Source organism: Manacus vitellinus, unplaced genomic scaffold (genome assembly GCF_001715985.3).
Source record: "Manacus vitellinus isolate BGI_N305 unplaced genomic scaffold, ASM171598v3 scaffold_10_pilon, whole genome shotgun sequence".
Lineage (NCBI taxonomy): Eukaryota > Metazoa > Chordata > Aves > Passeriformes > Pipridae > Manacus > Manacus vitellinus.
In genome coordinates this window covers 4923917-4996005 of record NW_021938838.1, presented here as the reverse complement: position 1 = coordinate 4996005, position 72089 = coordinate 4923917, and the positions used below count along the sequence as shown (strand labels likewise).

The 72089-nt window shown below is 40.3% G+C and overlaps 2 protein-coding genes across 3 annotated transcripts; one reads left to right on the top strand and one right to left on the bottom strand.

Moving 5' to 3' along the window:
- Window positions 1-9348: 9348 nt before the first annotated feature.
- On the top strand, window positions 9349-12841 carry SDR42E1 (short chain dehydrogenase/reductase family 42E, member 1). The gene is made up of 3 exons (XM_018083804.2): window positions 9349-9379; window positions 9664-9765; window positions 11091-12841. The coding sequence occupies exons 2-3, from the start codon at window positions 9698-9700 to the stop codon at window positions 12196-12198; spliced, it is 1176 nt and encodes a 391-aa protein (XP_017939293.1). The 5' UTR covers window positions 9349-9379; window positions 9664-9697; the 3' UTR covers window positions 12199-12841.
- A 3828-nt stretch (window positions 12842-16669) lies between these two features.
- PLCG2 (phospholipase C gamma 2) lies at window positions 16670-69296 on the bottom strand. Of its 2 annotated transcripts, none has more exons than XM_018083787.2 (33): window positions 69254-69296; window positions 63798-64031; window positions 55898-56038; window positions 53716-53809; window positions 52398-52445; window positions 49635-49719; window positions 48773-48856; window positions 47478-47521; window positions 46236-46308; window positions 45119-45220; window positions 44842-44960; window positions 43861-43946; window positions 42806-42926; window positions 42302-42470; window positions 40936-41040; window positions 40639-40728; window positions 39868-40046; window positions 38857-39057; window positions 37482-37601; window positions 35969-36149; window positions 34958-35026; window positions 33617-33726; window positions 32721-32817; window positions 31728-31794; window positions 31304-31461; window positions 28572-28674; window positions 27622-27831; window positions 26874-27019; window positions 25758-25872; window positions 24345-24512; window positions 23920-24008; window positions 20353-20537; window positions 16670-19568 (listed from the first exon to the last, which is right to left on the bottom strand). In XM_018083787.2, the coding sequence occupies exons 2-33, from the start codon at window positions 63991-63993 to the stop codon at window positions 19526-19528; spliced, it is 3798 nt and encodes a 1265-aa protein (XP_017939276.1). In that variant the 5' UTR covers window positions 63994-64031; window positions 69254-69296; the 3' UTR covers window positions 16670-19525. The 2 variants fall into 2 exon arrangements, with proteins under 2 accessions (XP_017939276.1, XP_017939282.1); XM_018083793.2 differs by having other exon boundaries at window positions 63804-64031.
- Between the last annotated feature and the right edge of the window lie 2793 nt (window positions 69297-72089).

Genomic DNA, 72089 nt, shown 5'->3' with positions numbered 1-72089 from the left:
GACAGCTCCATCACCCAGAGACTTCAGCAAGTGCAGCTGAAATACAGCAGCCATAACTCAAAGGCTGCAAATGCAGCCACTGAATACATTTACCAGAGGGAAAAAAATTGCTCTGACAACCTTTCTTAGAGTGCTGTTGTGCAGCCTCCAGCGTGATGCACCAAACAAGATGTAGTCACTACACATGAAGTACACTCTGCAGTATTTACATACAGATGTTTAGTTTAGCCTGAATTTCCATACTAAATATTCCTCTATTTATTCCATAACAGAAGAAAGTAAATTAAAAGTTTGTAACCCACAGCACCTTCATCCCAAGATATCAGCCCGTGATAATTACTTCAGCTATTGTGGCCAGAAGCACCAAGAAGGCAACTTGTTAAAGAACTTCAGTAACCCAAATAATCTAATAATTTTAATTTGAAGAAGTCTAAATTATAGAACACATTAAGGATGTAACATTATACCAAGATTACCTATAAAAATCAGATTTAGTGGCAGCAGATGCTGAGATCTCTCTTTGAAGTATAATATACAGGAGATGGAGCCTTGCATCCTTGTTCAGCCCTGGTTGGACTCCTTCATTTCATACCAGAGATAATAAGGGGACTAGAATTCCAACCAAAATGGGAGGAATGATTGTAGTCTGTTCTCACAAGGGTCATTCCAGCTTTGAAATTCTCTTCAAGTTAATAAACAATAGGAAGTCCCTCACTGACAAAAATCCTACTGGAAAGGCAAAAGCAGCATGACCCATTTGCAAACAAGACACGGGGAGTTTGGCTGGATAATATATTCCTATTGACACTTACAAACCCTGAGTCATTTTGATTTCTCAATTACCATTATGGAAGGCGTTTTCTTCATAAACAGATAAAACACCATGGGAGGTGGGATGGTTCTGCCTGGTAAGCTGATAATGTGTGTGTTGTTAAAGTGTGATTAACTGCCTGCTTTAGCTGATGCCTGTTCCTAGGAGAGATTACCTTTATTTATGACAGTAGGGAAAGAAGCCAGGACCAAAAAAAGGAGCCAGGACGAAAAATGTTACCATTTGGTAAAATGGTAAAATCTGTTAATAGTAAAATTAACAATAAAATCATAAAATGGTAAAATCTGTTAATAGTAAAATTAACAATATGGTACTGAAGGGATTCTCCCTGGCCACTCAAACCACTTTCCCAGAGTAATTTTTAGAAGGGTAAAGGAGCTCAAGCAATGTCAGTGAGAGACTTGAGGAAAGAATCGTACTAAATAATGCTTTCTCTTGGAAAGTGTTAAAATGACAACTGCTAAAACAGGCCTTCTTGTGCTAATAATAATAATTATAAATTGATTAAGCACGCAATTTTCCTCTATATAATTCTATTCAGCTGGTGGATAAAGAAGTCTTTTGGTATATATTATTTTTTTTTTTATCTTGAAGATTACGTGTTAGACTTGAGAAGCCTTCATTATACAAGAAAGCCAGTTACTAGAACATGTAGTTCTTCTAAGTCATTCAGAAGAACATTTCAGTTTATACAATTTGTCAATAATGCATTTGATGTTTGATTCTTCCATGTTCCGAGGATGAATGAAGAATTAAGCTGCTGTATGACCTGGAATTAATCTAGTGTTTTCAACTGGCACAAATTCTGTTTCTATGGGCTAGATACTCTCCAAAAGATAGTGAAGCAGCACTTTAAATGCAAAGCTCATTCAGAATTCTTTCACTGCAAGAATCAAACAAAAAAAAATCAGATATTTCAATTCCCTGGTTAATCAGATCTTACTTCTGCCTCAAAAGTAGCAAAAAAAAGTTATAACCAGATGCTGTATCCACAACTTCTGCTTAGTGGAATGAAAATTAGGAGCAAGAACAACTTGCAGCAAATTACTTAAACTTACAGCACACTCACACTCCCTGTTGAATAGCTCCCACTTTGAACACCTTCTTTGCATTACCATTCCAGGATAAAACATGTCCAAATAAGGCTTTTGAACAGAAGATAAATGCATGTTATAATGATCTGATCTTCGTAACTTCAGTAATTTTGCCCCATTTTAGAGTTATTTGATTTTTTTTTTGACCTTCAAAATATTTGGTTCTGAACAAATCCCTTTCAAGGGAAAACTCAGGCTTCGTGATGCTTATGAACTCTGAGTTCTACAATCATTTGTTTGGTGGAACAGAATAAATCAGCATGACAGATACATAAGAATGTGGTGCTCTCGTAAATACAAAGATGCCATTAAGGAAGCCTCGGGGGGGTTATCTAATTTAAGCACAGCTGAAGCAAGAAAGTGATTTTGTATTTTTTGAGGTTGTTTTCCTCTACTTGGATGTTCAAACTCTTACCTAATCCTTCCTCTGCAAAATTATGTACTTTTTGCAATGTTGTCAAGGTAATTACAGAACTCAATGGTAGTAACACATTTTAAGCCAGTGTCTGTTCTGTTTTCTTGCAGTTCTAAGTGTCTGAAGATGGGAGAACACTGCCTAGACCTTGACCACAGAACCATGAAAATGAAAGCACCAGAAGTGCCAAGATGGGCAACGTTTCCTCAGCAATGCTCCTTTCCTTCCTTTCCCTCCCAACACAGTTTCCACTGAGAAATCCATAGAAATGCTACAACAACTTCAGGCTTTGGTGTTCTTGCTGACAAATCTCTTCTCATCCTCACCACCAGTATCTGCAGATTTCTTATTCACAGACAGAAAATTAGCACAGTACAAAATACAGATTAATGAACACATTCTGCCTTGAGTTTGTCTACATATGGGATATACTGCACATGATTAGCTGCCTGTGAAGCTGAAAGATCCCTTAGATCCTTCCAAGAGATCAAAGTAGTACATCTCCAACCATCACCTGAATGTTCAATTATTAGTGTCAACGATTCACAGAAGACAGACCTCATCTTGGCTTTGCTAGAGGGGAAGATTTCTGTAAACTATGGATAACTGAATTAAATTATAAATTACTACAACGGGGAAGCCATTCCTTGTTATCAGTGTGATAAATAAGGGCAGCTGGATGCACATCAATCACACCTGAAACCGAATCAGACAATTAATAAAGTGTAAGTATATTTCTGAAATAGCTACCTATTTAAATATAGAAGACTTGTTTTAAGGAACAGAATCAAAGATGTTCAGCACTGCATTCCAGCACCTGTCCTCCCCCGCTTGCAAAAACATCTGTGAAAGTATTTTCAATAATATTTTTCTATTTCTTAATGTACCAAATTTTAAAGCATATAATCCTTTCAGGATTACAAAGAGGCCCAGTCCTGGAGCCCTTGCAGTCCTGTGTGCCTTCTCTGCAGTATGGAAATTATGGAGGAAGTTACAGGACCGGGTTAAAATTTGGCTTTTACTTCCAAAGTGCTGCAATTTCATTGGATAGCATTGTTTTATACTGTTAAGTACTAATATCTATGCAACATACTTTGCAAACAGCTATCAGCACCTTGGAACATCAGGTAACACATCAGGTCAAATTACAAGTTAAAAAAACCACAAAAGGCTTAAGGGAGCTTAAGATCAATATCGCTGGAGCAACCACTTACTTCAGACACTTGGCTGAAATGCTTAGGAGTGGCTGAGCCCCTTGAGACTCTGTTTAGCTCCATGGAGGTCATGAAGATTAATATATACTTGTTCTGAAAACTGGGTTATTGAAGTGCTCTGCAGGGTACACGAAGAGACACACAGACCATAAACAGCAATTTGTTATCAAAGTAAAACGGGACAACACGGGTTATTCTCCGCCTGGTGCTCAACCATTCACTTATCCCAAAATACGTGACTTTCTTCCCTTCCCCTTAGGATAAAGTACTGTTACTTTTGAAAATATGATAATTTACATTTTTGAAGCATTACAGAAGTTGATTTCTGATGACTTCACAGAAGGCATGTTCAACTTCCTACTGCTGAATAGACAACTCAGAATCAAGCCTGTTCTTTAAGAATCTTTGCAAAAAGAGTTTCAAAGCCTTTTCAGTGTCTTTCATAGTAACAATTTTTCATAACTAACACACTAAAGATGTCCACAGTGCAACCCACCCATAAAATCCAAGTTAGCCAAGGCATGGCTACTGAGCCTAAATTGTTCTGATCTGTGAACAGCTATCTGCAATGAAAGCTGACCTGTGTAATCCTGTTGTTTACACGATACAATGCACGGATGTTGCATGAAATACCTCCTTGGTAACTAAGCCTTGACATCAAATACAACGCTGGTACCGCTGATGTCAGAGAGCTGTGGTCCCTCAGCACGACGGTACAACAGCACCCTCTCTCAGGGCACACAAGGAATACAGAACTGCAGAAGGAATCCTCCAGACACTTTAAGTAGCTGGTTTGACTGGCAACTGATATTTCCACCCAGCCTGTTTTTTGAGGGGTGAAAACAGCCAAAGTCTGAGCGGTTTGTACCTTCTGAAGAGTTGACTGTACCCTCCTACACCCACCAACCCAGGCCAGAGCTGCTCCACTGCCTGGGGAAGGGGATGAAAAGCTCCTGCCTGCACAGCTTTGGGCAGAGCTGCCTCCAGCAAACGGGGAGGGACAGAAACCTGTGAGCAGGGCCCTGCACTGCTGCTGACAACATCACACCCCGCTGCCTCTATGGGTTCTTCATTGGATCTTGCTTCTGGACATCTATGAAAAGGAACTTCCTAGCCCCAGGTTACCATTCACCCCAAAATCCACATCCGCATTCAAGATGATTCCAAAACTAAAATAGTAGAATAATTTTTTGACAGTATAGAAAGAATTAGATAACAAAGCCCACATATCTTCAGTGCAACATACACCAAACTTCTTCCTTCACTCAAGGGTCTCAAAATATACTGCAAACAGTCAGACCCTTTTCAAGAGCTCTGTTGAGTAGAGACTACCTTCCATTTTCTGAATTCCTACTTTGATAAGGAATTTGCTACTCCCTGCACCACCTCCGAGTCAGGACTGGAAATGTTTGTAAAGTCATATTTCCTGAGAGAACAAAGAATTAAATTAGGAAAATGATACAAAGCAACGGTTCAGATGAACAGTTTTAATCAGCCTTAGTGAACGGTGTTGACTAAGCAGTAAATATAATTAATGCTGAAATCCTTTTCCTTTCTCAATCTGGAAGAGATGGGCTAAGTTTTTCCACTACTGGAACTGACAGAAAAAAGCAACAAGAAGTGCTTTGGATTCTCATCTCCACATAACCAGATGTATGACACTTCCCACAAGCAATACTGCACAATCAACAGGTAGCCTAAGAAGAAGTCAGTGTTAACACTTTCAAAGGGTATAACTTGCATACTTCCCTAAACTCTTTAAGCCCCACACAATTTATTTCCTGCTTTATTAATATTTTTACAGCAGCTCCCATTCGAGCATCAGAAACACAAACGAAACCAGCACAACCACAACCTCAGGCAGTGAGGAAGTGCAACACCACCTTTGCCACAGAGCAGAAAACAATTTTCTTAAGGTCACTCAGGGAACCTCTGTCAGAGCCAAGACTAAGACTAGCATTTTTATCCATGAGCCTGTCTTCCTTGGAAAATATTCCATTCTAATCTAGACTGAATGTTTGATTTTTAATTTTGAACACTGTAATTCTAATTCCATTCTCAACATAGATTCAGTTTTCACCTCTTCAGTACTATTTTAACCAATTGGTTTTATATGTTTTAGTAAGACCATAAATGTGGTTGGTTCTGACCTAGTTTTAAATCTCGTTCTCTTCTCTTATCCCATTGCACAACGAAAAAAAAAAAGGCACAGTTAAGTAATACTAAAAAGAAATCAATCAAATAATACGAAAACAGTAACCTAAGGTTTATTTCCCCAGATGAAATATTGCCCTGCTTCCTGAAATAGTACTGTTGGCATGCTTTGTATTTTGATGACAAAAATAATTTTACTAGCTAAGTATTTTAAATTGCAAAGAGAACCAGATGACTAACATACTATGAAAGAATAATTAATGATTTCATTGTTTCTTTCTAACTTGCACTGTTCACAACAGCTGCTTATTTAGCTCCGTTTAGTTGCTGATTTAAGGACTTTTTTGCAGCCTATTTCATGTTGATTGCAATTCAGGTTGTGGTACTGAGATAACTCCCACTCCATCCTGCAAATGTTTCTTTCCTGACACATCCTGCCCTAACTTGCAATTCCAGGCATTAGTGTGGTCTCTTCAAGTGACTGCAACATGGTCTGATTCTCTGCATGCTGGGATATATGCAAGGCATTCTCCAAAATGCCTGGTTCTTTAAAGGGAAAATTAGGAAGACAATCTCAGGACAAACGTTCTTTTACACATAAAGTAAAACTGGAAGTCCATTTATTTGACAGCAAACCAGAATTTATGATACATTCAGGAAGTCCATAAAGTCTTAGGAAAAGTGGAGTCTCATAGGGAATGAAAGGGCATGAACAAGTGGGTTGTGGAGAACAGTGAGATCTGAGACTGTCAATCTTAACATCAAATCTGTAAATGTAAAACGAGGACAGTATTTACCCACAGCTTTCATGGATGTCACCTTTTTGAAGGAATGAGTGTTCCTTACTATTCTTTGAAGCCAAAAAGGACAGTTCACTATAATGAGAAATAAAACTGATAGTGGTTTAAGAGCAAAATCTTTACAGTATCTTAATACAGCTTTATTATATTAATAATACTCTAATTATGAGATAGTCTGACACAATTCACTCACTGTAGATGACATACCAGGCAGAGAGTTAGAAAAAGCAGAATGTACAGAGAGAGGTCTCAATCCTGCAAACTGTCCTGCATGGACACATCACAAAGTCCAGAGGACAAAACGTCATCCCGAGGTTAACAGCTGCCTGTTCAAACAGAAGGATTTACTCACACAACACAGAGTGCAAGGTCAGGGACACCATTCAGACAGCACAAAGCTCTGTGAGCTATGAGGAGAAAGCGGCTGAACATATGGATTTTCCATTCTTGGAGAAATTCCATACCAACAGGGACCTGTGTAAGCTCTCTGGGTGAACCTGTTTTGTGCAGGGGGTTCAATGGGCGACATCCTTCCAACCCCAACTATCCTGTGATTCTGAAATATTCCATTCGAACACAATCTGCTTGATCAGAAGACAGACAGCAGCTGTTATACTCTCAGGGAGACTCCTCAAAGACAAAACACGTTGTGTCCCATGATCTCAGGGAAAGTTCAGGACTTTTTGGTACTTTGCAGGTGATTACACACTTGGGAAAATATTCTCAAAATCATCATCAAGACTGTGCTTGTGAGCTAGAATTATCATACTTCTGTGAACATAACATTGATTATACATCTGGATGGCATTTTTCAGGGTTGTCTCAAACCCACTCTCCTACCATACAGGCAGTAGACAGGGAAATCAGCTATGACTGAAGGATGCCCTCCAAGCCAGACAGCTCTGCACAGTCAGGTACAGCACCAGCTCAGTCTTGAAATTGCTATTTAAGAATCCCAGAGATTAACCAGCAAGAAATTACAGCTAAAAAAATTAAGTTTTAATACTTACAGAATTCTTCTTGGAATCTATTCAGTTTTAATTCTTGCCAGCCATCAATCAAAATAACAACACAGCACACTATGTCTACTTACGTCAAGGTTTTGCAAAACAGAAACTTGCGTGTTTTTAAGTAGTTTTGACACTGTAACCAACTTTCTGACATTTCCCAAGTGACTCAGTTCTGCCAAAGAAAAATGGAATATACCCAAAACAAACTTTGATAGTGTAATTCTTAATTGTTTTCCTGTTATGGCTCTCTCTCACAGACAGCTTGCAGTGGATTGCTGGTGCTTAACTTGGGAGAAATTCTACTGCAGTCAGTCAGTGCTGTGAAGTGTTTTCCCACTGCCAAAAACAACTCATCCTCTGCAGGAGGCAGAGCAGAATTCTCTGAGTGTGTTACGTTACGTAGTTCAGGCTCGCAACAAATGCAGTAGCATGTGGGACAGCCACCTTTATCCACAGAGATGCTGTGAGGGCACAGCTCTCCCTGACATGGCAGGACAATCACAGAATCACAGAATTATTTAGGTTGAAATAAACCTCCAAGATCATTGAGTCCAACCTTTGACTGAACACCACTTTGTCAACTAAACTATAGCACTAAGTGCCATGTCCAGTTGTTTCTGGAACATTGTCAGTGATGGTGACTCCATAGGCAGCCTATTCCCATGCTTGACAACCATTTCCATGAAGAAATGTTCAGCAGTGAGGTCTGAAACTCCCCTGTCCACCCAAATTGCCCAGGGCTCAAGGGCTCCTCAGCCTCTCTTAGGTGCCCCAGACCTCTGCAGAATCTCACACCCCTGGGGCGACACTTGCAGGCACCTCCCAAGGGAATCGCAGAATGGTCTGTGCTGGAAGGGACCTTGAAGATCATCTCATTGCAACCCCCCTGCCACGGGCAGGGACACCTTCCACTAGACCAGGGGGCTCAGAGCCCCATCTGACCTGGCCTTGGACACTTCAGGGATGGGGCAGCCACAGCTTCCCTGGGAAACCTTGTCCAGTGCCTCACCACCTGAACAGAAAAGAATTTTTTCCTAATACATGATCTAAACCTACTGTCTTTCAGTTTGAAGCCATTCCCCTTTGTCCTGTCACTCCATGCCCTCGTAAATAGTCTTGTCCCATCTTTCCCGTAAGTTCCTCCTAGGTACTGGAAGGCCACAATTAGGTCACCCCTGAGTTTCTCTCTTCCAGGGTCAACAATCCCAATTCTCTCAGTCTTTCTTCACAGCAAAGCTGCTCCATCCCTTTGATCATCTCAGTGCCTCCTCTGGACTCGCTCCAGCAGCTCCATGTCCTTGCTGTCCTGGGGACTCCAGAGTTGCAGGGGGGGTCTCACCTGAGGGGGCAGAGGGGCAGAATCCCTCTCCCCTGCTGCCCACGCTGTGGGATCAGCCCAGGATTTGGGGTTTCTGGGCTAGGTCATGTCCAGCCTCTCACCCACCAGCACCCCCAGGTCGCTCTCCCCAGGGCTGCTCTCCATCTGTTCATCCCCAGCCTGGATTGATCCCGGGGATTGCCCTGACCCAGGGACAGCACCAGCACCCGGTTTTGGTACAAACATCCGGACGGGACACAGCTGGAAAAGGCTCCGGTTCCACAGACAACACGACAGCCCCCATTTCAAAGTGCCTCAGGCTGAGAGCCCCGCTGTGACCGAGCGTCCCCGGGCAGGAGAAGGGGACAAGCGGCGCCCTCCTGGCACACGAATTGACACCACGCCGCAAACCAAGGCCGGCAGGGCCCGCCCGCCCCGCCGCCATCTCGCGGCGCGGCCCCCGCCCCGCCCGCTCCATTTCCCGGGATCCCGGAGCCCGGCACCGCTCCGCAGGCACGGGAGGGACGGGACCGGCACAGCAGGTACGGGCTGGGACCCCCGCGGGACCCCCGCGCTGCCCGGGGAGGGGAGTTGGAGGCCGAACGAGCTCGTCAGGAGCGGCTCCAGACTCGCCTTGTCCCCTGCAGCCCTCTGTCCTCCGCGTAAAACCTCTGCTCTGAGGAATCCCGGGGCTGAGCGGCCTCCCCCGCCTCGGTGGGGAGATGAAAGGCTGCAATTAAAGCATGCAATAGACTGGTGAATAACCGAATGTGCGGTGATATTAAAACTCAGATTGGTTTTAATGTATTTGCAATGTGACTTGCAGGTCCGTTTCACCATATAGTGCCAAAGGAAAGAGGATGGAAGCAGGAAACGCTGCCAGGGAAAGAGTCCTCATTACTGGCGGAGGGGGTTATTTTGGCTTCCGGTTAGTGCATTAAATGGTTATTACATACAGGAATAAACGTAAGAGATTGCTGCTGGGGAGGCAACAAATTCCATCTGTAAAACGGAAAACTGTGTCCCTGAGATGCCTGATCCAGTTCAGTCCATCTTCTGGTTCATGTGGGCTCTCAGTTTTAAAGAAGCATGTTAGTCTGTCTCCAGATGTTGTAAGTAACTCTGTTATCCTGTTTCCAAATGTTTCCAAATCCTGTTTCCACCAGCTGCCTCGCCGACATTTACCTGTCTGAGCACCTCTGTAATGGGAGTCAGACCACCACCTCTCAGCCTGCTCCGAGGGACAAGCCTCCACTTGTACACACATCTTTCTTTTGACCTGCAAATAGTTACACACTGCTAGCTCTACAGATTAACTACTCCAGCTGCTCTCTCAAGAATATATTTATTTTCATGGGCAGTAATGTTTTAGGATTAGAGTTGTTAATAAGGTACATATTTCAGTGAAGTCCATTTACTGTAGCTGGCTCTGCAGGCCTTGTAACAAAAAAATCCTATTTTGAGCCCTAGACTTTCTTGAGTACCTGCACAGTTAGAACTGCTTACAGAGGGGAGAGAGACCACAGTCAGGACCAAAAAGTAAATGCCAAGTGGGAGGAGGGAAAAAAAAATCTCAGAAGAACCCTATCCACTTCTGCTTGGCTTTTTCTTCCACTATCTCCCACTTAAAACACTATAGACATAAAACAGCTGTAGGAAAGGGGGGGAGAAACACCAGAGTTATACTTTGTGTCAATACCTGTATTTATACCTGCAACTTGGAGTAAAATGTGGCATGTGGCAAGGTATTCATTCCAGCTGAGAAGCATCTCACTCCTCTTCTCCACAAATTTCAAACACAATGGCGAAGACCAACCTGTTGTTCTGCCAGAGCTGGGATGGCACAAAAGCATTAAGATAAAACCAATAAACTTTTTTTTTTAGTAGTTGGTTAGAGGTTTCCATCTGAGAGGTTTGCTGTTGCTGATATAAAGGGGATAGAAACATGGTTCTTCCAAAGCAGTGTTCTTCCAGAAGGCCACTGAAAGCACTTCAGTTGTTTCTATTCAGAATCTTTTACAGCAATTCTGCCTCTTTTTTTCTCCTAAGTACTGCTGGAGTGTGAGAAATTAGTTCAGTACCTCAAGTATCACAGCTGAATCTGCCCCATAGTAGATGGCTGAATATTTAAAAGGCTCTCATCAGAAAAATAATCACCACTGAAATAGTTAATAGTCCTCTCTTCCTCCAGGTGAAATGTTTCATGCACCGTTGTGCTACGAATCCTAACATATGGTTTCTCTCATGTTTCAGTTTAGGTTGTGCCATATATCAAAAGGGAGTTGATGTGATTCTCTTTGATGTCGTGAAACCACTTCAAGCCATGCCAGAGGGAATGAAGTTCATGCAGGGGGATATCTGTTGCCTGTCTGAAGTGGAAGATGCTCTCAGAGATGTAATCTGCGTATTCCATATCGCTTCCTATGGAATGTCTGGCAGGGAGCAGCTGAACCGAAAACTTATAGAAGATGTTAATGTGAAAGGAACAGAAAATGTCATCCAAGCCTGCAAGAGCACAGGAGTGTCGAGTCTGGTTTATACAAGCACATACAACGTGATATTTGGAGGGCAGATTATAGAAAATGGGGACGAATCTCTGCCTTACCTACCTCTTCACCTCCATCCCGATCACTACTCCCGAACCAAATCTTTAGCTGAAATGAAGGTGCTGGAGGCAAATGGTGCTGAGCTTGGAAATGGGAGAGGTGTATTAAGGACTTGTGCTCTGCGACCAGCAGGCATCTACGGGCCTGGAGAACAGAGACACCTTCCAAGAATAGTCAGTTATATTGAAAGGGGCCTGTTTAAATTTGTCTATGGAGATCCTCTTAGTTTGGTAGAATTTGTACATGTAGACAACCTGGTTCAGGCTCATATCCTTGCCTTTGAGGCCCTCAAAGCCAACAAGCAGCACATTGCTGCAGGCCAAGCTTATTTTATTTCAGATGGCAGGCCTGTAAATAACTTTGAATTTTTCCGACCCTTAGTGGAAGGTTTGGGTTACAAGTTCCCAACCTGTCGCCTCCCTCTCTCCCTTGTCTATTTTTTTGCATTCCTTACTGAAGTAGTTCATTTTCTTGTAGGACACATTTATAATTTTCAGCCCCTCCTGACTCGCACAGAGGTTTACAAAACTGGTGTCACTCATTATTTTAGTATGGAGAAGGCCAGGAAGGAGCTGGGGTATGAGCCTCAGCAGTACAGCCTGAATGAAGTGGTGGAATGGTTTAGATCCCAGGGATGTGGACGAAAGCCAAGAAATTATACCATTATGCAGCTTGTTAGGGATGGAGGACTGCTTTTCCTGCTGATTGCTGTGATGGTCTCGTGGTTTCCATCTGCAGTTACATTTTCACTCTAAAAGATGAAATGCTGAGGACAGAATTTAGTTACGTTCTCTGCATACTCTTGGTTTTGACAGACAGGTAATAAAGATTTTTTTTAAAAATACACATTTGCATGACTCAGGTAAATATCTTTAAACAGTTTTATCCCCAAGGAATGGAACCATTGAGTAAAGAGGTGTAATTTTTATATATAGTTTCTCTTCAAAGTAAAACTGATCAGATCACTAACAAGATGAAGCTCAGTATTACTGCAAACAGCATTTTACTCTCAGGTACAACAACACACTACAGTGAATGGAACAAATGTCCTTAGGCTGGCTCTTCTTCCTCCCTGATGGGGTTATACTCTTGATTCCTGCCCTTTATTCCTAAAGTGTTTGTGCTACATGATCCAGAGGAGAATAAACTTATTCTTTGATCACCTTCCAAAACCCAGTTCTGCTTTCCAGCTTGGCTGTATATATGCCTAACCAAGATTAACTGATAAACTGCTAGACAATAAACAAATGTGGTTTCTTTACATTCTGGTATGCTTTTCTGAGTTAACTCTCTGATATCTAATGACATTCCTGGAAAATGCACCATGGTTAATCTAAATTACAGCAAAGTGCTTGAAGCACCATAGATTGGTAGATTTTTCTAACAGTAAAATATGTCTGTTTAAAATGAATGAGCTACCTAAAGTGCATTCATAAATAAAACCTATGATTCTCCCCAGCATTACTGAATAGTTAAACAAAGACTCCATCAAAGACATTTGGTAAGTGATTACACTCATGTTCCACTGTTTATAAAGCGTTTTTAGCTTTAATAATATTTCTTTAACACCTGACACAATTTGAATAGAACTTTACCTTTGTAGTAGGAAGATAAACACTTGCTACAAGGAAACTCATAATTTTATGGAGTTTTAAGAATAGAAGATAAGACCTTGTTAAGTACAGGTCACTACTGTCCCAAGCAACTCCCTCTGTCAGTTTAATATAGGAAGAGAAACAGAAACCACCTCAAATATTAAAATACAGTTGTTTTCACTTAACCCATCAACATTACAGTTTCTGTACCCCTTGATAAAAGGGGAGTCCTTCAAGAATTTCACACTCCTCTTCAGACTTTAGTCTTTCCATTTTAATAGCTGAAACTACACTGCTCTTAAATTAACCATAACTTCCAGTTACTTCAGTTGTTACACTCTGCTGCAAATGAAATGGGGAAGTGAAGAGGAAGAGGCAGACAGTAGTTCTGCTGCACTGTTAAAGGATTCTCAGAAAACAAGAGTGCTTAAATAGAGGAACCAAACTAAAAAGTCCACTGCCACCCCTGCTTAGAAGATGGAGGGTTTTGTAGTTAATAATGACTGGAGACAGCATTATTTTTCTACTTTTGAGTTCCCTTCCAGAGAAATTTACCTTAAGAAGAAAATAAACCCATGGTATTGGTAACTTTTTTGTATTGTCTTGCCTGAAATCTAACTTTTCTCCTTCATTCCCCTACCAGTAAGTACACCATAAAAGAAGCTAAATTTAATACTTAGCTTGAGGGACAGTTCAAGAGAGAACTCACTTTTTTTTTTCTCTAATAGCAAATAAACTGTTTGTGTAGCAGGAGTGTTGCACTCTGTTATAAAGAGCTTATGTGCCTCCAACTGAGTGCTGATGGCAGAAGGGCCACGCTCCAGAAGTCATTAATATACACCATCAGCTGCAGAAAGAAGAAACCTTCTTTTTAATAAAACAGAAAGAAGACAGCCGTGACCTCATGAAAGCACTGGGCTGCTGTTCTCTTTCCAACAGTCTTTTTTTTCTTCCAAGTGGAAACCACTTTGTTTTCCCCTTTAAGTTCTCTGGGTTTGACACAATGTTATCAGAAATAGATTAAGAAATTTTGATGCCAGCAGAAGACAAAACCAAAATGTACAAGAAATTGCACAAGAAACAGTATTTCATGCTACATCTTGTAAAAAAAAAAATCTTTTTAAGATACGGAACCTAATCCCTGTGCCCCTGGGGAATTTCCTCTGCTGTTTGCAATCTTTTAGCAAAACTCAGCTACTGCTATTTATAATTATCTCAACGGTGGGGTTGGAAAAAAAAAAAATCTATGAAAGGTTCCTTAGGCCATGAATCCTAAATCCACGCTGTCAATACCAGCTGAGGCTCAAGCCCTGGGCAGCTTTTGAGGTACAACAGCAGCAGAAGGTCCTGAGCAGCCAAAAAAAAAGCCCAACAAAACCACAAATATCAGAAGTCCTGCAGCAGCTGAGCTCAATCCATGAACCTTTTCATCCATCTGGAGTCAAGGACAGAAGTCCTCACCACTAACAGAGCAGGGGGCACTTTTTTGTCCTAATGGCCCACGACTGTGCTGGAGCACATGGGAGTAAATCAGGTACTTGTGGGGAGACACTGGCAGTGCTTGGCAGGGGTGAGCAGAGCCATCAACAGTGCACTGGGAAATCCCTGTCAGTCACCTTCATCTAGTAAAAAAAACCACCATCCTGACTACAGAGGAAGTGAAGGACACTTCTCCTCTTTCCAAAAGGAAAACAGGCAATCTGCAGCTTAAGGAGAGACTCTAAAATTGCTTGGAAATTACATCCATGTAAAGCCAGTCACAGCTGCTCCATTCTAAGTATTTTACAATGAGAATTCTCTCTCCTTCTTCCAGGTTGTTTTTTTTTTTTTGTTATTACTCCTCTTGCATGAACAGCAGAGTAAATCAAGGTAATTAATTCAAGTGTCGTGTCTATTTTCAAATTTTAATTTTTCGCCTGTTTTCCTGAAACTGAATTACCAGAAACACATCTAAAAACTGAAAAAGCAGAATGAAATTATAGCACAGATTCATTTTTTCCTAGTCCTCAAAATTACTGAACAATTGATACGTGCCTCACTATAAAGAATGATGCTGCTGTTTCAAGTGAATAGAATCCTCAGTCAGCTGCTTAATGTCACAGACACAGCACATCAAGGTACAAATTTGCCATATACACATGAACAACTTATACTTCTAATGTGTATTTAAATATATTTATTTTGGATTTTTAATCAACTTTAAAGTAGATCAGATTTTATAGTGCCTTCTCCTAAGAAACCTAATGTTCCTTCATTTCTATTTATTACTTATTTCCATATACTTTCCAAAATATAGTGGCATATTTAATAATTCATGATGTGATCTTCAGAGAAAAGTGTCCTGAACACTGATAATTTATACATATTGTAAAAGATCTGGGGATAAACTGCAATTCAGGAGTATATAAGTGTTAAGGAAACTACTTCTGCTTTATTTTAGTCAAGCTCATGGTTCCCAGTTTTACTGGAGTAAAGCTAAAAATGTAGACTAGCAATTAATTAAACTGCTTTTATTTTAATTTAAATTCTTTTAAAACTAATAGCTGTGCATGTTTACAAATACTGTTATGGGTCAGAGGATAAATTTGTCTCTGAACTGATTCTGAAGGTTAATTTTCATTATCTGTAACTTCTATTTCTAATGATATAAATGGAATTTCAGTCTGGAACCAAGCCAACTAGTTGGACTGCACTTGGAAACACTGACACATGACTATAGCAGAATTCAAACACTGCACTTCAGCTTTCACTCCACATTCAGATTTCTACAACTGGTTTGAAGAATTCAAAGATAACACCTGGTACACAGCTCACACCATCTCACCATCGAGAGAACTGCAGAACTAACAAAGTGCTTTCAACAGAGAAACATAAAGATGCATTGGGGTGGGAAAAACATGAATACAGGCAACAAAACACCTAAATAAAGCAATATTTTGGACTGCAGAGCTCATGCATAGCAATACTCACAAATGGAAAGGTGACAAAGACTCTTTAGCCTATCTAATGACCTAGAAGAAGTAGGCTGCAGACATCTCATATTGACTCATGTTCAATAAGCATATAATTTTTATCAAAAGACCGAGAAAATTTTTTTCCCAAGACTCCCAACAATTATAAAAAATCACAACATAAGGAGAGTGTGCATTCCCCCAGCAGCACCTCTGCCCACGCAAACTAATGGGCAGAAAGAATAAACATCAAGATTTGGTAAACATCAAGATTACTGTTCTTCCAAATTACCAGCAACTCAATCTCTGCCTCTTTCAGAGTTTTTTGTTCAAGTTCATCCAAATCTGATTCTCACTGGGGCTGAAGTTTATATCTAGCTCTCACTGAAAAAGGTCGGGTAGGAGTCACAAGTTAAACATGATCCTTGACCTTTTCCTTCTGCCCTCTGTGTTTGCAGGCAGATGGAAGTGCAACAATAACCATGTCTACAGAAACAATCATTAAGTCAGTTCATCTTAAAAACACAGAACTGCCCTTCTTCCAACCTCCAGCAGAACATGCCATAACACACCAGCAGACCACATTTCAGTAAGAACTCACTCACTGTTTCAAATGATGGCAAATTCATGAAATTCAACGAGCAATACTTAAACAAAGCAGCATCTGGCATCATTCACATCACAGCTGAGATATCAAAAATTATTTATTTTAATAAGTTATTTCAGTGATTTAAAACAGTTCCGATAAGAATATAACAATTTAACAATTGTTAACTTCAAAAATTTATAAATGTTTTTCCTCCTGGATTAAAAAATTAGCACACACATTCAGACTTACTTTGGTATTCAAACAGTTGCAATTGTGAAAAAGTTGCTACAGAGTCTGCCCTGACAAAGAACTGAGAGGTGAGATCTTGGATTAAAACAGAATGCAAGAAACCAAGGAAGAGTTAGAATACAGCCTTGCCCATCATTAGCAAATCAACAAAACAGTCAAAACAGTATTTTCATTCTGCATACAGTGTAACATCATACTCTGGGGAAAAGTCTTACTGTAAAACAAAATGCATTTTCATAAATACTGAAGGAGTGCCTCATAACTTCTGACATCACATATGCATGGAGAATGTGCACAGGACTTTTTAAAGGACTACAAAATGTGCTAATTCTTAAATATTTGCACAACAACAGCACAAGGAACTCCTGTGTCTATCACACAATGGTTGTCCTGTGTCAGGAATACCAACGAAGGAAGCCAGGACGAAGGGACAGTTTGCTTGTGTCTGCTCTGGAATTGAGCTTTAGAAGAAGTGCCCACAAACAGAACAAAAACCTCACCACAGCAACAGCCTCCATCTCTAGGTCTGAGTTTCCTAAGCTCTGGCATCTTGTAGTCTAGTTTTTGTGATCAGTCCAAACCTTGCTGGTAGCCGGCTGCCCATGAATCTCATCCTACAGCAGCGACAACCTCAGGGCCTTCCAGACAAGGCTTTGGGCCACCTTGTCTGATCAACACTGACAACACAGAGTTCTCACAGGACTACATAGCAATCATAGAGGCTGTTGACTGAAATATATAGCACAGGAACTGATCATATGACAAACTAAGCACATCCTGGAACATGCTGCAGAATATGTGCACACCAAAGGTGACCCCCCACCTCGAGGGACAGCACTGGATCACCTCACTAGACCTGGATACTGCAGGTAAGACCAGCTTTATACAGCAGCCTAGGCTACAGCTCCACCTCCCAAATCTACTGTTGATGTGATTTTTTGCTTTGTCTGAGGGAGGTTTGCACCCATCTAGTCCTTGAACAGGTCAATCACAGGTGGGTACTGAAGAGATTTCAGGCAGGAGGATGAAAAGCAGAGAGTCGCCTTTAACTTTGCTCTGTTTTTCAGCTGAGTGATTAGTAATTAATTTCTTTATAATAAAAAATTTACAAAAGCCACCCCATTGTGGGATACACTATTATAATACTTTCAACTTTGAGACAAGACTGTCTTTACAGAACAGCTAAAACCTCAAGGGGGTTCCTCAAACCATCATCTGTGAATGCACAATGGCATCAATTAAGAGCCTCTTCAAACAACAGAAGTCACAGCGTGGGGAGCAAGAGAAACTGAAAATTGCTGAGGCAGCTGCATCAGGCCATGAATCCCAAATCCAAGCAAGTCCTCTGTGATCAGAAATACAGCACTATGTATGCAGCATCTGATGCCTCAGGCAGCCATTCAGGCTGACAACTAAACTCCTCTGCACACATTTGAAAGCTGAAGTCGGGAACATAGACAGCAAAACTCCACCCATGCAGAGATAAGGCAACTAGAAATTTGATAGCAGTAAAACAGTGCTAGCACAAAGGACCAACACATACACAAATTATGACAACTGCTGTTAAATATTCCATCAAAGGACTTTAGTTCTGCTCTGGCAGGAAAACGCACTTGCTAATCTAACAGGTTTTCTCATCTGTAGCTCCATGCTCTTGATTTGATTAAAGGCACAAGAATGATGTACCTCTACATTTGTGCACACTATCATTCTTGGATTAGTTACATTTTGGGAAAATGGTCTGCATTTACAGAACACTATCATTTGACTATCGTCTAAGTAGAATTGCAAGATTAAAAATTGACAGTTCATTTAAAAATTCATTTCTAAGCACATTAGCAGCTGAAAGGATCTGCAAAAATGATACTATACAAATTAAATGCTACTCAGAATTTCAAATACCTTCCCTTGCTGCAAACAAACAGATATCTCCTACTGCATATCTTAAAACTTTTCCTTCCAGTGCCTTGAGGCTGTGACATAAGTTCATAGGGGCTGTGAACAGAGGTTCACACATTGCTCCTTTCTTAAACCTTTACAGAGTTCAACAGGAAGAACACAACTACAGTGACAAAAGGCTATTTGCTTTCAACAAAATTAACATATTATCTTGTTCTCAAAAATGCAACAGAAAACTTTTAATAAGAGACAATAAGGTACAAGCTATCAGCTGCCCAAAATATTTTATACAGTATCAGAAGCACAATCCCCAGGGACTGTAACATACATGAGGTGACAATGCTGGTGTAGAAGTGCTTTTACAGCATTTAATAAATTAAAAACTCACTGCTAGTTAATCTTGAGGAGCCAGGTTGTTAAAGTGGTGTGATTCCATGCATGAAAGTGGTTGTGAATGTCTTATCTACAGCCTGCATACACAAATATAGGAGATGAGTTGTACTTCAGGTATTGATAATAAGAAGTGAGGTCTATCCAACTACATGTCCTCAAGTTTTAAAAATCTTGAATACACAGAAGCTCTGGCTTGCACAGAGGATATGCTTTGTACAGAATATAAATTATTAGGAATTAAACCAGTTTTTCTTATAATAAGAAATTCTCAAGGAAACCCATCGTTCCTCTTCCTCCTCTTCTTCCAGTCATTCCATCTGATGAGACCAGCATTGAGTAGGATGACCAGGACAAATTAATCTCTTCCTGAATCGCACCATAAAGCAGCCTTAAAGAATGATGGCCTTTAAGAGTAGAATTTGCTGTTACTGACTTTCTTCTCCTTTAATCTTAAGGGAAAAGAAAAGGAAAATGTTCAGTCTAGTAGGAATTTCTCAGAGGAAAACAGTCTACCAAATTCAATCTAGATACCAAAATGAGTGATGTATCAGCAAGAAGCATTGCAATTTTTTTCCTCAATAAATGGGAGTAAACCAGTGATTCATGCAGCTGTTCAGTACACATAAAAAAGGACAAGAATACTTCAAGTCATGAGATCTACTCAAGACTTTCTCCTGGTACATGAAGCCTCTTTCTGTCTCCTTCACACTCATCCCAAAGATGGCAGCAAAGGAGAAAGAACCCTCCACTAAGCTCTGGATAATGTACTGAACTGACAGTGCAATGCTGTTACAACTCAATACTGGTTTTATCTTTTGTGGTTTGTGTATCTGGAAGCATCCTCTGTTCCTACACATCTAATATGCTCAGGACATTTCCAGGGACATAATTTTGACAGTGTAGAAAGAGTGAAGGGGTAGGTTTATTTGTCTGTATATACTTCCAGACTTTCCTCCTGGAAAGCAGAAGAGAGGAATATAAAACCTCACAGGATTACACGTCTCGCTGTGATCACTGAAGCTGAGATGCCACTGAGCAGACATTGCACAGCTTCTGCTGGCCTCTAGTGGCTCCCAGCCCAGCCTGGCTTCTCTGCAGCCCTTCCTCGCTTCAGATGAGCTCATTCTGCCCTCACCACTCTTTAGATGCTCATTTTGATACATCTGAGGTTTCCTTACCACAGCTCATGTGTAGATAGAGCTGCCTTGGAAAGGAGAACGATTATCAACCCACCTGCGGTTACACGTCTCTTGATATATCTGTAGTTTGTGCTCATTCACACTGAATTCCTTCAATATTGCATCTCTGTTAGGATTCCTTAAATTCATGTGGGTATCATAAAGGAACAGCTGGTTGTTAAGCTCCTCCTGGCGCTTCCGAAGCTGCCGACAGGAGGAATAAAGCTCTTCTTCACTCTCCTTCAAAAGAATATTGGAAATCAAGGTGACTTGTAAGACACACACCCAAAATGGCACCAAATATTTATAGTTTGGGGGATTATTTTGTTTCTTAAACACAATTTAATAACTGTGTAGAATGTTTTATAAAATTGGTTTGATAACATGTTTCTGGAATGTTTATGGAAATAAACTAACTTAGAAAGCACTGAAAAAAGCCAGCAGCCCCTCTCACAAGGGTGTCAGGGACATTCTAGCACAGGTCATGACTTGGGTGCATCTAAACACTTCTGTTGGAATGTTTTTCTCTAATAATGTATGTCAGTCTCTTGAGGAAAGAACAGAAAATAGTGTATCATGGTGAGTTATCAGATTATAACAGCATTAACTATACTTTTTTTAAAGTTTATTTTTTGGCTCTTCCATCATATTTGTGTATTATGCAACAAACTGTCAATCCTGGGGATTGTCTACTGAAATCTAGACTAAAGGTCAAAATACTGACTAGTAAATAGGACCCCTAATAGCAGCAAGTACCCAGATGGTCAAGAGAGAAGGACAGCTCCTGTATTTCTCTGTAGCTATGGCAATTCAGTACTTGCAGAACAACTGACTATGTCTGATTTTCTGTTGTTGCATGTGGCCCACAGTAGGTCTCAATATATTCCACAAGCATAAAACAATCATAATTATTCCCTTTAGGACTCCAAATTATTTTAATACTTCAAAACTTTGGATGGCAAAGCTGTCTCTTTATAGAGTTACTAGTGGGGAATAGAACTGGCAGGACTGAAGTCTTAATCTTCACATCAGCAGCAAAACAAGATACTCATTCTACAAGAAATGACATGCAATCAATAAATGTAATAAATCCAAACATTTTCAAAGGCTGCATACTAATAAGACTGACTCTTTCTGCATTCAGTCCAGATCTAGGAAAACTGATAGGTTACCAACACACCCAGGGAGTTTCACTTACAGGAAGGAACAAGATCCTTTCCTAAACCCTCTTTTTCTTCCTGAAACACACTCCTACACAGGCATGGGTTGAAGCAACTGAAACAGCCTCAGTGCTATGCTACTGATTAAGATTTAAAAAGTAATTTATTTAATTTTTGTTTGTAAAGCAGTAGGAAACTCTGTATTCCCAAATCACAAAGGAAATGCAGATTGCTAATTACCAATTTGCAGGTGTAATCATCAAGATGCATATGTACTACTATTAGTTCTTGTAAATAAATGTATCCACAAAGGTAGACCTTAAAACTGCATTTAAGAATGTCCACTTCAATCTTTATGTCAAAAACATATGGACCATTGAGGCAGATTGTAATCAGAAAATACTGAAGAGATACACACACTTTCTGACAGAAGTAAATCGATTTTCAAGCAAATAAGACATGCTTTTAAATGCAACAACCACCTCAGTATTTCTACAATATCAAGAAAACTGTTTAACTTCTACAGGAACTGCATAAGGCCCCTCATTAAAGCTCTCAAATGTGCATGCTTACGTCTACAATATTTTTGCTTCTCTGTTCCTGAGAAATTCCACAGCCATCTGTAATTCCTCTTTATAATTCTGTATTTCATCTCCAAGTGTATGCAGATGGGCTCTGTATATAAACAGGCCTGTTATTAAATGGTATCACTTTATGGATGGTCATCATTTTTTAAAAAGAGGTAGAAGAACAGAGACAGCCTTGATCTTTTCTGGTGCTTCCTGAATGATCTGCCAGAAGTTCTAGAGCTGATAACTACAGCAAGTCCGGGTTTGTTGCAGACTGCCAAACAAAAGGGAAAATTTGTGAAAGTTCTCCTTCCACTGCAATACCACCCAGAGACATCAGACATTGTAAAATACAAAGCTGAGCTGCATCTTCATTTGGCTTAACAAGCAAAAGGGGCTTCTGTTTGTGTGTTTCTTTGTGTGAAACATGCTATGGTCAAAGGGCTCAGTCTGACAGATTGGGAGACACTCTGCTGCTCTGAACATCACTGTTAGAGCTGCTCCTGCCCCAGGCAAATAGTGATCTGAATTCCTGAAGACAAACCACAGCAGGAGGGATTCCCAGTGTATCCACAAGTGATGTCCATGCTCAGCATTAGGCAATGGTGAGTTGCTGTCAGTTTTCTCAAAGGCAGCAAGCCAAAACCCAGCAGTTTACCAGGCCTCTGTCAGATTCGTGTTCATGAAATATGAACAATTTAAATATTATCTTTAAAGGACACAGTTCTCTTGTTTACACACACACAGCCCTCTTGTCTCAGCTTCCAGCCCTCTCCTGCCCTCAGGACCCACAGAAAGAACCTACCATGGCTGTCAAACACTCATTGCACAGTCACTTTACATCATGTGTTACAAGGTGGCTTTGTAAAAACCTCCACAAAGGATGTTTGAAAAAGGTTGACACTCCTTTGGGCAGAACAATGTGACTGAACTCAGCCACTTCCAGTTCAGCGTTTGCAACTGCAGGTACAAATCCCTTCAGAGACATTATGACTTACAGTTCCCAGAATTTGGGGTTTTAGTCAGAAAAACAATGTACACTGGTGTAAAGTGCAGTGTAGGCCTGGATGGTTGCAAAAGGTTACAAATAAGAAGTTGTATTTTTTTTTTCTCTGAATCTGAAGGGTGCTGGAAAGCACCCTGAAATAGCCACTTCCCAGAAGAATCTTTAAACTTTCATCACATGGCCTCTATGCAAGTGTATTTAAATTACATAAAATATTATTGAGAAAGAGTCTGAGAATAATCCTGCTTCAGATCAAGTTATACAACAGCACCTTTGGAACACCAACACACACCACTCACAGATCAGCCACTTTAATGCCTGGCTTCATGAGCAAGGATGCATCATTATTCTTCCCCTATGTGTTTTAAAATACAAGTACATCAAGTAAGTGTTTTACAGAGGCTTAAAAGAAGCAGATTAGCACTTCTGTAGGGACCAGATATGTCTTCCACTTGATGGGTTGTTTATTTTCATGAAATAGTGGAAGAAATTAGTATCTTCTCTTGCTAAAGTGATTTCTTTTTATGTAGGACCTTTAAAAAAAAGGTTATTCTATGAAGTCAAAGCTGATTTTAGCTAGCTTTGCATGGCATCACTCAGTTAACAGGGAATGACAACGACCATGCTGTTACAGCAAAAACTAGTGGAGGTAATGATGCTTTGTTTATGCATTATTTCTTTTAACAACCATGTAATCTGTCCACCCAGAGGGAGAGTAACTCAATTTGTGCTATTTGTCTTCCCCGGTACCTGCAGAAGAAATGCCTGACAGTAACACATCAGACACAGAACAGAAAACTAAATCCTCAGTTCCTGGTTTCCACAAAGTACTGATAACATACATGCTAAGTGCACAAAAAAAAAACCAAACAAACAGTGGTTCTCACCAGAACTTGCTGCATTTCACAGTGAACCAGAAGCGAGGCCAGCTCGATATCTTCACTGTAGCCGTTCTTGAGAGGGACTGCCCTGAAACCTGGGGTGGGGGGAACATACACAAAGGACAATTACAGCCAAGGCAAAGGGTCATGTGCAGCCACAAAAAAGGTGCACACAGTCCTGAGGGGATTCTTTCAGTGCTCAAACACTCCACTGCTGAGAGCAGGCTTTGCTATGGCAGTTAGAGAGGAGCAAAAGGCAAGAATGGCAAAATTGAGAAACTCCTGACTTCACATGCTCTTGAAAACTAAAGCAAGAGTAAGTCAGGTTCATGGAGGAAGGAGAGAGTCCAGCACCGCAGAGGAAGTCACAGTACAACAATGCTGAACAGCACCTTTCTGACACAGCCCCTCATTGTAACCACTGATCCTACCTGATTTGATTCCTTTGATGGGAAAAGTGGCGTGTGCTAAGAAATTGGGATCACTGAACATGTCCTCCTCGTAAACAACAAAGCGCAGAAACGCCAGGTTTGGATCGTAAATCTCAAATTTCACTTGCTCTGCACAGGGTGCCCAAACTGGATTCAGGCCATTGTCATCTGTAGGGAAAGGGGAAACATTGCAGTATAGAGCAGTAAATTCACCTCATTCACATATGGGTATGTATCCCAGGACATTTCCTAAGATACAAAGGCCCAAAAATCCTATTTACCATCTGTCTCATGTTGTAACCTTGCTTCAAAAGGTTTGTATTTGTTTACTTGGTGGGAGACATAGGACGAAACAAGGCAGGGATGAAAATCCATTAAGGAAAGTTATTATTTGTATTTAACCATATAAAAGCCCCTTGGACATGTATTTGTTTAAAAAAAAAAAAGGTTAATTAATAGCTCATACTCATAAGCCTTACATTCCATATGTGAGCAAATAAAAAGCAGGAAAAGCACTACATGTACCCTGACCCAGGGTACATGGAGCCATGTACAGAACACCAACATTTGGTATATGTGACACAGCCAGGAAGTTTGCTCTCTAAAGTCTTGGTCACTTCCCACAAAAAGTTTACACCATAATCCTCTTCTCTGAAGTACCAAAGAGCCACAATGCACATTCTTGCTCCTGCTTTTGTGTTTCTTTTCCACTGGTATTACTGGTTTGGATACTCAGAACCAAAGCCTGTTATTTACCAGAGGAAAACTGCTGTATCCAGAAATATTAAATGGTAAAATATGAAGTGGCTGAGATATTGCCCCATGGCACTTAAATGAAGCTCATTTACAAACACACATCCCTTGTCCAGAACTCTCCAGGAGTGAGCTTTGATCAAACTTCTCTTGCATTGCAAGTTATACTATTTTACAGCCCTACACACCCAAGCTGTCTCCCAGGGGGTGCCAGTCTTAGAAGCTGAGTTTAAATAAACATAGTCTGGATCTCACAGTAGTAACTCTCTATTTGGGCCAGACTTTTGGGAACTGACTAGCACTGTTGGAGGCACTTTCAAGACAGCAATTTTTTAAAATATGCAAATACACAAACTTATGCACAGGTAAAAACATAACAGAATGGGACTTCTTTTTTTTCCAAACTGCAACAGTACTATTTTTTCAAGACTTGATATACATGGAAGTTTCTCAAATTAACTGGCCCTGAGGCAAGCAAGAGAATAAGACTGTATGACTTATCAGTGCAGAGCAACAGTTAACCTACTCCTCCCTATAGTATAAGTTGCTGGCCAATTACAGACAACATAAATACATGGTCATCCCCTGCCTACTCACTTTATTTAAGTACACTGGAAGTATAACCACATCCTTACAACACAGAAAGCCACAGATACTCACTCACAACTGTTGTCTTGAATTTGCTGTTATCATATTCAGCCCCACAGATTTCAACCTCTACAAAGGGACAAGCGATGCTTCTACCGAGTTTAGGGAGATGACGAGCACCCAAAACCTGCAAAAGCAACTCGAAATTATAACCACCTCCAAAGGAAACTTGGCACCATTATTTCTGAACAGAAGACATCCTGCAGAACTAGAGGGGGGGAAAAAATCCAGAAGAACATGGAAAAGCACACGCTCTCTTTCTTGAATATGTTTGCATGTATTAAACATACTATCTGTGCAACAAATAACTATTGTTTGGGTAACCCAGTGATTTTCATTGTAAGATACTGCAGCTGACATTCATTACACACAATATGCAGTTCCAGACCAGGCCTGTAGCATAAGTTTTGTTATCTTTCTTTGGTCTTTATTACATACCTATTTCTAGACACTTCTCCTTTGCATTCACAGCCCCTGTTTAACTTGTCTTTAAACTGCAATGAAAAGCAGTTAATGTGTTTCTTCTTTCTCAGAAAACATACTTTTAAAGGACATGTCTTACTGCACAGCAACTGAGAACAGACACAAGTTCAATCCCTGTTTGGCACTAAGTCAACATGGTAAAATTTTCAAATTACAAACCCATCTCTCGAAGAAAAATGAGAATGAAATTCAGATTAAGTCATAGTGTATTAAACATGATGAAAGGGAGATCAGCTTATTTTTTTCTGTTTAGTTTCCCTATTTCATTATAAATATTTTTCTTCCACACTCAAAATCTCCTAACTAGTTAGTCTGCTGCAAAACAATCTCCAATAGGACCCTTCTATTGAGAAGTTATTAGGTTGGAAATGCAAGTTATTTCATTTCAAGTTTTTATTAACAATTATAAAAAAATCACCCCAGGATTGTGTTTTCAGTCCTAAAACATGTGCTTCATTAGCATGATAAAGATATATATTTCTTTTTAGGAAACCAGTGAAGCTAGTTTCGTTCTCAAACACACTGACACTTAAAAGCAGTATTTTGACAATCTGTCAGATCTTGCTCTGAAATATAATAGCTTTATTTTTAGTTTTATAGATATTTATGACTGGTAAAAACCCATAATTTACAAAAGAGATTTACCCTCACTGTCATAATCATCTGCAATTTCCTCTTCGAGTCGTTTGGCATTGGGTCATAGTCCTCATTCCTCATGCTCTCTGGCTGCAGGACGTAGCCAGTGCGTCCATTAAGTGAAAACAAGGCATGGTTCAATTGCATGTATTTATCTAGGGAGAGATTAAACAGTCATAACAGAAGATCCCAATTGGAATAAAGCCAAGGAAATACCAGACCAGTGGCTCCTCTCTGCAGTGCTTCCTGGTCACCACTTTATCAGAAAGAGCTGGAAAGGTAAGTTCAAAGACTCGGGTTCTTCAGTAACTCAAACTGACAGGCTATTTTTCATCAATTTTAATCCCCAAAACCCCATCTCCATCCACAATTGGCTTCCTACCAACGTGTCATAAGATAGTTGGCCCTCACCAGAAAGCAGAGGACAGCCTTCCCTGTGTCTGAACACCTATTCATACACCTGAAACTTACTGTAAATATCTCTGCTTGCTTATCACAGAGAGATCGAGGTGAAATAAATCTTTTAGAGTTTAGGGCTAGTTTGGCTCAGAGACAGGGCTTTTGGAGACCCATTTTTGGGGCCCAGCTCTATAAGGCGATCCACATGTTCAAAAGCAAACTTCAATTCTTCCACATCCCTTCCCAAAGGGAAGTACAAATAAATAGGACAGTGACTAGAATGACAGAAGGGCCAGAAAGGGGTTTGTTCATGGGGAAATGGAAGGTGGATTAGATCCTTCTTCAAAGGGAATATTACCTGGAGTTTGGAAGTTAAGAGCCACCATCTGGGAGCCACAAAGCCAGAGGCGAAATGGGTCGTAGTTGGATGAGTCGACCCTCTGTCCTTTAGGATAGACACGTGTCAGTCCCTTCAGGTTGTATTTCAACAACTCAACTGGTTTTTGCTTCACAATGCTCTCTGCCTTGGTTTCCACAAAAGAACGGATTTCTTTGAAATCAGGATTGTCTACACAGGGGTGAGGAAGAAAAGTAGTTACCAAAGGAAGAAATAAGTTGACATTTATACTGTATTTTTACCAACACACTGTTTTACTTTGTTTTGCTTTGTCCTTTAATGCAATAATTGGCACCATTTTCAGGCAGACATGGCAAATTGGTTGAGAATCAAGTCTGAAAGTTAAAATTGCCTGCCTGCCACATGCTTTGCAGGAGGGCAGATAAGAGCCCATAGTCATGTCCTCATCTCATCATAGCTAATAATGTACTTCTGACCACTATAACACATATTTAAATGAGACATCTCTTCCTGGGTTTAAATGGGGAGAAGAAAGGGCAAGCCAGGGTTAGCCAATGCCTCAAACAATGACTATAATTATAATGTCTTAACTGCAGTGACAGCTTATTAAAAACATTTGCAAAGAAACTTAAAGAAAAGAGCACATTTGCTGGCTTCTCCAGCAGCAATGACAAAACAATGGAATCAAAAGTACATCTTTCAGTATCAGATTCCACACCTGCACCTACACAGACCTCAGTTACATTATGAAGCCACATACATCTCAACAGCCTAGACCTGGTAAACAGGCTCTTGCCATAAAGTCATATAATGCACAGTAAACCCACTTTGAAGGTTTTTTACAAACAAACCACAAGTGTTCAGCCAGATTTTACCTTCAGTTCTAAAATCTCAACTAACATCTGTAAAGATAGAAGAGTAAAATTCAGTTGTAATATTAAAGACAATACCTAAATTGTCCTTGGTTTTGCTCGTTGGTTTGCAGTAGATTACCAGATCAGATAATTCAATAGCAATTAATTGATTCTTTTCCCAGTATTTCCTTCTGTTCTCCTGGAAAACATAACAAAGTTTTAGATTACAGATATGCTGAGTATTATGGTACAGTAACTGCAGGGTGTACTCTAATGAGCATTCTTTGGTGCCCAGATTCCTATCTGATACTTTAGACACTTGCATAGATGTAAAGCACTTTCAGACCCAACTCAAGAACAGGCTATAAACAAGTGGGTTTGGGTTTTAGTTGGGGATGTGCTTTGGGGGTTTTTTATGGAAGAGAAAGGTGTTGTTTGGGGTTGTTTTTAAGCAAGGGTTTCATTGCTTCCCTGATCAGTCCTACTCAGAATCCCGGCAACATTTTTTTTTCTTTTAATGTGGTTCTACTCAACTTATTTTTAGTTATGTTCTTAACTCTATAGCTCATATAAATGCAAATATATGCAGAAAAAAAATGCAAAGGGTAGTGAAGTGTCTCTGTATTTATTTAAAATTCTGAGCAGAACTTAAGTCTTGCTAGTAACTCCCAAACAGCTAAATTCAAACCCTGTGAGCACCATTCCTCTAGTTTTCTATTTGTGCACCAAACCAATAATGTTCTGTGTGGAAAATCATGTGCAATCTTGTTGACATTACCAGTACTAAACCCACTATCTACTTCCACATTTGCAAGCACCTGCTCTATGGAAGCTGAGCAATTTTCCCTGCCAGCAAAGACTGGGAACTGCTGGAAGCAGCAAGACATGTCCCGAGTGGAGACATTTGGGCTGGAGGTTTTTCAGACATAAGAAGCTACTACAGGATAGAACATGTTAGAAGAGTCCCATACTGAACAGTGATTTGGCACAAGAGATGATGAAGCAGCAGCTATTAGTAAGCCTTCTGAAAGAATTCCCTCAACAGGACAAACATAAGAGGAATGGAAATCAGAACTAGACAGGCATGAGTTTCCAGAGTGTTTCACTGAAACAGAGATTATGCATTGAAGTCTAAGAAAAGCAAAGAGGAACACAGTATTTAGACTTGGAAATAACCTTGGGGAAAAGCTGTAGAAAGCTCATTGTACTCAGTGATCCACCACAGTTTCTCAGACGTTGCTTAACAGTAATCAGAGCTCCAAACAGCAAAAGATCACTTCTACTCATCTCTAGACATAACCCTCTAGTGACAACCAAACAGGAGTGCTGGCAATGAACAACCACTCCTGGAAGCATGGCAAGGGTCAGTATTGAGCAGAGATGACAAGATACATGAAGCTTAGTTTTATTTCATATGTATAACAGATACTGCTTAAAACCAAACTAATTTAGAAAAAAAAACAAACCTGTATCACATTGCAGCATAGTGTTAACTCACTATGCCTTTTCCTTCCCCAAAATTCAGCCTGTTAACTGTACTGGCAACAAGGGCCTTTCCTCATCTTTATCCCCTCCCCATGCAGCAGTCTATCATGTGAACTTTCCAGAGGCCATGCTGTGAGGGAAGCCTCCCAGTTGACAAGATCGAATTTTGAAGCATCTTTGAACACAGAGTGTTTAATACTTCTCCAACTGTACAGAGAGAGAAAAAGCTGCCAAGCTCCTGAAGAGCCATTGTTGTACCATAAAAAACATTCAATTTAGAGACACTTCTTCTGGGTCGTGTTTCTCTTTTTCTCGTTTTTATTTCTAAATGAAAGCCTGGCACAAGAACCTTATCTCTCCTCCCCCAACAATAGGTCAACAGCCTGTTGCTTCTCCCCTTGCTGAATTTGTAGCCCTCTGCTTGAGATATCAATTTGCCTGCTATAAATAGGATTAGGACGACCCCCAGAGCATTACCACTCCATATGACAGATAAACAGCATGAGCCAACATGATACTGAAACACATTTTCCATCAGTCATATCACCCACTTAACAATAAAAGTGAATAAAAGCAACAAAGGAAAGAGTGTAGTAAAGCATAGCTATTTTAAGGACTTTTTGGTCATGTAAAAGAGTTCTTAAATACTAGAAAACACGACAGGGAGGTAAATTAGAGCATCAGAACAGGAAAAGCACGTCCTGAAAAGTGCCTTTAAGTGTTAGTAGAGGAACATAGAAGCTAAACTTTGGCAGAATCCTTGAATTTGTAGGCAAATATTTGGAAATATTACTATTCTGGGAAATCCAGAACGTGCCTATTAGTTACAAATAAATAATTAGCCAAACAATTCCCTATCAGTGCACTCACCAGGAAGCAGAGTTAGTAAAGAGGATTAAGAAGAGTTTAGGGAATGGCAGGTCAGATTTCACACATACTCACCAGTGAATTCACAACTCTGAACAGAACATTCTGATATCTGAGTTTCTGCTGCTTAACACCAGGATGAACCAGTGTAAACAGATGTAACATTGTAATGGTATCTACTTTGGCCTACTAAGCACCTTCACTGAGGTGCAGGGTGCAACACAGACAGTACTCTGCTGAAAACTTCCTGTTAACATAAATTTACATAAAATGCTCATTCACACACCATTCCCCAAAGATTTTATGGAACAAGGGTCACAGCATCGATAGAACGTACAGAAAACTGGAACATGCATGAGAATGAAGGACCACATGTTAGCAACATTTAGCATCATAGAGCAGCTAAAGATAAAAACTATTGTGAATTTATAGCAGTACATCATAAAAAACAACAAGGAATAATTTCTTCTCAATACCTCTTCTGCAGTTTTCCAAGTGATTTCACGGATACTTTGGTACCATTCAAAGAGTTCTTCTACTTTATCGGTTGCAAACTCAACACAAGGATCTTCTGGATTCTTGGGTTCCAGAATGAAGACAAAAGGCTTTTTGTGCTTCCCTTGTGGCATTTTCACTGTTAGGCAATACAGTAGCAAGAAATTTATACTGAAATCCAACAGTTCTTTTTCTAAGCTGTCATTGTTGATTTATGGCAACAGTTAGCGTTATAAAGTTTCAATGTACAAACCACGTTGGCTAAATTAACACAAGCAGAGGGTTCAGGTTTTTGGTGGGGTTTTGTTTGGGTTTTTTTCTAAATCTTTCCTTCTAAACATAAAAGAATCTACTCAACACAGAAAGCTCAGGAGAGTCCACATGTGAGCATCAGAAAATACATACCAACGTTGTACGTATTGAGCACCAGAATGCCACGGCACAGAGACCCTAAGGGGTTGTCCTCAATAATCTGAAAAACATGAGTTGATTCTCACCCTAAATATTCTCTTGAGTCAACATGCACAGGACATTAACAAATAATAAACATGCACCATTAAATCCAACCTCAGTTTCACTGAAAGCATGCCCACTGTAAGGTTTAAAAGCCTGTTTTTAAAAGCCTGTTTCCGTATCAAAAACATCGTGTTTTGATAAACACATGTGAATCTCTTCAGTGAGAGTAGTCAAAAGGAGGAGTGCAGCTTCTGAACTAACATAACTGCTCATTTGTTAAGTCTGCTTAAGGTTACAATGACCTGGAGGGAGGAAATATAATACTTGTGTTTTCCTCCAAAGACTCCTGGAAAATCATTGGAAGTGCTTCAGAACAACAAAAGAACTCAGTGTTTTATTTTTAAAACTCAAAAATGTCAAAACTGATTATTGTGAAATTCTGTTTTCTTTTCTTGAGGAGCTCTTTGTCCAAGACACTGGACCATATATTTTAGATACTTTTGACAAATACTATAGGGTTAGTCATGCATAAAAACTTAATAATGGAGAGTAAAATGGTTCGTAAGATCTGTTTGGACACACAGTTTTCTTATTTGCAAATATTAAGACAGCAACTATACAGAAAAACTAGTTAAAAGTTTCAGGTATGTTATTGTTTAACCAAACTATCTGAAAAACCTGAAGTGGTATGATTTTCACTAACAGGAAATCATCATCATCTCCTGAAACCTCACCAAATCAGCCATCTCCTTAAATAGTTTTCTATGAGCGAAAATATATTCTGACAAAAATATTCAGCAGCAGAGAACAATGAAGAATACATTCATCTCTCTCTGTTCTGTGTTCTTTCAGACACAGCATGCAGTGTTGTGAGTCTGTAAGCCAGACTTCCACTGCCAGGAGGCGGCCAAGGAAATGCAGTGGACAAACCATAACCCTCACCTGATTCTCAAGCTCAGCAGAGTTATCAGATGACATGTCTTCAACATAATTAGATGGAAAATAATGTTGGATTTTTTCTCCATAATCCCCCTTCCACCTGAATTTAAACAGAAAAGTAGAGAGAGAGAAAAAAAATAGCTAGAGAACTTCAATAGGCCATTAATGAAGCAATAATACCCAAGAAATTGGTCATTAATACCCCATAGTAGCTTGTCTAGCTGGCTATCACCAAAATATAAATGATGAAGTAGCTAAAAGCTCTAACAAAGTGATCATTAACTGTAGAAACAGATGATTTCAGAGGGATTACAGTTACTGTAAACTGAAATTAATGACTTAAGAGGCTTTTTCCCCCTCCAGTACTAAAAATACTATTATGTGGTTGATTACCCTGTAGAAACTACAGGGAAACATTAGATTCCCAAGCTTTCCAAGCAATTTACAAGCCAGCTAGAAAAGAAAACCTGTTATGAAAGGAGACTGTACAGAGAACTAAAAAAGGTGGGTTTGATTCCTCAGAAGTGCTTAGCAGAGCAAGGACAGAAACAGGGCAAGGATTACAGTGGTAATGGGTGAGTGACTCCCCAGAATACACAAATGTTTGGGAAGGATGAAGGTAGTAAAGGAAAAATACTGGATACACTGGGCAAAGGAGGCTCTGCAGGCTGAGGTTGTTGCTGTGGGATAGAAAAATGGAAAAGACATGAAAGGAGACTTGAGGACGAGGGAGTTTTGTGAGTTTTTTTTAATACACTGGCATTAAGATTTATAAGGCCACAGTTAATAAGCAGCAATCAGACAACTGGCAGTTTTTTTAAACTACTACTCAAAGCTCATTTTTTTCTTCCATCTAGTAAGTCACCAGAAGTTCTCTCATGAGGAATCTTTGTCCTTACCAGCCTCCAGTTTCCTTTGTGACATTATGAATTAAAGCTCCTCGAGAGAAGCTCAGTTCATCACTCCTTTTGGCTCTGTAGTCATACAAGGCTTTCACTGTTCTCTGGGGCTTCAAGAGAAACAGAGCAAAGGGGTCATCTAGGGGGACAGGTCATAAAATAATCAATAATCCAATTTTAAAAAAATTTAAAAAAAAAAAAGGGGGAGGATTGGATTATTATTTTGTTGTGATGAAGCTTAGAAAACAAAATACAGAAGATCCAGAGTGACATCTATTGGTGGAAGCAAGTGATGCTACTTTGTTATTCTTCAAGTATCAGCTCGGGGAAAAAAAGAAAAAGAAAACGAAAAACCAAAGAATCTTTCTTTTATGGGTGCTGAAACATAATTACGGTAGAATAAAAATAAAAATAAGAAACCCCCATACAGTGAAATATCAATCCTCTATTTTTAACCCATGTATTCATAATCATTTGGAGTTTGTAGGCTTAGATGCCTACAAAACCTTCACTTCAAAACCACATCAGCTATCCTGCTGGTCACATTTCCTTTACGAAGACAGGCAGTTTTAGCAGGATGAGCAATTCCTTTATCTTGAGTTTACTCCTACTACCCAAATTCTTCAGCAGCAATGCAAATTCATTGGCCAAAAAGACTAAAAGGAATTACATTCACAAAATTTACAAGCAGGTGGTTTTTATGAGAATTTACAAGTAGGCAGGCCCTAGCAGGAGTTACAGACAAGTAATGTTTGATGTGCCACTGGTTTTTAAAACAGTATTTATATTTTAAAAGAAGACAAACTTTAATAACTCATTAATAAACCAAGAGCACCATTTTAATATAGAAAGCACATGAATACACTCTGCACCTATTTGTGCATTCAGGCCATGTTTGATGATGGAAATGCAATGATTTTGTGCACACAAGAAACAGTGTGTAGAGACACCCACAGGCACAGAAATGAGGTTTATTTGTTGCACTTTCTTTCCACAAAGATGTGGCCTTCTCAAATTGAATCTTCTCACAGGTATTTAATTTGGGGACACACACCTGCATAAGCCAAATCAAATTGTCTCCACAGACTCAATAGCAAAAAGTGCCCAAATTCCCAGTGTGAATGAATCAGTACAGGATTTGAACACAAGAAAATGTGTGGGTACAACTTTTAGAGACTAGAAAAAAAAAGTCACACCCTTGAAATTTCTGCTGTCCAGTCCCCCATGATCAAGCAGCCTGATGCTTTCAATTCTCCTTTTCATCACTGCTAACAGGAAACAAACAAGTCTCATAATTTTAAGAAGTCTATAGTACGTGTGAATAACTTTCTTTAAGCATACCACTGTGGGGGTGATTTCACTGGGTTCCACATACATCTTGACATCATAGAGGGAATTAATATCTTTTTCCTAAAAACAAGAAGGAAAAAAAAAGAAGTTTCAGAAATCAAAATTATAAAAGTGCTTAATGTTAATTAATTAATAATAATTAATATAATATTATATATTATATAATAATATAATATAAAAGTACTTAACATTCATTGCTGAAACCACCTTTTTGACCATACATAGGCAAACAGAAGAGAGGGAAGCCAGATACCTATATTTTGCTCATTTCTATAGTTGAACATACCTGAGCATGAGTTTGTTATTTAATCTGTCTGTGCCTCAGTTTAATGAACAGTAAAACCCCATGAAACAGCAATACCTCACAAAGGTATCTCTTAATCAGTCAAATAGCTTTTTGGTTGTGAGAACCCTTCTGTGTACAACCAGGAAAGAAATATCTACACTCATGATTTCTGTGCTACAGTACTTTAGTACTAGTATTGGTTTCACTATTAGATAAAAATTCTAAAACAATATACAGTCATCTGTTTCATTGTATTCTGTCCTTGTGATTGCATTTGGACCTGGACCTAAGACACAGAACCTTTGCTATAGGCAACATTATAAAAAATCCTGAGGTCTAAAATCTTTTTAGCCCCTTTCAGTCTCCCCAGAGGAAACAAAATCCCCAGGTTTTGGTTTCCTCAAACATGCCAGATGCTTTTTTCCCCACAGATATATATCTGAGGAGAGAAGACAGCACCTCGGGTTTTCCAAAAGCCTCAGCAAAGCTTTCTCATAATGAAACACATCCATCCAGAAAGGAGACCTTTATCCTCAGCTAAATGTTCAGGCTCCTGGTTTAGTCAATGGATAGATCTCTTGGGGAGACTTTGCGAGAGAAGTCAATATAACCATCTCTGTTTCACAGAAAACTACCTGTTAGCCCTCCCCCAAGCTGATCTACCTCAGCCAGGCTGAACCCCAGCCCCCAGGCCCCAGGTACCAGCCCCCCCTCACCGTGCAGTAGCGCTCCAGCAGCTCCTCCGTCACCGGGTACCGCAGCTTCATCTTCCTGTACAGCCGGTGCTTCTCGTAGTATGTCACCAGCTCCACCAAGCTCTCAAAGTAGGCCGAGGTTCCCAGCACAAAGTGACGACCTTCTTGCTGAATTCGGAAGTGCTTCACCTTCCCCTCCGCCCTGCGGGACAAGGGCAGGTGCTGTGAAAGGTGTCGGTGCTCGTGGGGAGGGCTGGGTGTGCACTGCACCAAAGCTGCCTCGTGCATCTCAGCCATGTGAAATGATTTCTCCCCCTAACAAAGCCTCTCCCATTCAAATCGAATTACAGTTGCCTGATTAAATTCACAAAAAACCATTCCCGCTTTTCTACAACATACAGAGCCCTGGGACAAATCCACGGTTTTGCTTGGATTACATTTCTGTCTTTTTTCCCCTACAGAGAGGTATTTTGTCACCTCATACTAACACAAATATCTCTGATCAGACTGAGAGTCCCTCTGGAACCCTCTGCTGCTGATCTGCCACTGTCCCTAAGCACCAGACACACTCCCCTCAAAATGAGTAGCTGTCTCTTCCTTATAGTCATCTTGATAACTACAGAAATCAATTTTGAAAGAAAAAAGAAATCTCTTGTGCTTGAACACAAGGTTTGTGTTTGCATCGATAACAGCAAAACAATCCACTGACAACCATCCCACCTAAAGAAGATGGTTTGTGTTTCCATAGATAAGGGTAAAACCATCCTCTGAAACCATCCCACCCACAAAGACCCCCTTTCAAGCAGCTGAAGTTTTGGTACTTCTTGTTTTCCCCGCTGTTAAATGTTTTTATTGAGATGCTGCAGCTCCAGTTACTTCAATATCCACCTTGGTAACAGCAGAAAGCTTCAATCTAAAGTACATAGGAGACTGGGGAATTTTGGACATCTTCAATACACAATAAGCATATAAATGAGCAATTTTGTATGTTGCTAAATTATCCGTTTTCAGAGAAATGCAATTTGATCTGAAGGCACGATGGAGAACACCACAATTCTCTACATTTTATTAATGTTTTTACAAGAGCCACAGTTTCAAAACTGTTTTCCCTAGTGAGAAAAGCCAACAATTTCACTTTGACATTTCTTTTCAGTTATATGACAGGTCAGGATTTCTAGGGGATAAGGACATAGAATCACTGATGAACCTGCACCAAAGAAACTTCAAAATAACACCATCTAGCAAGGGGTGTCAAAGAAGTGAAGAAGGGCTATGCACAGTTCTGAACGGAAAGAAAGGGACAGCTGGTGCTCAAACTGCCTTTATAAAAGCATGGAAGTTTATGCCAGTCACAAATTAACTCTTGTACACATCCCCATTCTTGGAGCTGCTGCACAAATCGATTACTCAAAAGCTAATTACTCAAAGTTTAAAAGCAAGAATACCATGACTCTAAAAAGACCATTATTTTTTAAATAAGAAAAACCAGTACATTGTTGGGCTACTAGGTAGGGCCTATCTGTCCTTTTCTTACCTGAAAGTCATGGCAAACGAGTCAGGTTCATCTCTCTTCCTAATCAGAAAGGCTCCATCTCGAGGAATTCGCATGAGCATGTCTTCTGCCTCGCCCCGACTCAAGTTGCTGTAGTACCAACTACAACAGATAAAAACCAAAATGGACAAGGCATTACAAGGCTTGTCAAATGTCATTCAGAGAGAATAACAGACAGCATTATTAACAATACAGTTTCAGACATTGTAAGAAAAATTAGATTTTCCCCATCTTGCCACCTATGACAGCAGTTTTTTAAAAAACATTGGAACACAGAAGCTTATTTTGGAAGAAAGCAAGGAATATATCAGTACACCTTGTCTATCTCAAATCATAAAACATGAATCTACATTTCTTCCTGAAACAAAGGCACTGGATCCTGCTTTTAGTCTGCCATTCCATTCTCAGGAGTTGATTCAGTTTTGACACAGCAGATTTAAGGTAAAGTCCAAACACAGACAAAAGAAAGACACCAGGCATTTGAATTCTTTTCTTTAGTGCTTGATTTTATCTTCTCTGTAGGGATGGACCTATCTTGAGTCTGAAGCTGTGGCCACTTATACTGGCAGTATATCCCTACCTTATTCAGAAAGGCAGGAAAGTCTAACCCTTAAACTCTACCTTCCCCTCTGGCTTCCAAAGTTACCTACGGGTGCTCAGTGACTCCCAGATCCCAGCAGGGCAAAAAAAAGTTTAGTCACAGATCAGTATTTTACATGCAAAAGAGATTTACTTTTCTCACTGTGAAAGAAACCCAACAGAACAAAGGGCAGTGATTACAGCTCTCTGTCAGCAAACAAGGGCAAGCTCTGCCCAGGATCTGCGACAGGCAAACACCAGCTGGAAACAAACACGAGCTGTATTAGTTCCTACCACAGGGGGTGAAGTCAGCCTAACCAACTCTGACAGGGGTGAGGTGGAGGGCAGGATTAGGAAAACGTAACTGTTTGGGCTCACTGCCCCAGTAACAGTTTCCAGATGGCACAGACCATGACCACTTAGTTGCCAAACCACAGCCAACTACTAAATATCTAATCCAACCCACTGGGTGTTGTAAAACACTAAGCAAAGAAGGAATTGGCACATTTCCACGGCATTACAGTTCTCACTGATTTTCCTAGTTGCTGCTAGTAAATTGCTTTCCAGTGACTGCTTTTTGTTGTACCAGGTCCTCACAAAGTCAGTGGTGTTACTCGGGATCTTTCAGGGATGCTTATTCCTCCAACTTCCAGGGACAAGCAATATTTAAAGCGCGCTCCTGAATCCAGGGAATTTTCTCCAGAAAAATCCAAGACCAGCTAAAAACAAGGCAAAGGACACTGACACAACGACGGTGCTTGCCTTCTGCTGTACGTACTCTTTAGTCTCATGAGGGCTGGGATTAGGCACAGCATCAGTCAGGCGCAGCTCAAACTCAGCACAGCGCAGGTGGGCCTCCTTGTAGTGCTGGATGAGATCATAGATGCTGTCAAAGGTGAGGTTGTCTGTCAGGTAGTACTTCACAGTGTCCCCATCACCTGTGGAACGGATCCGGCAGTGCTGGACTCTCCCCGACCTCCTGAAGAAGTGAAGGGGGGCATAAGGAAAATACAGGTTTTATAACAGATTTTCTTCTTTTGAAGCCCTTCCCCACCCGTTCCTGGTCAGCTAGTTGGTGAGCTTGTGAAGAGGCAAGTGTCATCTCATAAAACAACCAAAAAAAAAACCCCAACAAAAATGCTGACAAGGGAGACTACAGGACCAAAATAATAATTTTCAACTGACAATTGTTTAAAATCTGTCACAAACTTATTCTGCAAAATTTGCTCTGACAGCTCTCTGAGTCAGAAATCCATCTGACACTATTCCTCATAATGTCCCAACCAGAAGAATAAAAAAAAAACCAAAAAACAACAAAACCCAGACTACGAAAACAAACAAACAACCAAAAAAACCAACTTCAAAATCTTTATTATTTTCCCTCTTGAGGACCCTTACATTGAAAAGATCAATCTCTGATAACAAAAGTACACTCATGAGACTACCTTTTCAGTGTAGAAACAAGCAATTTATCTATAAATTAAAAGATCTAATTTTGGCCCACTCATTGAGGAAATGACAAATCCTATTTCCTGCCAAAACACAAAAAAAGTTGGGGGTTGGGGGAAGAATCAAGCCAGTCAGTCCTCTCTTGACAAATCTAACGCTTCAAATAAAGCCTACTCTGCCAAAATGTGCTATGTTACACTTAAGCTTAATTTAGAAAGTAGTCTTTCACAATCCCATCCATAACATTTGAGTATTATTCCTATTTCTTCTCAGCTATAAATGCATATTTTAAAAATACACACGTTCTTGTGCAATGCCATAAAACAAACAATCACCATACCAGAAAGACAAGGTGTAATCATCAGGGAAAGCTTCACTTTCCCTGACTAGGAACGTCCCATCCTTGCCACCCATTTCAGCACAATATTCCTGGAGCAGTTTCTCAGCAGTTGTTCTCCCCCCTTTCATTTTCCCATGGAACCATTTCTCTTTTAAGTGCAGTTCAGTACGTTTCACCTCCTAGACCAGAAAATAAGAATTTTTATAATGCACTTCTAATTTTATGGTTTTGAAACAAAGTACTTGCTCTTGACAAAACAATCTCCTGTTTCAGGATTTCAGCTCTTCCTAGGCCTGAGCTCTCCAGCCAACCACCTTTATAGTCACCCTGCTTTACCAAGCACCACGTGCTCAACTGTGACAAACACTTTGCAAAAGGGAAATGAACCCCTGTAAGAGGTGTGCTGGGTTAGTAACACAACAAACATTAGTTCATGCTGTTTAGTTTGAGAATAGCAATAATACTCCAAAGACTTTGTCACTGCACACTACATCATTAGCAGATAAGTACCAAAATTGTATTTAATTGCCTTTGTACTCATCTTTGAAAGTCCTCAATTAACCAAGGGAAAAAGTTATTTTATCAGAAATAGGGTTAACCGGAGTTAACCTTGGCAAAGACCCTTTTATAAATGTTTTATCTCCACACTTTTTACCTCACATGGTTCCTCTACAATTTCAACATTGGGTTAAAAAAATATGCATGTGTAGACACTGAAAAAATCTGAGAGAATAAAAAGAACATGCTTAAACAATAAAACACAGCCATCACCTTTGATGAATCTTCATCAGCATTCTGTTCTATATCATCACTGAATGAAAGCTTTTCATCAGCAATAGCACAGTAGTGCCGAGTCCATTTCTGAAAGTTGGGAGACATTGAAACCATTAGCAAGAAAGAGGGAAACCACAATCTCAAAACAAGGTGTAACAATAAACAAAATACCTTCTTCCCCTCATCCACACCTGTTCAACTGGCAATATTACTTACACAAATACTAAGAAAATTCATGCAAATTTCTAGTATTACAGAACTGAGTAACAAACCAGCAAATGTCAGAAATAATACCTGTTCTATTGTGTCCCACATGTAAAGTTCTCCTTGCTGCTTCTTTTCTTCTTTCTTGTCTTCCAAGTTCACATCAATGTCTCCCTTTGGCCCCAGTTTTTTGTGCTAAAAAATAGAAAAACAAAAAAACCCCACCACATTCATACACTTGCAGAGAATCACACATAAAATTGCTCTTAATGTTTCAGCATGCTCAGTATTACTGGAAGTAATTGCACAGCCACTTTCTGTCATTCCCATAACAGCAGCTGTCCTACAAGGAACATCAGGGCTGGAACTTCTTTCTTTAAAATTTAGATCTCATATAAAGGTTAAGAAACTAGCAGAGGTATCATTCAAGCAATAAAGAAACAACTAGTTTTATAAGATTTTGCTATTCTTTAGAGAACAGAAAACATGAAGTGAAACGTACCAAGAAATAAGGATAAAACAAGAATCCTTCTGCAGAGAGCAGGACATAAGGAACAAAAAGTCAAAACAAATGAAAAGACAGGGAATTAAAATGAATGGGGATTTCACTCTTTTACAAGAAAAATGAGCACAAGGGAAATCTTTCATGAGAAAAAGGGGCCAAGCTCTACTTTCTTGAGAGTTCTCACAAAAACCAGTATCTCAGGGGGCCACAGGTAATATCACTTACTTAACTGCAGTTAATGATGAGATTAATTGTCTCATATCTAGTTCTCAACCACATTCAGTTCTGCTTAGCCTACTGCTGGCAGATTTCAATTTGACAGGCTTATCTGAAAAATCTCACAGGCCAGTAAAGCAGGAGTTGCCTCTGACTGTTTACTGACAACATTTTCCAAACAAAAGCCAAACAACACAACCAGCTCACTGGCAGGTGCTGATCTATTTAAAGACTCTTCAGTGCTCTTTTAGACAGCACTGAGTGTTATGGATGTTCTCTTGTGCACACTCATAGGAGTTTTCAATTCCCTTTAAATCAGATCTGTCATGTTATTAATCATGTGCCTGTGCCAGTCCCCTCTGTGCTCTGCAAGGTAACAACAAACAGTCTGGAGGGAACAAAAAAACCACCCAAAAACTTTAGCACAGAACTTTTGCACCTTATAATGGCGTGCTACTATTTCCAGACTGACATAATCTGGATGCTTATACCTTTCTACCCTTATTTCTTCTGTTCAGAAGTTTAATACAGAGGATGCAGTACTGTTAGCCAGATAACTGCAGCATGGACAAAAGTGATTATTGTTTTACTAAAGAAATCATGAACAGCTCTCAGATTCTTTACCTAATATTGCCTTTCAAAAAGATTCTACTGTAGTTTCAGTCTGAGAAATAGTATTTCTGGCTCCTGCTCTTGTTTTCCTATTTTATCTCCCAGCACACAAAGCAAGCCTACCTTGATGATGATTTTCTGTTTCAGCTGGGTTGGTGATGGAAGCTGATCTGCACTGGCTTCTACAGGCTTCACTAAAAGCTGATCCCCAAATACCTCCTTGAACACTTTGGCCATGTGTCGCTGCTGCTCCACACTGCAGTGCTCCTCGATTGACAGAATGACTGGGTATCTTTGGTGCAGAAAAACGAGGTGAATGAAGACAATTTCTTATTATTACAGCTGGCAAGGCCAAGAAAACAACACTCTCCATCAACCACCAGATCAAAGAAAATATCTGAAGCAAACAAGATGACAAAAGGAAGAGACAGACCTCAACAAATAATAAGAGATGTGCAATCACAGAATCACTAAGGTCAGAAGGGACCTGTGGAGCTATCTAGCCCAAACCTCTTCTTTGGAAAGACCCACATTTGGCTGGATGTCATTTTTGCTCTAGATTACAGAGCAAATAAGTTCAGAAAGGGCTATGAAAAAATGCTGAAGGAAAAATCAAACAAAGCTTACTCAGATGTAACAAAGGCATGATCTTTGATTGCCTGTACTACGTCATCAAACTTGATCTTTGTTGTCCGTGTCCATCCATGGTAAATGATGGGTTTCCCATCAGGACCATCCCAGCAATCCACTAGGGAAGACAAACAGTTCCTTAAATCACTCTAGTAGAAAGAATACATCCAAAACTTCAGTGTTCTACATACTGATTCACAGACTTTAATGTTCTAATAAAATATTCCATTACATGAATTTATATCTCTCCCCGAGGAAACTGAGCTCATTTAAGTAAGAGCAAGACAAATATGATACAATATAAAATCTTCCCAAAGCATTGTTATGTGGGAATCTGGAACAAGAAATTCTGGCAAATTCGTGTCAGTCTACCAGGTTAGAATAATTTTCCAAGGATAAATACAATTTCAACAAGTGGCAAGTTGAGAGCTTATGCCTTCTGTTGATTTTGACCCTGAAACTCTACTTTGAGATACATTTTGCATCAGCCAAATGGAAGAGGCAATAGAACCTAGTTTATGAAGTAACTGGTAAAATAACATGAAATAAATTAAACTTTTCAATAAGGAACACAAGCACACAGATAAGATGCATTCACAACTGACGGAGAACAAATGCACGAAAGACATCAACTGATTTACAAGCAAGTTGAACAGGATGACAAATGGCACCAAATCACAAAAATATCTGTGTCTTAGGCTTGTCTGTATTACAGTAAAGGCAAATAAACTATGTGTCTATGCTACACAATTGCTCCAGTTTAAATCCTAAGCTTTCATATAGATTCAAGATGGAAATTTTGGTATACACTGAGAGGAGATTTAGGAAGACCTTCTGAAAACTGCAAGGGAACAAGAATCAGAGGAAGTGAATGGGGCAATAGTGGGACATAAGAAAAACAATTCAGGGAATCAGTGTTCTTTATATGACTAACTTCAAATTCAGAAAACAAACTAGTTCTTGATTTCAGTTCTTTTTTCTTTCTTGGTAAACAGAGGACACTACTTGTACAGACAGCATGTTACAAACTACTCCACAAGCTCTTTACTCACACTCAATACATCGACATCCCATTCTAAGGCACCTGATGTAGGCTTCTGTGGAGGATTCACTTCGAAGCTGGTCTCCTGTCAGGTATCTAAGGAGGAAATGGAAAAGGTAAAAGACAGGGAGTCCATTTCACCCAGTTCTCACTCACTCACTGGGTGATATTCTGTCTCCTGTAATGGAGAATATATGTTGATTTTTTTTAATTTTTTTTTTAAATTGTGATGGAAGAACCAAACTCTGCTGAACCTGATGTTATCAGATTTTTGAATGGACAGAATTCTAGGAGGTTAAAGTCTCAATATAAACATCAAGAGGCTCTAACTGACATGCTTCTAGAGAGCAAATCACAAGCTTTGAATCACACCTAAACCACATCATGCTCAGGCATGATCATGTTTAAGGGATGTGGAGGGTATTTAGAGTGATACCACACCTCATACTTCAAAATACACCTGTAAGCTATATCCATATCCACTTTATTGCATTCCCTGCAATACTTTATTTGTTCATCTCTCCTCCCTCTCTTTACATCTTTTTTTTTTTATTATTCATTTTTGCTAGATGAGCAAATCCCTTTCATCTGAAGACAGTTCAAACTCATCATCACATCCTTTGTACAACTAATGCTGACAGGAGCTCAGCAAGGCTGTTGGTGCTTGGAAAAAAAAAGGGAAGCTCCTTTAGTAACTTATATTTCTGAAGGCAGAGAGGCTGGAACAGTTTCAACTCAATACTTTTTTATTTTTGTAACAGGGTTCAGGGTTTGGGTTTTCTGGCAGCTGAGCTCGGTTATATCTCAAAAGCTCAAAGATCTTCTGAGAAGGGGAAAAAGGAGTCCCACAAACTCTATTTAGCACATTTACATCACACTTTAGGAAGGTTTCACACATCCACACAGTACATTTCTGGCATAATTTACTGTCTCCTAGCAGGTGTTAGGCTTGTTTGAATAGGGATAGACAGTGGGACTTCTGGTAACTTACGTGTTATGAGAGGAAGAAATCCAGTAGTGGGACAAAGGATTATTCATATCCTGCACATCTATTGAATCATATTTCTCATCCCAAATACTGTTTTCTTTTGCAAAAAGGTAAGCAAGGAACTACAATACAAAGAGAGAGAATTTAAATGTTTATACCATACAAGACTGAAAGAAGGCCAGCAATGTAGCAAGAGAGGCCTACAGGACCTGCCATCCAATGAAAATATTGTGAAAGAGAAGAAGTCCATGAGAAGCACTACAAAGTACCATTATCTCACCTCATCAACAAAGAGGAAAGGTTCAGCAGTTTCTCTCATAGTGTCGTCAATAAACTTTGTCATTCGTTCTCGGACTTTACTGAGATCTTGTGCCCAAGATTCCTTCAGATAATAAAAATACAGTAGAAAAGAAACTTTAGAAGTGATGTTATTCAACATAAAAATCAAACAAGGAACAGAGAGACTTACAGATGTGATTTACTTCTTTCTCATCTGCCTTGTTTACTGTCAATATATTTTATTGTAATCACATATCTTAAGGGTTTCCCTTATGATGTCAAAGGGGGGAAGAATAAGATCTCCATGTAAGTACATTTATGGACTGGAGGTCCAGAAGATATACACTACTTAAGTACATAGAGGGACTGACACACAGAAAAAAGCTGGCCTCCTTGGACATTGCTTCACTATAATCTCTCTCATTTCTAAGTGCAATCTGAATGTCCTTTGAGCACAGTGCAATTGAGAGAAAAAGAAAGTAGCAAGCTTATACAGGAAGTGCAAGTCTCGCTTTTCAACCATATTTGCAAACCTGGAGCTCAGCAGCACCGAGCGAATCTCACACAATTTTTTCCCATGGAGTCTGTGCTAAGTAACATCATAAAAACCCATGAAGACAGTTGCAGTCCCTGCCTCCATCCTTATCTGCTGGCTGGCATGGGACATCTAACTGGCTGTATTCAATAGAAAAATACCTTTGAGTGGAATGCAGGCAGGCAGCTTTGTGAGAGCTGCTAAAACGGGGCCATGGCCAAGGCATTACCACAGTGCACCTCTGCTGACAGCTGTAACCAGGCCAGGCAACCATCTCTGACACACACCCAGCATTTATTTCTAACCTTGTCTGTTTATCTACATGACTAAGTGGAGGCCTGTTAAAACCTTATTTGCTTTGTCCTCCTTCTTGTCCTCTGGTGCACCTTCAGAGGCTTTACATAGATGAAAAATAATAGTTCTTGTGAGCTTCAATGGCAACAAATGAGAAATCTTTCCAAGGCCCAGTATTACAGTGAAATCAATCATATTCTAGGACACATCACATTTCTTTTTAATGAGCCCAGAATTCTGTGAGACAATCTCAAGGAAAATGAACTCAGTATTTCTGCAACCTTCCCACCTGCTGCTCGTGTAGCAGGAATCTCTGAAAGTCGTGGAGGTGAACTGCTGAAGCATCTGGACGGTCAGTGTTTCTTTAAAAAAAGAAAAGGAAAGTGAGGCTAAAGAAATAAGAGAGCAAGTGTGTTCAGATATTACAGCAGAAGATGATATGGATTTGTGTCTTGGATTTACAGTATGAATGTGCTGCCACCACCAAGAAACTTCATATAACTTCAATGGAATTTAGAGTAGGCTTGTAGCATTGTAGTATCCAGTTACTGCATTTTGAGCCTCCAGGACTCCTGAATGTATTTGAACAGTAATTCACTGGGAAAAAGTAAAAATCTGTGCTCATTGCCGTGTAGCAAATGAGCAGCATTCACTTGACAGGGGTGTTGGTAAGTTCAGCCGAGGCAAATGGGGACATTGTTCTTTTAAAATATCACAGAGCCACACTTCCACAAATAACTCCTTCTGTGGAATGTTTAGATGATCCACTGTGATAGAGTAAAACCTTCAGAAAAAGGAGGCATCAAGCTGCACCAAGGAAAAGTGGTATAACTGATTTCCCTTTTGTAGGCCACAAATGCAGCAGCATGTAGTACCAATAAGGTAAATATAACCTACCCACCCTTGATAAATCTGTGCTTTTAAGCAGTCTCACAAAGTTCAATTCATATGACATAACCCAGGGCAAAAAAAACCCCTTGGTACACTCAGAGCAAACTTAAGTTACTTTCTTAATCTGTTAGTGTAATATTCAAACCCAGGATAAACTGTTGTAGTCCACAGTCAAAGGGTTAGCAACGCCTGTGACCTATTTTTGATGCTGTACACATCTTACTTAAATGTTCAAGTCCACCAAGAGAAAGGTGCAGAAGCTGTTACTATCAGCATTCTGCTCAAGTCTAGGCAAAGCCTGTGCACCACACCACTCTCCAGACTGAAGTTAAAATTTCTGTATCAAATGGTCCTTCCATAGTTCTGTTCAGCTCTTTATAAAATCAGAGGATAGGCAACTTCAGTTGTTCAAGTCCATGCCATTTTTGTAGTCAGAAACTAAAAATCATTCATCAAATTATGTTCAAGACTTACTTCCAACATAAGTTCACCTTTCTGAATGCAAAAATGTGTATAATTTCTTTTCACTTACTAAAGCATCACAACAACAACAACAAAACAGTGATGTAATTAAAAAGCAATCCTGCAGCATTACAATCATATGGAAATGTGGAAAAATAATACAAATGAAGAGTCTCACCCAAGAATGAACACAGAGGAATCCTTTTTGAATTCATCAAGAATCTTAAAACAAACAAACAAAAAAAACAAAACAAACAAAAAATGAGGAAAATAAAAATAATAAAAGAATATGCAACTTTCTATCTAAGTCCATCTAATTATGTCCATTGGTTTGGGAAGGGGAAATAAATGCCTGTCTGCTCCACAGAAGTTGCATACAAGTTGGCAAGACACATTTTTAATTGAATGCATGAGAAAAAACACACAGTCAAAGTTTTGGGGAGCTTTTATTGTTTGATATCCTAGAAAAACTGGAATTAAGTGTCATCCATCACATTTATTCATGTGAATATAAACCCTAAATTGCTTCCAGCTTGGCACAGCATCATTACAGATTGCAGGAAACTTATCTACTGATCCAAAGCACTTGTTAAGCAAACTGAGAAGTTTCTTTGAAATGATTCACAAGGGGCAATAATGAGAGCTTAAGGAAGTCAGAAAGTCTCCTTGCTGTGTATTTTAGTCTTCAGCTTTCTGCTTAAGCTAATTAACAAGACTTTCATGACCAAAACCAAAACCCTGTCAGTAAATTTAGGTTCTTTATCACTTCATCATGATTTCAACATCACTTTTAAACAGCACAAGCTCTACTGCCAAAAAACCAGCACTAACTTCAACTATCAAAGCTTCCATTTCAGTATATGCAAGTTGAATTGACAAGAAGCACGTAGTCAAAGACATTCATGCAAGTAATTTCAAATTACGTGCTTTCACACAGTTTAAAAGGGTTCCTATCTTTCAGAGTCACTAAATGTATGCAGTTTACACCAGTTTCAAGAATCTGTACAGTGAATGCATGGAAACAGTAGTTAGGCAGCTGCCCACTTAAATTAGCTAAAATGTAACTCCACTGCCTTTATTCCTGATGTGTGTCCTGTAATGGACTCACCACTGGTAATCTGGAATATGGAATTGCCTCTATCAATAAAAAGATCAGCCAAGCTTCATGAAAAGGCATTGTACATCCTGTACAAACTCACAAGAAAATTTCTTCCTAAAACCCCCATTCCATCTGTGCACATCTCTACTACCAACACATAAGAAGCAACATGAATCACTTATTCATCTTCTTATGCCAATTGCTGATGGTGACTGCTATCTACACATCTAGTACAGTAATACACCCTTCTTCTGGTACGAGAATGAGGGAAAAAGAAAACCAGTAACAAAGAGAAACAAAAAGATAATCAGCTCTCACCCTTTATTCCGATCAAGCAGTTGAACATTATGAAGGTTATTTATGGAAAAGCTTACCGATTTCTGTTGTTCAAACATGACTTTCTTGTAGAACAAATGAAATTGTTCAAAAGTAAGCTCTTCCTTTTGAGCACCTATTTCCTACAATGGAAAGCAGCACACAGTGAATTTAGAATTTCCTGAGCTGCACTTGCACAGTGAACAAGTTACTCTTAGTCCAGTTGCCACCCTCTCACACATCCTGGTCTACTCCAACTTCATTTGTTTTAAACACTTTGGATTTTTTACTTTATTTATTTTTTTAATAATACAAACAAGTAAATAGATGTTGCTTTATGACATAGTGTTCCTAGAACCCATCTTTGGCCTTACATTTTGCACTCTGACTCCATTCCCATTACTGAGAGATAAATAGTGCCTCATTTGCTCATGGTTGAGAGCACTGAGAGCATTGAGACCATGGTTGAGAGCATTTACTCATTGGGAGAAGGAGAAGCACAGATGTCTGCTTTAAGGGTGGAGAGTTAAGCAGGAAGAGGTGGGGATATTTAAAGTTCCTGTAGGAACAACAAACAACCTTTAGTTTGAGCAAAGAGGTTATTATTGATCATATTGCAAAAAAAAGGCTTTATCTTACATATGAATTTTATCTTAAAGATAAAATAATTTCCTATGCACTTGCACTGTACTGAAGCTCAAAATCCAATGTTTGCTCTAGTTAACCATACAATGAAAAGAAGGAACATTTATGTCATATTTTCTTAGAGCCTTAGCTACAGGCAAAGCCAAGCTGAGAAATTAACCAACATAATTTATTTTACTGTACATGGTAAGAATCAAAAATACAGACAGTGTCCTAAAAAGAAATGTCAACACGTATCAGATAATTCCAAATAGATTTAAGTAATCAGGTAATTACCGCAAATTTATCCTTTAAGAACTTCATGCTGCTCACTTTGAAGTTCACTTGGGGGAGGACAGTTTTCAGCTCTCTAAGACTGATACTGGGGGGGAAAAAAAAGAAGAATTAAAAAAAAGATAGTAAAACCGCTACAGTTCTGTTGTATCTCATTGTATCAGCTACTCAGATATTTTCTGGCAACACAAAAATGTGACTATTGAAACATTTTGGGTTGGGCTCATCTCACATACCTGTAAAGTTCTATAAACATAACACCTACATGGAAACAAGCTAGACACAGAGAAACAGGCACTTCAATCCATGTGAACATCCATATCAGGATGAAAAGAACCATGTTAAAGAGACACCTATTTCTCTCCATCAACAATTAATCAGATCTAGATGATCAGCTCAAATGTAGATGTTTTTACACGGTCAAATGAACTGCAGCCTTTCCTCCACTGTTCTAGTCCCACTGCAACTGGATTATAGACACAGAAAACACCACACAAAGGATATACCAAACAGAGTAGAAACAGAAAATAAAAAGCTTTAGTTTTCTGTATATTTTCTATGCTAGTATAACCCTTTTCTACAGCTGTTATTCACTTAGATGGTAACACTGATTTGCAGAGCAAGGCTCTTCCCTTCTGCAACATCTGAACATGACCTCATATTCCCTTCCCAATCAAGTCTTCCCAGAAAGAATTGCCTTCCAGTTTCATTTATACAGGCCTCTGATTCTTTTTACAGAGCTTTAGAATGTTAAGTGATATACCATCAGCAGTTAAAACCCCAAGTTTTCTAGATGACAGCAAGACAGCAGGTCAAGAGAACACAGGCACAAGATCTGTGGGTCCTACTGCCCACAAAACATTAATGCACTACCCAATAAAAGAAGACTGAGGTACCCTGCCTTGACCTACAGTGCAATTCATAAGCCATTAACTCCCTGCAAACACAGGGTCAGAGCAGAGTCGCTCGAAAAGCAACAAAAACAATTAGCACTTAGATGAAAGTAACACTTCTATTCTACACTGTCCATACAACCAGCAACCCCATGAGATCCTCTCATCTCCATTGTGTAGTGAGGGAAAGAGGCAAAGCAATAAGGAACTTGGTCAAAGTCCATGCTGAAGCCAGATTAGAACTCAGGAAATTCCTGGCTTTCCGCCTTGTCGCCAGACCTCTGGAAAAAAACACCATTAGGAGCAAGAATGAGCACTCCATTTGTACCCTAAACACCAAGCCATTTCCTCTGGCCAGACAAGTGCAAGTGAAAACAAAGAGCTGGGACTTCATTACCACTGGAAACAACTCCACCTGTGAAACAGGACTTGCCTGGAAGCCTAACCTTTACAATTAACCTCCCTAGAAACTGCAGCTCTAAACACAATGGAACTCAGTCCAAACTCCTTTCCTGAATTTTAATAAAAGCATGAATCATCTAGGGAGAGAAGAAAAAACTACCCTCTCCACAGAGCAAGTCCCCTTGATCCCAACCAAGCTGCCCTGTAGTGATGAAACGACCCTAAAGCAACAAATGAAACCTCTTCAGCAGACACCTACTGTCAGCCACAGCTGCTCTATCCTAACATGGTCCCCAACAACACATTCTCATTGCAGGGTAGTTTTTAAAGTACATCAGGAGGAACAAGTGGATATCCAGTAAAGGATGGTACTGTTCTCCACTGTGGCCAGTTTAGGAAACATGGCTCTGAAATGGTTCTCAGCTCACCCTGCCCTGTGCCACAGGCTGTGTGCACAAGGGTGTGATTTCCTGCAATACCTCAGCCTCATTCACACAATGACACACCACACTGCAGTTTGCTTGTAGGAAAAGGTGTAAAATGAGAGGAAAAGCACGTACTTTTCTACACTGAATTACACTTTAGAATAAAATGCATGTTCCAGACAAAGAGAAAAATCATGGTAAAGTAATAACACACAGGGAAGGAAGGATTAACATTTTTCTCAGTATCACATGACTTCTGGCAACTTTGAGGAGAGGTTTGCAGCTGAATTGATTTTAAAAAAAAAAAAAAGAAGAAAAGAAGTCTCCTTTGCTGTGCAAAAGCTACAAAGCCACATCAACATGGACCTGAAGTCAGCCACTGAAACTAAAACACATGAAGCTACACAGCACACTGGGAGCTATAACCCACAAGACTTCTTTCACATGAGAAGCACCAGGTCAGAGGTGATTCTTCTGCTTTGGTCTGTTCAAATATGTGGCAGAGACAAGCCCAGGTTGCCAGGCCAGCTGCTGGTTTGGTCTGTCTGTGTTAGAGCCTGGTCACTGCAATGCAAACATGGTCAGCAATGAAGGAAGACCTGGTGGCACAGTTGCACAGGAAAGCTCACAGCAGGTTATACAGTCCAAGCATCTGGGCTCCAACTTGGCCATGAAGGGGCAAAGACCTCAATAAAGCAGGCAACCCAACTACCTGCACTGCTGAGCTCAATCTCTGCAGTAAGACTGGAAGATGACAGCTACTTTTCCTCATTCTGCCAGAGTAATTCTAGGCTAAAATTTAATCTACTTATTTTTCATCATTTGTTTCTTCATTATGCCATGTACATGAACACAAGTGAGTGCTACAAACACATTTGTTTTTAGCAAATGGCAAAATTCAAGTTGCTAGATCATAAGCAAATACCATTTTCAGGGGCCTCATATTTCACATCTTGGACAGAGAATTATTTATTTATTTTTATTCCAGGTTAGAATCTGCAACAGAAGTTCACTAAAAACAACTGAACAAAGACAGAGCTTCTTACCTATTTCTTCTACTTTGATCCACAGAATAGATCTGCTTTCTCAGCCAGCTTGTGGAAAAGAGGGGAAAAATGGGGGGAAAAAAAGAGGTTAATTTAAGAATTATAAAAAAAATACAGCCAATGAAATATCAAAATCCATAGACAAAACTCAATGGAAATTCTTATCTTTAGATACATCTAAGGATTCAGTTTTATAAGTGCATTTGTAAACATGTACTTTTTTTGCTGCTTAATACTGCATTTTCAAGTCAATAAAACAACAAAAGTCATATAAACAACACAGGAAGGGGAAGGGTGGGCAGGACTGAAAAGAATGAGCAACCAGAAGCTGTGAAAACATAAGTGGATAAAGCAAGCCAAAACTTCAGCTAATCTAAACTGGAGTAACTCCATAAAGTCAATGATTTATGCCAGCTGAGGCTGCTGGCTCAAAGATCTGTTAGATGCATAAGTGCATACCAGTTTTAGGTGCACAGTAAAATACTGTTAGCAGCATTAAGAGTAAATATATATTCACACACAAAATTTTGATCCAAAGGATGAATGCACTGCTAAGGTGATCCTCAGACTCAACAGGAATTACTCGTTTGACATCAGTGTCAAGGCCACAATTTGGTCAGGGAGGAAGAGAGGGCAGAGCATACCCTGACAACAGGTAACAGAAGTGACCATAAACAACAATGACAATGCCAGCAGTGACCAAAAGTAATCAGGTATGGAGACAACACTGAAAGCTTGTCACCAGAACTGGCAGTCTGAGAATGAGCAGTTTCATGTGCAACATCCTCAGAAGATTAAGGGCACAGGTTCACCATCATGTGGCTGCTAAAGAAATAATTCTTAAAAACGTTCATTTTCAGTCTGAGCCTCCAAGTCAGCCGATCACATTGTCACACAACACAATGGGGCCAGTAGAAAGTAAAAACTGCAAAAATGTACCTCGGAATTACTAGGACACAGGACACATGGACAACTACTGGAACAAGCCTACTGTGGCTGCATAAGACATTTGAATTTCCCAAGAAGCCAACAGACACCTACACCAGGTGTTCTTGTGATCTCATGAAGAGATTTTGGGTTGGATACAAAGAACAAGGTAAACTGCAACCTTGCATTAGTGGATGAAGCAGAGCATGATTCCAGATCGTGTATGTAGCAAAACAGACAATTTCCAAATGAGCTTTCAGTATCATACACTAATGGAGAGGAGCTGTTCTTAGGGTAACGGCCAAGCACCACTTAAACATTTCTTTCAGAGTTTCCCCTTTCAATTCCAGAGCAGCATCCAGCCTCCCAAAGTGAAAGTATGTCCACATACCTCTCTGTGATGGCAGGTGTGGGAGCACTCATGACCTCTTGATACAAGATATTCAAGCCACACAACCATTTATCAGTATCATCCTTAGAGTCAGCTGAAAAAAAGTAACACACTATGAGAAACATCAAAACAAAATCGTTACAAAACCAAGACATAACTTGAGATGTTTAGATAAACCCTAGTATACAAAGTTGCTGACTAACCTTTCTGTTTGATAAATCTCATTGCATAGCTTAATGTTTCCAATAATAAAACTAATAAGAAACAGCATAAACTTGGGAGTAAGGAAGCTCTGACAAAAAATACCTCCTTTTGGAAGTCTGCTTATCAGAGCAGGAAAGTTTCAATATCTCAGCAGAAACACTATGAAACTACTGCTGAGCTCCTGTAGTAACACAATCAAAATTAATTTTCTTATCTTCTGTCTCCAAAGGGTCAAAATCCCAGGACCTAGATCAGAGCAACTTGAAGTGCACAGGAAAAAGAACTCAGTGCTACAGCATAAAGCTGCTTATATTTCAAGCAACTTACAACAAAATTGCAATATACTGGCTTTCAATGGACATAACCACCTCCTGTCTGTCCTAACCAAAGCAAACCAGTTTCTCAAAAGATGAAGATTACATTTTATTTAAGCATACTTTCAAACAATGCTTTATCCCCCAAGGATGAAGCTAGAGCCCAGCCTCAGCTCCCCATAGAAATGTTTTTCCATTAGTTACAATTTCAGAAAGAACACCCACTACCACTGCCAAAGCAGTTCTTCTCCCAAGACAATTCTGCCCTTTATGACAGCTACCATTCCCTTTAAGCAACAGTTATTTTATATTGTTTTAAGAAACCACGACAAAGGACTTCAACAAGGAAAAGGATTTCCCCCTTAATTGAAAGTTATGTCATGTTGTTCTGCAGTTCAGCCTTACAGCAACATATCTCATGGTACCAAGTGTTTTCCAAGTCTTGGCAGAGCCCTATTTTGGGAAGTGCCACGGAGGAGGGACTGGGGGGGCTTTTAGAGGAAATCAATCTTAAGTACCTGGCACAGCTGCACATAAGCACAGCCACTTACTCAAAATTTTCACAGACTACAGTCAACAATGGTAAAACTTATTTAAAGTTAAAAGCCTCTAACAATGGATTAGTCACAAGCAATCTTTCATTTCGAGAGCGCCAGACTGCAAAAAACTTGTCTTCTAGTACTGCAATCTATAAGCAATTCATTCCATTAAAAAAAAAAAAAAAGAAAGAGCTGGCAGCATTAAAGCACTTACAAAGCACTCCCCTTTCCTCACATCATGATTTTGCAAATGAATTTAATGATTTAAATGAGTAAGCGTGTTCTTGCTCAGGACAGAGAGAGCTACTACTCCAAATAAATTGTCTATATGATTCTAAACCAAGGATCCATTACAAACTTTTTAGAAGAGGAATCTCTTGGCAAACTCTGCTAGTTAGAAGCTGTATTCAGCCTGCACTGTAAGAATTTATATCCCTTTTCATTTCAAATTCTTTGGGTTTTGTGACCCTGGATAATCTCACCTGAAATAAGAAATGCCCCAACCCTTTCCACAGATACAGGATACAATGTCCCTCTGTTTCACACAGATCTCTTCCTTTTCAATTTATCATCTTAGAAATTTATTTATGGTGCCCTAGCAGATCTTTAGAAAATATTATCAGGTCACATGCACACACATAACCTAAACTAGAATTCCATTTTCTCAGATTAACCTCCAGTTGCCCAGAGGTGATAGGAAAGTTTCTATGACACAGCTGTGGTCTAACCCTTTATGGCTATTTTTTCCAGAATCATTTTGGCAGGCTTAAAATGCCAGGACAATATTCTGGCTGACAAGCTGACTTTGAAGAGGACAATGTTATCTCTGCTCTTCAGTGTAGAAAACCTTACTGGAGATATTTAACCAGCAAAAGTCTACCTTGCTAGAAATGATTGAGCAAATCAGAAATAACACTTGCACAATGCACTATTTGAAAGTGAAACATTAAAATGCAGCAGTTCACAGACAAGGAGGGCCAAGTAAAAGATCTATCTCCAGATTTTAAGCATCTGATGCACTCCTGAACTCCTGAAGTTAAAACCACAGTATCCTTTGCATTACTGTTCCATCAACGCGTTTGATTTGTTCAGTGGGAGCTTTAAAGAAGAAACAAAGAAAAGTACCTGCTAAACTTAAGGTGTTGAGGACAAACTGGGTGCCATAAAATATAGTAAAGCAGTGTTCTTCTCTGTGCCTTGCTCTGCAACGTTCAAAGTCCTTTGAATTCTTCCCTGGGCGAATTTCTTTTATTTCCATCAGATCCACTGAAAGGAAACAACAATCAGTCAGTACAACTGCAGAGCCTGAAACAGTAACATTAATAACTCAAAGCATGCCCACACATATAAAATAGCTCTATGTATAGACTTACAGGTTTGTATTGCACAAGAAATGCAAATTGCACCAGCTTGCAATCCAACAATCCAAAAGTAAATATATTACTGACTAATAGACAATGCTAGGGAAGGATTTGAAGAAGAAGAAAAATAACTTGTCGTATTTTTATTATTTCACTATCACTGTCCATGGACAACGTGCACACACATATGGTCCTTTGGGTTACAGAAGATATGATTTCACAAACAGCATTAACTCTAAGAGAGATTTCCAATTGCCATGACAACTGTTCAAAGAAGAAAAGATACAGCTTCTACCTTACCCACCTAAAAGTTACAAATCATACCATAAGCAGCTAATCTTGTCACCTAGTGCAGTCACTGGCACTTGTAAGAAAAACATTTAAAGCAGGAATATAAACAGAAAATTGAGCTTAATAATTAAAAAGTTTGTGAGTTTTCTCATGGTCAATTCCAAAGATGTCTCTCTCTGTTATTTAACATAAACTGCTGTATCACTTTCAGCTTGCTGCTCTCTAGAGAACACAGGTACACATCAGAGCACAGCAGAACAGGAACACTGCACAGGCACGCACTTTCCCAAGTCACACACTTTCCCTTTTTGTCAAACCTTTGTTACAAGGCCTGCACAGCAGGAGCAAGACAGCACTGAAATAGAAATATGTGCACTCTCAAGATAAGATACTTATTAGAAAACTGAGGAAGTGGTTTTGTTCTGCCTGTGGACCAGACAAATAAACAGCTCTTCCCACTTGTGGACAGTCTTGTCTTACGAGCTACAGGATGAAGTGCGAAGAAAAACATTTCATGGCTGCTCTTGAAATGTGTTTATCAGACTCAGCAAGATCCAAGGAAAACAGCTGAGGGTTTCTGTCCATGCAATTAAGAATAACACAGCATAAAACCCCTGTTTTAAATGAGCACCTCATCAGTAACAGAAGACAGTTAATAACACAATGAAACAGCAACAGAGGGTGAGCCGAACAATGGGTAAAGCTTCAGCCTGTTGTAATGCTGCATTTCTATGATGCCAACATGGGAAGGAGAGACAAGTAAGGAAGTTCATCAACAAAATCCTGATAATGAAACATTAACTCATCTTGGAAGCAAAGTATCCCAGGCCAAACTTTCCACCATACTCCTTTCTCTCAGTCATTAAACAACTTCTTTTGGGAAAACGAGACCTCAAAGGTTAACATGAACTAATCAGAGGACACAAACATCTTTCTTAAACTCTTTTCTCCAAGCATCAAGGTAAAGTTTTAAATGTCTCAACCTTCGTGTCTCAGCCACCCTCTCAAACCACGTAAACATCTCCTAAGATCTGCATATTGGCCAAGGGCCTTAAATTTAGAGGCAAACTTCTAAAATAAATTCATGCTGCAGCTATAAATGACCAAGAACCAAAAGCTCCTAACGATGACTGATCCCCTTACCATCCAGAGGCTCTCTTAGACCCCTAGTGAGGTATCCAAATTACCATCCTAAATGCCACCATCCGAAAAAGTTGATCTTAGCCCACCAACTCACGTTAATATCAGCAGAGAACACACTTTTAACTTCAAAGTGACTCCTTTCAGACTCCTATAAACTCCCACACATGAACACCACAACACGAAGCCCCCCTCGAAGTACGAACTACGAGCAGCGATAAAGCAGATTTCACAACCTGCACTGCTGTTGTCATTTCCAGGGGCTGTTACCTCACACTGACCTCTGAAATAATAAAAAACTTACTCAATGCCTCCCCTCAGTTACACACACTCACTACAGTTCTCCTTGCCTTAAGGCCTTTCAACCCTGCCATGCCATTCTCCTGCATGAACGTGTGTGCATACACATTGAGGCACAAGGATTTTTGTGTGCACAGGCACATTATTGCTTCTCCAGCTGGTCTCTGAAAAAGAGATCACTATGCCCTAGTTGCTAAACATTCAGAAGATTAGAGGAACGGTTCAGCAAGAGAACAAAACAGGGGGAAGAGGAGGAGAGAGAAAGATTTACATAAAACCCACTCAAATTCAAAATTTTACATTCCTCTACTTTTCTGGCAACATATTAAATACATTCTATCAAAGTCTGGCAAGATAGTACTACATTTGCTTAAATAATAAATGAAGCAAAGATATAATACATATTACACTTGCAGAAAATGAATAGAAACTACCTGTATAACCTTAATTACATTTTATAGTGCCATTTAGCATGTATTATTCTATCTCATTGAAAGAAAAGCCAAGGCAGAAAATCGGAGAGAGAAAAGAGAAACATGCACATCAAGCATAAATTCTGGTCTCACACTAAGCTCCATGGTCTTCCCAGGTAGTCTGGAGTTACCTGGCCCCTTCCACATGATGCCCATGAACTCCAGTGGCTGATCCCAACTGAACCGAGAAAGGAACAGGCCAGGAAAAGCTACAACATGTTTCAGACTCAGATTAGTAAATCAACTGTACCAACTTAGCTGTTACACACTTATTGTGAACTTTTTATAGCACAATCTGTCACTGAACAAGTAAAATGTAACTTCATGCCTGTGCCAGAACTACAAGCACAGCACTTCAGACACTCTTATTTTGTGCTGCCTTCAAGCACTGAGCCTTCCTCCTCCTCCTCCTCCTCCTCAATGCCACGTGCAAATTGCAGACATACCCTGGCCTGGCTTCACAGACACATATTCCTGGGGCCTGATACACCCAAAAAAAGCATAGACCTGAACATATGCAGCTTGCAGTGTCAGATCAAATCCGATACATTTGCAGGGGCAATTTCCACAAAAAAGTGAAAGAAGATGAATGCATTTCCCAAGGAAACACAAACCAAAGTATGCCCTGTAGGGAAGTTGACTCACACCCAGCCAGACATGGACACTCCCAACACATTCAGTCCCCAGCCAAATAGTTTGAAGAAGTCTAGTGCCACTCTAAAACCCACAACACTAGTTTACATTTCATCCATTCCTTCATGTGGTTATTTCCCCAGGTTGAAAGGATCTCCTTGGCAGCCTCATCAGTCACTGATTTATTCTGACAACTCCCTCAAGCAACTCTTTAACAAGACTGGACTCCAAGGCACCTTCAATTATCATCCTGTCTCAGGCTCTGATCTGGATGTCCAGTATTCCTGGCAGTTCAGAGCCTGAAGCTTCTGAACTTCAGCTGCTGCTGCTGTGTGTTCTTTGGTAAATCAGTTAATTCAATGGATCATTACCCTACTACATAGCTACTTTCCAAAGACTGCACAGATTAATTGCTCAATGCCTTCCAGGGCACCTGCTGGAGCTCTTTTACTGCCATGAATTTCACAATAAACTTTTGATCTTCCACATCTCCACTGATCTCCACTCCAATAACCTGGTAGCAGTGATCACATTCAGTCACACTCTCGGAGGTAGGAATTCCTGTTACATTTCCTTCAGTCACACTTAGAGGTAGAGGGTAAAACAGAACTTGGATTTCACTACAGCAGGTGCTGTGCAAGCTGAGCAGAAGACAAGACATAAGGTAAGCACAGGTAGAAAACTGTGTGAAGAGGAGAACTGAAAAGAACATTATGCTATTGTACACAACAACACTGTGCTCATCCCAGATGGAGAGAACAAACCAGCACTGCTATTTAAAGGAAGAAGTTCTGCCTCTGTCTGCCCTGTGATCCCCCACTAGCCACCTCTGGTTGGGAGAACAATCATTCAGCACCCAGATTAGGGAACAGCCCCTGCTGAAAACCAGTCAGTGCCAACAGCAGAGCACCTTCTGTGAGCTGCAAGTGCCCATGTAAATTCACTGCAGGAAGGCAAATTTGCACAGATCACCTTTGGCTGAGTCCGGTAATTTTAGGCTGGAAAGACAGGCAGACTGTTTATAAACGAGTAAGTCAAAAAACCTTAGAGACTGTCAACCTAGCAAGGTATCCTTGATAGCAAAGTCTTGATTAATTAACAGTGTAGAAGTTCACCCAAGTCTACCATTATGGACTACAGAGTCCTCTAAGAGAACACTCCTGATTCAAAGCCTAAATTCTCCAGGAGTCCTTCAGTGTCTGTGGCCACAAATGATGCTTGGATCAGAGCTCAGTAATGCACTTAATGAAGGAGAAGAAAAAGCCTACAGAAAGATTCAGAGGAGGCTTATGGACTCAGAAATCATTCTGTGAGCATTATTTCAGTAAGTCTCAAAAGGTTAAAGGGAAATTACTGGCAATGTTTCAGAGAAGAAAATAAGGGACTGTGATCACCCAGGTGCTGTGCACTGAGACATGGGATGGGCATTCTCTCCATGAATATATTTGCATTTTCATGTGTATGTATGCATAGCAACATTCCACACTGAAGAACCAGATTTCAGAATACTTTTCTTTTTCCCAACAATTTGCATTACAAAATATTTCAAAGAAGATTTCATTTTAGAAACTGCCCTCTTCAACACAGGCTATGTGCAAATGAGCACCCAGTGAATGAAAAACGCCTTTAGTATCCTTTGGCAAATGTACTTCACGGTGGTTAGTGAGGACAATGGCTCTGCTCTCACTTCTGCAGAATTAAATATTAACTACACAAGGTGTGTTTTAACAGCCTCCTTTATTCAGAGCAGCAATGGAACACGAATATTGTGTGATTCTAGAGGAACAAGTTGAGGCTCCTCTCAGAGAACAAAGTCACAAGAAAGCAGAAAGCAGCACGGCAGTATAGATGTGGTAGGGAAAGTAATTCAGCTCATACAAACAAAGATGTTTACTGAAACATTCAGTGGCTCAAGAAGTCATTACAGATAAGCCACAAAATGATCTGAAAACACAGTCACAAGGATGAAACAGTGTGGTGCACCTTGAGAAAGCACCCGTGAGTACCTTTCCAAGGGTCCTCTGGGGATTTAGCTTTAGAGAAGTGCACCTTTTAAACCCCCAGGGTTTTATGTAATCAGGTCACACAGAGCTGTCACCTACAGCAACAACAAATTACCATTAAATTTATAACTTCTCACTGGATTGCTCAGCAGAGCAACGTGTTACAGTCCTTCCCAGTTTGAGCTCTGAATTCAAGAGGCCGTACATCTCAAATGGCTGTTGGCTTCATATTGAAAATTAGAAGGCACCTCCACAAATGACATAAGAATAAGGTACAATTTACATATATGCCCATAAAAGTTTACATTCTGCTCTATGCAACAAAACCAAATCAAACCATTGCTGTGTCAACCTGACTTTGGGGAAAGTGTACTGGAGTACCTCCATCTCACACTCACTTTGACCAGCCACTGCAGGGGTATCAGGCCTGTGAAGTTCATTCCATCCCCATTTTGCTGGTTGGCCATGACAGGAAGTCTGGTTGTTGTAAGTGAGCATTAGACATTGCAGAACTGAGCTGCTAAAAGGAACAAATTATTTGAAAAAGAGCTACAAGCTACACATGCTCATTTTTTCATTTGACCACAGAAACCAAGCTCTAAATATTCATCTGAAGACTTACAATGATTCCCTGGGTAACAACTGAAACACAAGCATTTCAAAACACAGGGAAAAAGGTGAATTTTAATGTTCCTTTGTGAAGATACTCCACAAAGAGCAAGAAGTGGATTCACTCTTCCAGTGACATACTGTTCTTTAAAAGTATCCAAAAGACAGAAAACAAATGACAGAATAGAGACTCGGGTTTTTCAATTTATTACTCTAAGTCTGAAACAGTAAGGAAATTCAGACAGAAATTCTGGAAGCAGTAAGGAAAAATAAAAGTCACTACTAGAAAGCAGCAAGATCAAGTCTAACATTCAAGCCAAATGAAGCTCTCATTTCACACTCCTTGGCAGAATATGTAGATACTCATCACTTCTCCCAGAGAGGTACTGACCTGTAAATGTTTATACCATCTTCTCCAATGGGAAAAAAATTCAGTTTTCCACCACAGAGGAAATTTACATTGGCATTAACAATTCAGCTGATTAAAGGATTAGCTGCTTAATGTATGGGGGAAAAAATCTATGTTTGAGAACGTAAGCCAAAAGTCTCTTAGGTGTTAGTTTTTTAAGTTTCCCAATGCATCTGACAGCCAAAAGGATGCATGGAACCATCTCCACTTCTCAGCAGGAAGAAAATCTCAAGTGAACTTAACAACCTATCTCTTCCCTTTTCTCTTTCAACCTTACCTGTAATCTGAAAACTTGGTCTACGTACAGAAAAAGCAGTTTAACAGTTCATGTATTATATAACTTTTACTAAACATGGCCCTCTGATATTTTAAACCTACTTCTTGTTTTGTGCTTGCACAACTAAATCATCACTAGATATTTTTATTCTTGAGTCTTTTGCAATAAATAAAGAACATAAAAAAATAGGTGATCTTTCTTTTCTAAATATTAAGGGAATAAAATATGATTGATTATATTGTTTTACAAAAGCAGGTCTCCTCTATGTGTGGCAAAAAAAAAAAAAAAGAAATTCCTAGGTCATCAAAACAAGAGAAATCATCTTATGTCCTCAAACAGAATCTTCCTTGAAATAAGCATGCTTGTATTGCAGAGAATCACACACTTGCACATTCATGGAAGGCACCACAGATTTCTCACAGTATAAACTCTCCTGGCTGTGAATCATCCCTTCACTCACAGATTCATGGAAGAATATGCAGAAACTCGCATATTTTCCAATGACTAATCAAATTCTACTCACCACGAACTTTCCCTTAATAATTGTCCTTAAAGCACTTTGCATCTGATAAAGAAGGAAATATCCATTACAGATCAGCTTCCTGGAGATTTACACTTTGCCACCTATTTGCTTAAGTACCATAACCTCTTTATTCACGTGCATATAAATGCATATACCACGACACAAGGAAATTTGGGAGCCCTTATTTGGTACTACTGTAATGTCCTCTTGGTCACCAAGCCCCAGGTGCCAGTCACACAGACTCTTAGCAGAGTCCTGGCCAGCTCTTCTCACCCTTGGCCACCTTTTCCTTCCCCTTTGCCTTTCACTGCTGTCCAGCAGTTCCCTCCACTGCCATCCCCACTATGACAGAACATACAAAACAATGGGAAAAAAATTTAAAAAACAACAAACAAACCCCACACAGCTCCTCAAGGGAAAGACATCTGTCATCAGAAGTTAAACCAATCTTTTGGCACTCATGACTTAGGCAACTTGGGACCAACAGTCCTGAGATTCCACAAGCAATCTCATAGTAAACCTTAGGGCATCTTTAACAGTTTAAAATAAGGATAATGCAGGACACAAAGAAATGCCAATAAGTAAAAGGCAGAAGAAAATGCTCCGACATTTTGTAGCCAGCACCTACCAGGATTTCCCTCAGTGACCTTAAGAGCTACAAGGGCATCTAAAATGTCTCCATGCAGAGAACAAGAGCGAGATGACTAAAAGAAGCCCAAGCATGGGTGAGCACAGGCACATCTAGCTCAGAGCTGCTTCCTTCAGCTATTTGCATAGCTCTCTGCAGGCCTCCCTAAGGAAGCACATGGTGCTGGCATTCATTTTAATACACTACTGAGAAAATTCTTCGTCTACTTTGCAACAATTCAGAATACTCTCAGCAAATTACCAAACTCTTTTCAGCCAGAAGCTTCATCATGTTACCACAGGCTCATTAAATTAATATTTGACAAGTACATCCATTCACTATTAACTCCAAGTTCAGGTACACTTTGCAAATACTCACAGACACCTTCAATCTTGTCAGCTGTCTTGCTCCATGCAACCTGCCTGGTTTCCATTATGACTTGAATAGTCCTTCTTTCTGGGCTACTCTTTTTAAGACTGAATATTGTCATAACAGTTCCCAGCTCCAAAGTCCTTTTGATCTGGCTTTTCTCATACTCCGGCAGCACTCCATAGTTTATACTCTTTCTGGGCATTTTTTCTTTTTAATCAAACTTTTATGGTTTTCAGTGTCCTGAAAAGAAAAAAAAAAAAAGGGAGAAAATTCAATATTTAAAACAACATTTTCATTTCTTTAAAAATAACATTTGTGTAAGTTAGATACCCAATGGAGACTCTTGCCCATGCAAATGCAAGGCAGGTACATGGCCAATATTGACAGCATCCTTGCTGTTCTCTCCTGAAAGCAAGTACAAACCCTCACTCCTAACACAGACTTACATCTCTAAAGTCTCCACATTAGGACAGGAAAAAAGCAGAAAAACAAAAACAACAACAAAAATCCCCTAACCAAATCAAACAAACAAACAAAGAAAAGGAAAGAAATACCAATTTGCAGGAAACACCAAATTTAAGAATAAGTATTACAGACAAAGGAACAAAAAACAAAACACAGTGAACACAAACTACTGAAAAGAAAAAAAAAACAGTACCTGGATCATAACAAATAAAACCTAAATAAAACTAAAGAACACATCAGAAACATGAAAAAAAAAAGTGTTCAAACTCGAGCAGAACTGTGCTAAGAACCTCTCTTAAAGGAGCAACATTTGGTTTCTCTGTAACATTTTCTGCCACATTTCCTAGACCTTCTCCTACCTAAAAAATAATGTAAATACAATTATGCTGCACAAATTCCTATGGCAGTTTATTTCACTTACCAAACCTCCAACTTTTTTGACAGTATGACTGGTGGCCAAGGAAGGATTACTTTCTGGGATGGTTATACAAGTAACTTCTGATTAGACAAGCAAAAACAGTACCTAGTGCAAGCATGAATAGAATCCTTTTTCGTAGTACCTAGCAGGGTTTCCGTGTATCACTTACAAATTATAGATGCACATCAAATATAAAATGTAAGCATTACACACCACATATTCTGTCCAAATGCACTTTTACCCCCTCAAAGCACTAAGCAGCAAGAATGCACCTCTGAAGCCTCCAAGTAGCAATATTGGGTTTTCCCCACAAAATGGCAAGTGTCACTGGTAGGTCCAAAGAGATACTTCCTTAAACAAAGTTCCAACCCTGACTATATTTACCTTGATTTGATGACTTTGGGAGTCTCTGAAGACATCAAAAAATGTGCACTTTGATCCTACTTTGATTCTACCAAACTCCTTCCAAGCATCAGATCTGTTTTATTTGTTCTATACAACGGGACACCTTTGTTCACAGACTCTCTAATTGATACAGAGACAAAAGAAACTTAAAAGAAATCACCATTTCTACAGGAATTTCCTTATTGTTTTAGGGCATTTGTAGAATTATGTTCCATAAAAACCTCATTAGTTCTATGTAAGGTGGAATTTAAAACTTCTCATTCTTGAAACTTATACTACTCCAAGAAATATGTGGAAATCCATCTTGTCCTACGTACTGACAACCTAGATATTAACATGAGAAAAGGAGATATATGCAACAGATTTGAATCATACTCTTTCTACTTTTCCAGGATTACTTTTTTTTATATTCCCAATGCTTTCTTCCAATAACCAAAATGCTGCCCCCAGGTGAACTGCAGTAGGTTTGCTCTTCTTGCATCAGTTTGCTGCCTGAAGAGACCTCTAAAATCTGAGAAGCCTCACAGGTTCTGCTGTCAGTGTTACTGTCTTCTTGATATTACATCAGGAAGAGCGAGGATGATTGAAGCCTGGCAATCCAATGACGAGATAGCACAAGAAATAATTATATCAGCTGGCATAAACTCTTGCACTATATTAGATTTTAAACCTGTATGAGAGCTATATGAGAATTTAAACCAGGTAACTGTCCTTTTGGGAACTGTAGTGAGGAGAAAACATGAGTAAATACCAACACTGAAACAAATGTTGGCTACATCTGAAAAGTCTCAGTTTATGCACTTCTAAAACTTCATGGCTGAGTTTCTCCTGCACAGTCTTCTTTTTCTTACCCATGTGATATTTGTGTGCACACACTTGGGACACCAAACAGCCAAAAGACAGATGTGTACACAGCAGATCTTGCAAATATTACCAAGCTTCTGTGCTCTGGTCTCCCTCACCTCATTGCCTCAAACAGCTAATTACAAGCCTGATTACTCCTCGGTGAGATTACTTACAAACAGGGTGCTCTGGAACCTGCTCTTTCATCCATGAATATCATTTGCACACAATTTGCAGGGGCTGCTGCCACACAGTTCCCAGCCATCCTCCTTAAGCTCATCCTTGAGCAGGGCAGGTTTAAAGAGCTCTGTGCACATGCAGCCACCAGGCACAGCATCTCCCGCGGTTCTCTCCCCCTCTCCTCAGTCCACTCCTCTCCCTCACAGGCAGTTTCAGTTTCCGCGTTGATGGCTAATTCGACCATGGCACTTCTCGCTTCCCTTTCGTAACTTCTTCCAGCCCTCCTCCCCCTCACCCCGTGCACTGTCTCCTGACCTGTCCCTCGCTACCGAGCGCCCTTTTCTGCTCCCTCTCATTAAAGCCACTAATCTGCCTTTCAACATCGCGTCACCAGCTGCTTCCAGTGCAACCTGACTTCGAAGTTGTCTGGGCAATCTTTCCAATCCCTTTTTAAATTCGACCACTTCAAAAAAAAAAAATTATTTTTATTTTTTTTTTGTAAACTAAGAGAGAAGCCACAACAGTCCCTTTATAGCTGCAGGGCGGCCTCTTCTGCACTGCCCCTCGTGAATCTGAAGTGCTCCACAGCAGGAATCATCTCACACCACGTTCTGCAAAACATTATACACATTATGTGGGGTTTTATACCAGCAACGTTGTTATGGTAATAAAAAAATGGAGTATTCTTTCCTTATAATACTGAAAATATATATATACTCCAGTGCAACAACTCAGAGGGAGTGAACAATTTAAGTATCGTAAGCAACAGCAGATTTTTATGGTTTAGCCATAATGTAACTGATCCTTTCAGACTCCATGGAACTAATCAGAGAATCATCTGAACTATCACAGGTTTGCACATAACAAGACAACCGTAGTCATCTTGTCTTGCTGCAATGACTGGTATTAACAAGAATTGAAAGGAGGGGAAAACAAAAAAAATAAATTAAAATCTTTGTACAGTGTCTGTTTTTCCAACAAATAAAAGAAACCCCATCTTCTTTGCTCTTTTCATTAAGAATTGTAATAAAACGAATATGCTGCGATTTGGAACAAGGTTTAACCATTTTAGTAACACTTCACTGTAATACCAAATACCTGAACTTTTAAATTAGCACAGTTTTTTAGGAGACTGTAGAGAAATATACATCAGCTCTGCCTTTTACACTACAAGGTGTAGCTGTAAAATGAAACATGACTTAGAACAATAAGAAAAGGAGTTTCTAAGTACAGCTATTTAATAAAAGGCAATGCAGCAGGTTTTTTGAGAGATAAGTCCTTCAGTACAAAGGAACTGCCTTTCCGAAGTGGCTTCTTAAACAGTTTCCGCTGAATAGAATATACTGGACTTCCTCTTTTAAAGTAGCTCTTTCTTCCAAAACCAGAGAGAACGGTGGTTTTAGTCTAACTTGGATCCTAAGTCATAGGCCAAGTTTTTAACTTACTGTGAAACAATATTGTAGCTGAGGATACCCACTTTGTCAGAAAAGATGGAAGGAATATTGCAATATTTGACCAACCTAAATGACCACTTCTAGACTGTTCTGGTTACCTGCTCCAGTTTAAGAATAACATCATAGAATGCTGCCTAAGAGTAAAGGAACTAACATAAGCCCTTGGCTTTAGACCTAACCTTTAAAACATGTCTTACCAACAGGTGCCCCTCACCTCCCTACACCCATGACTGCACAACTATTTGAATTAACAATATTTCTACCCATTCATGCAGCAGAATTTCATAATGACCCTCATCACCTGGATGCCTCTAGCCCAGCAGAGTGTGAACTACAAGATGCTGTATGCAATAGAAGCTTTACTGCTCTTCTACTGCAAAGTTACTGAAGCCTAAAGTAGAAAGGTCCAGCACCACTTACAGGATTCAACAAGTGAGTTAATAATCACAGAAGCATGCCATAAGCTCTAGACACAGACACCAATCCATGACTCTTTCCCTTTGACTGCAGGAACTACAGGAGTTAAATTTTGAAGGTGTCCTGTACCATATGCAGAACTGGGACCACTTGTTATTGTTTGTGTAAGAGCTGTTTTGACACTTTTTAGTTGAAAAGCCTGACTGATTTGGACTGAAAAGTCTAAAAGACTCACTGCAAGTAACCAAGTGAACATGGACATGAAAAAAACAAACTACTTAATCTATCCAAAAACCTGTATATTTAGTTTTTCATTACAGTACTTCAGACTTTCAGAAATAAACCCTTCTTATCTGAAGATCAGTCTACAGCTCCTAACTTTCTTTGCAATAACAGAAAGTGAGGAATAACTGTAGTAAAGGCAAACTATAATTGTACAAGCTAGCAAAGAACATCTCAGATAAGCACTAATGAATCCATACTCTGTTGTAATTTCACCAGTATGACAAAGCAGGTGCTTTCTAGGCACACAAGGTCATACAAAGTTTGACCACAGGTCAATTCCTAAGTTTCCCCATGTGCTCTGGGCACTGTAAAAGGGTTGTTGCATCCGAGCTCTGCCTTTGGACGCGTTTAGGACACCTCCTAACCCGAGCAGGCAACACTACCAGTATGGATATCCACCAGCAACACCAGCGCAGCCCCATAGCACTGATAATTAATAATAGTCAGTGTGCTGCTCTTGCGATGCAGCTGCCGCCCTGGGAGTCCTGCGGTCTGGCGATGAGCAGGGGAGGGGAACCGCAGCAAGACGGTGCCCACCTGCCCCGGCCCGGCTGGGCCCTCGCCCCGGCAGGGCTGTGCATGGCTGGGCTGCTGTCAGGGACACGCCACACTGAAGGTTTCCTTCCTTCTTCTTCCCCAGGCTGGGCTGCGGCGGAGAGCGGCCACACGCGAGGCGCCAGGCAGTGTCCCCTCCGAGCCCCCTCGGGGAGCGCCCGCACTGCCCCGTCCCTCCAGCCCAGGCACCCTCCGCCCGCGGGACGACCCTCCCTGTCCCTTCTCCCCGCGGCACGTCCCCCTCACCCCTCGCGGGCTGCCCGTCGCTCTCCCGAGGCCCGCACTCGCCCGCAGCCCCCGCCTGTCCCCGCCAGACCCTCCCTCACGCCCGGGCTCGCCGCCCCGCCCCAGCCCGCGGCACCTGCAGCCGTCGGGGCCGCGGCCGCGGCTCAGCGCGGCGGGGAGCGCCCTCCTGCGGCATCCCCCGGGGCCGCGCTCACCTGCGCGGCGGCAGCTCCGTGCGGCGGCGGGCCGTGCCGGCGGCTGCCGCTGCCGGTGCCGCCGCTGGTCCGCTGGTTCCCGCGGCGCCTCCCGGGGCTCCACTTCTGCTTCTGCCGTCACCGGGAAGGGGCGCGGCGCCTCGTGACCCCGCGGCCACCCACAGGCGCGGGCGGCCGAGGGCGCGGGGGCCCCTCAGCGCGCCGGGGACCGGCCCTGCCCTCCCGTACCTTCTCCTGCCCTCCCGTGCCCTCCCTGAGCGGCGAAGCCGGGCTGGGACTCCTCGCCCCGTTCCTCCACCTCCCCCGCCCCTGGGGCTGGTGTCGGGGCGAGCCCTTTGCAGCCACTGCCCCTCAGCCGCCCCCTTTTGCACAGGCTCTGGGTTAGACGCAGACACCGCTACCTGACACTTATCCTTTGACTGTAGGAACTGCAGGAGATAAACCTGGAAGGTGTCCTGTACCATATGCAGAACTGGGACCACTTGCCAAGCCTGCCCCTCCTGCCAGGTCGGGCTGTCCAGCTCTTAGAGTTGATGTTCTGAGCAGGAGGATTGAGCAGTACCTGGAGCTTAGGAAAAGGCTCTCAAACTTCACTGTCTTTGCAGTTATGTTGACGAGTTAAAACTGACTCTCAAGGTGATCCACTGCAGTTGTATCACAGCCACCTCAGCTTACGAGCGGGAACGCTAAAAGTATTTCCCAGGTTGGGATTCAGAAGAGTAGTGATAGGACAGGCCATGCTGCCTGGAGGTCAAGCCCTGGTACAGTCATTAAACTTGAGGTATCACTCTTGCCCTAGACCAATTTGGTAAAGCTGGGGTAAATTCCTACATCCACAGGCAGGATAACAGGGTCATCACAGGGAACAAGTCATGCCAGTTCAGAAGACACCAAAACGAATGCCTAGAAACCAAAGCTAGGGATGGTACAGCATTTGCAAGGAACAAGTTTCCCCGTGCAGGGGAAGCTCTTGGCTTTCTGCAAGGACCACTCCATGTTACAGGAGCCGTTCCCATACTCCAAATGCTAGTTCCCAAAAGCTGAAGTTAAATCTCATGGAGATAGCTCTTCATCTCCCCTCCTTCCACCACCGGTGGCTGGCACAAGGGAGTGAAAAGAACATGTCTTTCAACAAGCTAACTCACTTTACTGAGAGGAAAAAAAAGTTTTCCATAATTTCAGTCAGCATTGAAAGTGGTTGAATAATAGCCAAAGTGTGGTTTTTGTTAATTCTTTCACCCTACACATGCAGAAACTACTGAAACAAAATGATACTTGGAATGAGGCAGCAACAGGTTCTTCACCAAGCACCACCAGCTTTACTACCTAGCTACCTGTGAAGAGAAATGTCAATTGTGTCCAGCTGTATCGTAGGAGCAGTTTCAGAAACTCTTCCCAAAAACAAACTAACAAGTCAAAAGCACCAAAGGGATTCAAATAAGTATGAACTTATCAAGACAGAAGTGAAGAAGGTATTCAAAATACACTACCACAAAAAGGAAAAACCCTGAAAACCCAATACCTGCAAAAGGTGTGGATCATTTTAAATGCAAAACAAAAAGATGATCATTACAATTTCATCATTGTTCACAATTTCATGCCATCTTGCTAAAGACTCTTCATATTTTTCTAGATGCCAAACCTGGGAAAAGTTTCTCTCTTCATAACATGTGACTCAGTTACAAATTCACAGTACAACATCTTACAGGAGCCATGATAGTAAAAGGATGAGAATAGCAGAATATGTCTCAATCACATCACGGTTTCTCTCCTATACTTCATTTTTTTCTCTTCGTCTTTAAAGCCTTCAGTGTTTTATGATGAAGCTGCTTTTGAAATTATATGAACAGAGGCAGAATGCACGTGCCAAAAGGCCAACTTCCACAGCTGCAAAAGCTAATACCCAAACATCTGTACACAGCACATACCACAGGGAGCTGAAGGGTGCAGGTGATCCTGGGTGTTATACAAGCAGGAGGTAACAGTAGTCTCTTATTCCCAGCTGTCAGATCCAGAAGTCATTTGGGTCCATTGATAATGAATCCAAGTTCCAGCAAACACCAGCCTCAGAAGCCCCTCCTGGTTGTGCTTCACTTGGCCAGGTACCAACAGCCTCCTCACCAGTCATATGGCACAGCTTCAGCACGGGAACCACCCTTGAACAACCTGCAAGCCACACAGGCACGGAGTTGAACATCTGTATCATGCTCAGAGCTTTGCTGCCGAATTAAACACTGCTGCAAAGAATATGGGACTTTGGTCCACTAAAATCTACCAATTCCCAACATTCCTTGCACAACCTTGGACTTACCTGATAAAACTCTGTTAAAGCTGAAGAGTCATTATACGGTCAGAGAAAGTACATATGTGGGAGAAAATCATAGCTGCAGTGGGGATCATAACATTGAATCCTGTAACAAATTCCCAGCCATATAGATGGAGTAAGCAATCCTCAAAACCAAATCAATAAAATAGTAACTCTTGGAAACACCAGCTGTTACTGAGCACATCCACTACACCAGAAATAAGAGTACTCAGGCAGCCTCACAGCCACAAGAGAAGATCAGAGTTATTATCAGAATCAGCAACTCTGCCATCCAACTTTCAAACCTCAAAACCCCAGCAGACAACAGAATTTCCTGTAAGGACAGTGGACCTCATAGTCACAGATAATTATCAGGTGACATCTTCAGTTCTCTTTTTGTAGCAAAAAATCCTGTATATGTATGCTGAGAAGAGAAATTAGTGGGGAAATTAGTTCTCCATCTGAGTTGAAGAATCTGGCCCCAGCAAAGCCTGTGTGTTTAAAGAGGACAAGGTTAGCTACTAGAATAAA

Coding starts and splice junctions, on each gene's coding strand:
- SDR42E1 (XM_018083804.2), top strand. CDS start 9,698: ATGGAAGCAGGAAACGCTGCCAGGGAAAGAGTCCTCATTACTGGCGGA. Junction 9,766..11,090: donor GGGGGTTATTTTGGCTTCCG/GTTAGTGCATTA, acceptor CTCATGTTTCAG/TTTAGGTTGTGCCATATATC.
- PLCG2 (XM_018083787.2), bottom strand. CDS start 63,993: ATGCCCAGAAAGAGTATAAACTATGGAGTGCTGCCGGAGTATGAGAAA. Junction 49,720..52,397: donor GATCAAAGTAGAAGAAATAG/GTAAGAAGCTCT, acceptor TTTCCCCCCCAG/TATCAGTCTTAGAGAGCTGA. Junction 35,027..35,968: donor TGCTGGAGCGCTACTGCACG/GTGAGGGGGGGC, acceptor TCTTGTTTTTAG/GAAAAAGATATTAATTCCCT.